Source organism: Daucus carota, chromosome 2 (assembly GCF_001625215.2).
Source record: "Daucus carota subsp. sativus chromosome 2, DH1 v3.0, whole genome shotgun sequence".
NCBI classification, from domain to species: Eukaryota; Viridiplantae; Streptophyta; class Magnoliopsida; order Apiales; family Apiaceae; genus Daucus; species Daucus carota.
The window spans coordinates 25956556-26028644 of NC_030382.2; the positions used below are offsets into that span (position 1 = coordinate 25956556).

A 72089-nucleotide genomic window follows, 5' to 3' on the forward strand; every position below is an offset into this window, starting at 1 on the left:
TTTTGAACTAAAAGGTGCATATTGAAAGTTTGATTTTTGCTTTTGCGAGTAGGGAATCTATATCTTTACATAACTATACACACTACTCAATCATTATTTATTTATAAGCTTTGTGGTTTATGGATATTAAATCTGCTCGCAAGTGTATTTTCAACATAATTCGCGTCATCGTTCAGTAAAATAGGGAGGGGCATGATCGAGTACTAATTAAACGTCTTTCTTTTCGTGCACAAGTTCTAAATGTTTGTTAGGATGATTTGAAGATATCGTGCAAAGAAAAGAAAATAGAAATTAATTATGATTGCTCTCCTTTACTTAAATTTGTAAGAGATTAAATTTGTTGATCCAATATCACTAGATGTAATTGATAATTCTGAATATTGGCTCACATGTGAAAGTCAATTATAATGTTATTATGTTCATAACTGATTGGTGTATGTAGGATTGCTCGAATTTGATTGTAATACTTTTTTTTTTTTGACAAAAATGCACTTGCCCGTAATGAGATATACCAATACTTCGAAGAGTTTTCTTCGTTTAAAAAGCTTATTATCTAACCGAAAGACATGAAAATGTTTCCGAAAGTTTAGACAATAACACTTAATGTCCGAAAAAGAAAACGTCCCAACTTGTAAGACCACGCTACCTGAAACAAATACAATCCAATTAATAACAAGAAAATAATAATAATAAATTTAATTATTAAAATCGGTATAGTTCTCAAAAGAAGATTAAGCAAAAATAATTTATCGAAAAAGAAGATAAATAAAAGAAAATAGAAAAAAGTATATCTAACCAAAGGGAGACCCTTTGGCTAGATATAAAACAAGCTAAATAATTACTAAGAATATATAATTAATAATATAAATAATATAATATAAAAAATCTTCAGGATAATATCTAAAAATTTTAAGAAACAAATTACATGTAATAAACAAGCCAACAAAATGGCACTAAATTGCCTTATACAAGGCCAAATATATACGCCATCAATCATGGCCATCCATAAATGGTACAAATAAAATTCATTAATCAACATTATACATAATTAAAGTATTTAGAGCATATTTATAAGTAATTACTCGAGAATTTGATTGTAATACTTTTTTATTAAAAAATTCAAATATTCAACGTGTTTAGTAATCTGGAAAAAAAAAAGTTACATGTTTAGCTTTTTTTGTTTCACAGTCAGATTGTACTTGACAGTTTGATGATTTGTCGGGTTTCAGTAGTAATATTTAATTAACCTCTTGTTTTCATTTTTCAAATAATTAGCCTCTTGTTTTATAATATTATATGCAGAATCATCGACTCTGAAGACTTTTTCCTCCATTTTACTTATTGTTTGACCGCATTATTTATTTTAAAGTTAATATTTACTTTAGTTGATATATAATGAATTCTATGTAAAAGTAATTTATTTATTTGTTTCCTATCAAAATTTGTATGAATTTATTTATTTAGAGATGGAATGAATTTTTTTTCAAATCAGTGAGAAAGTTAATAATCTACAGGGGGCTGCTGCAGGCAAAAGAAGTTTTGACTGGACTTGTATAATATTCATTTGAAACACATGATACCCCCTGAGGCTTGACGTAAACTAGCTCTACATGAACGTGGCAGAATACTATGCATGGCGGTGTCCCACAATTTTGGTATTTAACCCACACTTCCGTAGTTATTTCTCACATTATAACCTAATTTTTTTTTTTTAATTTTGCGTTTTTCTAATATGTTTTTCTACATGCGTTTTCACGTGCATCATTTTTTATTTAATTTTATTTTTGAACTACGTGCATCATTTTGTATGCACGGCTACATAAACTAATATTTTCCAACTAAGTAGTTTTTTGATATAAATTGCTTGCAATTTTGGTTCAGAAGGAAGATTTGTTCACCATTTCCGAATTCCAAAGAAGAAATATTTTTGTTTTGTTATCTAATTTGCGTAACTGTTCTCTTTCTGTTAGCGTAGAAGATAAGTTATTGTATATACATGTTTCTCGTTCTATTACAATAAAATTCACATAATTATAGAAATAATTCAACGATTACAAACTGAATTCATATATCCGATCGATGGTCAGAATATGATGAGGTTTAAATCGGGCACCGATGGTTTGTTCGGGCTTTTTTTCTTTTCTAGATTTTGAATATTGTTGACAATTTTGACGGTCAAATATATTTATCTTCTGTTGTCCGAAATTTGCTATTAAAGATGTAAATGGATCGTAGCCGTTAAAATTTGACATAGAAATTAGGAAGTGGCGCTACATATGAGGGTGGTTATCAGTTAAATTAGTTCCAACTAATACTGACAAACGGAAAAGAGAATGAGTGGATAAACTCCTCGCTCGTTGTCTTGGCATGCATCAAGACACAACTTGAATTCAATTTGTTTGGAAAAATCATGTTTAAACAGTTGTTGCATAGTAGTAATTTTTTTGACACGAAGAAAAACAATCAATATACTTATATAAATAGGTGGCGTCTCTCACATTGTTCTGTTATATTTTTCTAATTTTGCGGAATTTTTGGATGAAAAATATCAAAAATTAAAACTATCTTTTTAAGTTTCAAGTATATTAGAAGCAAGTTTCAGAATCTGATTTTATTTCAGATTATTTATAGAATATAGTAGCTTGAAAGTTTTAATTTGATTTTGTTCCAAATTATTTAATTATGAGAAAAAATAGCACACAAGTCTCTCTGTACCTATAAATACCCTTGTAAATTGTAGGGTTTTTGATCATCTAAACACAACCATCTCTCTTTTAATACCACAGCACACAAGTCTCTCTGCACTGATAAATAGCCGTATAGATTGTAGGGTTTTGGATCATCTAAACACAACCATCCCTCTTTTAATACCACAACCCTACCTCTCTCTGATGATAGTTCTCTTGCTCGATTTCTAACTCGGTGGTGCCATTCTTCTGCAACGATAAGTGAAGGCTGTTTATACAGTATTAAAAAAGATAGCACACAAGTCTCTCTGCACCTTAAATACCCCTGTAGATTGTAGGGTTTTGGATAATCTAAACACAATTACCTCTCTTTTAATACCACAATCCTACCTCTCTCTGATGATAGTTCTCTTGCTCGATTTCTAACTCGGTGGTGCCGTTCTTCGCAACGATAAGTGAATGCTGTTTATACAGTATTAAAAAAGGTTGTTGTAAGCAAAGATAGTTATAGACCGCTATGTGGGAGTCGACAAATCCAAACACGGGAAAAGAATATAGTATTGACATGATATGATATTGATGGATGATATCAATAAATTAATTAACTATTAGTGATGTATATTTGTTGGTTATTCTTTTATAATATTTGTTTTGTTCATCAGACATGTTTGTTGTTGTTAATTTTTATATGATTTACTTTGTACAGGAAAAAAAATTATTTATGCATAATCTGTTTGCTACGTTCAACTTTTAAGTGAAGGCTGTTTATACAGTATTAAAAAATAAAGGTTGTTACAAGTAAGGGTAATTATAGATCGCTATGTCACGGATTTAAGTTAGATGTTTTTATGTAAAATCAATCCAAAAAAATTGGAGGAAGGTGACAATGTATGAACATGATTACTTTTAAAAAAAATACAAATAAAATTAAGATTCGTCGTGCTTTAAATTGTTAATACGTGTATACACCATGAATTATATTCCAATTTTGCAATTTTATATATTAGTATTGGTATTACATCAAGATTTTTGTAATATAAAATTTATTTTATCCTACAAATATTAATTTTGAAACATTAATATACATTTTGTAGACAACCACAAAATTATTTTATTCTACAAATATTAATATTAAATCATTAATATAATTTTTATAGGCCGCCGAACGCGCGGCTTCTCAACTAGTTTTATTAATCAGAACATAATATAGTCGGAACAAACCCCCAACTGACCATACAATCAGGTTGGAAAACAAATATCATACTAAAAACAATTAGCTGATTTGTTTCCTGATCGTTTGATACAGAATTAAAAATTCTTAGAGCTAAAAATGAAATTAAAGATCTTTCAAGCGATCCAAATTGCACCAACATCACAGAAAGTAGCAATATCACAATTGACCTTATCACATAAAAGCCGGTGCTAGAACAGTGTTCGAAAACCCTAAACTCATAAACTGAGATTGGAGGAGCGGCACCCCAGCTATCTACATGCCGGATACCGACTTTAAACATGCCGAAAGTGTAAAACCCAAACAAATGAACAATCTTTGTTTGTGAAAGGTGAGCTTTTGCCATAATTACCACCAACTGATATTTGATGCGGGTTTTACAGATCCCAAAAAACATTAATAAAATCATTCTTCATAACATAACTAAACATAAAAATAACAAAACACTTCAAACGGAGAGACAAACCAAACACACTTCAAAAGAAGAGACACACAAACAATCAAAAAGTTGGGTTTTATTAAAAGAAAATCAATGAAAATGAAAGAAAATAAAAGGATTGGGGCTTTCCACCGGAGAAGAAACCGATGTAAGCCCCTCAACTAACTACCAAGATTCAGATAAACATAATTCATATAATATCAACCTGCAACAAATTTAACTAAATCATTCAAGATCCGAATCAACAATTAGTGCTCGGACTTCTTCCGCCCTTATTGTCTTCGTTTTTCGATATAAAACTCGAGAGCATGGCGTTAAAGCTTCTCTATGCGAAGGGTGGTTATCAGTTAAAACAGCTCCAATAATTCGGACAAATGCAGATTCGGAGTAGATAAGCCCGTTGTCTTGGCATGCCTGAAGACACAAGCCCTCGATTCCCGGGACTATTTGCGAAGTTGTCGGAACATATATACGTCACAAATATTTTCGCAAGTTTGTTTCGTTAAGAACAAGCTTATACATGCCTTCACTCTCCTGTGTATACACACCTAGGATCGTCACTCTTTAACGTGTGTCTCAACACAATTCGGCTTCTTTATCGTCTTCGTCTTGCGTAAAACTTTTTATGTATGGAGCCATTTTGAGACCCTGCTTTTAATTTGCTTTTTAGCCAACCGAATAGGTTCATTTGGGTTCACTTCTCATATTTTGAGTTGCTTCACTTCATTCACCCACCTATTGGGCTTACTGAATATTAATGTGTTGAGAGAATTGAGCATTACAAACTTGGCTCAATTGGGCTTACTGATCGCAAGTTTGTCAGGAAATTCTAATTCTCTGAGATCATGAGTCTTGTAGCGGGCTTCGGAGCACAAACCCAAATACTCGCTGGGATCTCGCCATGTCGGTTTCATCTATTTTACAAAATCTTACTCGATGGGACTGACTGTACAAATTTGAAATAAATTAAAGCTCGTAGTTGTAAAAGACAAAAATTAGGAAGCACGGGTAAATAGTGTGATAAAACAATATATACATTTGATTGTGTGCACGTAATTTGAGGTGTACAAAAAACATATTTCTACATATTATTTTTTCAAAAAATTTTCTTTTGAATAAAAGTTTAACATCTATATTTTTTTTCAGAAAAATAAAATTTGAAAAATAATATGTAGAAATAGATTTTATTGAATCTCAAAAAAATACATACAAAAAGACTAACATAAAGGAACGGCGGATTATTATATATTATAAATAAATTGAGAGATATAGAATAACTATATATTCGAGAGCACAATTTCTTGTTGTATTTTTCAGTACTGTGGTTATAAGATCATGATCCTATTTTTAGGAAAACTTTATGGTAGTGTGTAGTGTGTACAAACTAAATCATTCCTCTAAGATGTGCTTGTCCAGCTAAGAACCAAAGTAATGACAGTGCAGATTATTTGTTAAGTTATTTGGTTACTTGGGGTCAGTACTATGTTGCACTTGCTAGTGATAGATTACAGGCGGATACTGGTAGGTTTCTTGATGCTAATAGCTTCTCTGGATAAGACACAGTTATCTGTCGTTTTACAAACCTTTCAATTTGTCTAGAAAAGCCCCCTTTAAGTTCTCAAATCCTGCCAATTCCACCTCCACCATTGTCGCCTGCTTCTTCTACTAACTCGAGTAAAACATGGATTATATATTGTAGGTAGAGAAATCAATGGAGGAAAAGAATAAATGTATTATTGGAAAGTGTATCTAGTTCAGCTTAGTCCCTCAAGATGTATACTTTTAAGGAGATTGAATTTGCTATAGGACATTTTGTTTCCAGCAGTTTGATAGAGGGATCAGTTTATTGTGGTAAAATAAATGGTGATCTTGTTGCTGTACACACATATAATGGAGATGTATCCAAGGATATCAATACGAAACAAGATCACCCATTTCAATATTTATCCGCCTTTCAGGCTTCTGCTTCTTCAAGGATGGAACCTGGTACGTACCTTTTTATGAATATGCATCCAATGAACCCTTGTCCGACTGGATTTATGATAATCATAGCGGCCAAAAGTTTTTAACATGGACTCAGAGAATCCAGACTGCATTCGATGTTGTCACAGAGTTCAATATCTCTATTGCTATGCTTCTCCTCAATATGCCAACAAGGATATATAACATTGTAATATTCTTCTCGACAGTTATTTAAGGACAAAAATTGGAAACTTGAATTTAACAAGATCAGCTGATGAGGATGGAGAACATATTGTCTTGACAGGACACAGTTGGAACACAGGGTTACATGATGCCAAAGTATTTAGAGAATGGAATGATCTCTCCCTGAAGCTTGATATTTATTCGTTTCGTGTACAGATGGAAATGCTTAAAGGGAAGGAAGTTTCTTCACTGTATAAAGTACTCACTGACTTAAGCAATGCGCTTGGGCCTACTCTTCAAGAGAAAAACGAAGGGGCGAACTTTCATGGATCCTTTGCTGGACGGTATTTATCCGGCAGATCACGCAATTTTTGTGATCAGGCTGGTAGATGACTGCATTAATAAAGATCCTTCAGTGCGTCTAGAAATGGATGTTATTGCAGAATCCATCAAGAAGTATAAACAGTTCACTTCGTTGGGAATATACTAGTCATTTGGAATAGCAAAGTTTGAGTTACATTTGTAACTTGCATGCTGATGTAAGTCTGTATTTACAGTGAATTTGAGCGCATGTGTACTTGAGAACCATTCTTCTTATATTTACAGGATAGTTTACTGATTGTTGGGGTTAAATTAATTACGAATGAATTTGTAAGTACCCGTAGCAGTTGTGGTAGTAGTGGATTGAATAGACAACTAGAATAGAACTTTTGCATTTCAGGCCACAAACAACCATATTTTGATGGTGGAATTGTAGAAGCACTAAATAGTTACTCCGAAACATTTTAGAACTTTAATGGAGAGCTATAAACGAGTCAAGTAGTTCGCGAACAAGCTCGACTCGACTCGGATCGTTTACATCCATATTGTTGGATGGTCGAGAATTTTATTTAAAAAAGAGATGACACTAATTCCAAACTTGACCTGATTGAACGCCAAGTACTCTCTACTTTTGAAATATAGATCGTTTGACTTTTTGCCACATATTTTTATGTTTTTTGTCTGTATAACTAAAATCATTATTTTTATATATTTTTTTAATTATAATATTAATCATATATTTTTATTAATAATTTTAAATATGCGATCAAACGACTTAAAAGTACATTTCAAAAAGTCAAATGAACTATAATTCAAAACAGAGTGAGCATTAAAACTTCATATAAGATACTTCATCCATGGGGATTCGGCACACATTCTAATGCTCTCCTAAAATATTGCTTGATAAATTATTTTGAACTTTTTTCTTCTAAATAAAAATTTACTATCCAAATTTTTATTAAAAAAAGAAAAAATTTCAAAAAAAAGTTACAGAACTATGATGCGGAAGCTTTGAGAGAGTTTGACTACCATAACGCAAGCACTAAGAGCAAGTCGAATGCAAATTCCCTATATTCAACCCCTAAAATATTATATATTAATAGTTATCTAAAATATTGGGAATCAAAAAACTATTTTGCTCCAACGGTGTTCTCTATTTGATTCCTATATTTTAAATATATATATATACAACTCAAGGAGAGAGAAAGATTGCACTAATAAATAACAGAAAAATAAGAGGAGATATGAGCTAGTGATGACATGGAGCATATAAGGGGTTGCTTTTTCATCCCTCAAATAAGGGGTCGAACTTTCTCTCACCTAAAATTAATAGGAGATAGAGAGTTGCGTTGGAGGAGCTCTTTTTGTTCTCAACCCTCAAATCTTGTTCATGTAGATCAAATATAGGTAAGAAATGGGTGCATTGGGGTTGCTCTAAGTGAGTTCAGTTAGCGGTGCCATTAAACCGGCTGTCAGAACGAGTTCGAAGAGATCAGGATCCAGGTATTTAAGGAAATACTTGAAGTCGGAATCATTTACAAAAAATCAGTTCATTTACGGCTCGAGTCTCATGTTCAAGAGAACTGCAAATTTTACATTCGGTTCTGCGCATGTACCATGCACACACCGTAAAAGGGCTGCTTGGTTCTTGCTAAGAAAAGAATTAATCCCTTAAAAACCACTGCACTTGAAGGAAATGCATAAAACTACAGGCTACTGGCTACTGCTAAGACTCGACTGATAACCCGGGGTTCAATGATATTCTCCGGAAATCATTTAAAAAATTGTCTTGAAAGAGAAAATGACGAAAAATTAAAAAAAAAAGCAAATTGATTTTATCAAAAAGTACATATAAAAGAGGAAAAACGCATATTATCATAATCAGTGTTCTAAAAATTCTCATTAAAAACTTACTTATTATTCCTTAGAAAAATATTTTATTAGTTACACGTCCGATTTGACTTAAAGTTGTTCAATACAAAATTGTCCCATAAATCCCCATAATCTAAATCCACGTTTGATAGGTCAACGGATTCCTAAACTGTGCGTCATGATTTTTTCACTGATCTGAATTCAAAAAATATATATAAAATTTGATCTTAAATTGGGTATAAAAAATATTTGTCCCAACGTGCCGTTTTATGGGGGCTAACCTGACAAAAGACATGATGCATCAACCATCAACAAGTTGACATTTGTTCATCTCAATTTTATATTGAGAAGTGTGATGGATTGAGGTCTGAACATAGTAAGCAGAGCATGGGCAATATGTTCTAATAATAGCATCATTTCTTTCCAGATCTCTTGTCGTTGCATTCAATAAATATTTATCTACATACTCCTCCTAATGTCTTCGTCTTCTTCGTCGTCGTCATCTTCATCTTTTGTTTATGCCAGTTTTCCGGTAAGTAGTACGTTCTTATGTCTATGTTTATCGATGTCTTCATGTGAACATATGTTTTCATTGTTGTGAAACTTCGATAAAAGGAGTTCTTGTGAATTTTTCAGATTTTATTCGCAGCTGTTTGTTATTTTTCTATATTTGTGGTAGTCCATCGCACTCATTTGAATATTTGCATGTGTGTTTACTCAGTCGGGTGAATCTTGTTACAAAGAGAAGAGGGCTATATGTTGATAGCTACTTGATATTCTTGGTTGCATCTTTGTTTCTTTTTCCCTTCTTTTTTTGGGTTGAGAGAACTCGAGTCTCCGGTGAGCCTAAGCTCTGATATCATGTAATAGACCAACTGTTCTAAAATCTCATAGTTTTAAGAGGAGGGCTTACCAGAATCATATTTTATTGTGACAGTTTATTTGTCAAAATCGACATCTCTAAATTCTAATGACGTGCTCTGGATTCCTAGAAATGACTTCCTCCAACTAATTAAAACTTTGCTTTAAGTTATCATCGACTGATAATAAGTCCCTGCAAGGGAAAATAGAGATCATAACTGCCACTACAACCTACCTTCCGAATTTGTTACATTGCAGGCTTGATAGCTTGTTCTAGTCACAGTTTTCACAGCTCAAGAGATGAGTATGACTCAACTAAACGTCGCGTCATCAAAGGGCTTTAGTAATCTGAACGATGAACCTGATCATCTATTAGTCCTTGTTCATGGCATCTTGGCGAGGTACAGATATGCTGATTACCATCTTTGCACCTATACATGTAAGTCATACTCATTAACACTAAATCTGAGCTTGCTGAAAGTTTTACGATGCAGCCCAAATGACTGGATATATGTACAAGCGAAGTTGAAAAAGCGTCTGGGAAGAAATTATATGATCTATGGTATGTTGTCCTTGTGATCAAATTAGAAAGTCTTCCTTTTCTTTCGAATTAAGTTCAAGTTGTTGGTGGGATTTGCCTAGTTATAGAAATAATCTTGATATATACTCGATTCAAGGATTTTAAGACCATGTCTTAGATTAGAAGTTGAAAAACATATATATTTACCTGAATGATGGATTAGAGACTGAGGATTGCTATGTTCAATTTAGTTGTTCCTTGAGCTATGGGATCGTTTTTTTCCTTGTATTGTCCGTAATCTATTTCTTACATTTGGCTTCTGTACAATTCACAGCATAGTATGTTCTTGAATCAAGTTTGTAATCTTTGCAGCAAGTTCATGTAATAGTTACACGAAAACTTTTGGTGGGATTGATGGAGCTGGGAAACGTTTAGCAGATGAGGTGAGAACTCCAGTCTCTCTTTCTCACCCTATGTGTGCATGCCCATTATAGTTTGCCTGAGAAAGATGTATCACAAATGGCATTAAAAGTCTAGCTTTAAAGAACAAGATACAAAGTAATTCCTTCATATTTTCTGATACAGGTACTGCAAATTGTAAAGATGAATAAAAGCCTTAGAAAAATCTCCTTTTTAGCTCATTCTCTTGGCGGATTGTTTACAAGATATGCTATTGCTGTTCTCTATACACCAACTGTCACGAGTAGTGATCAGAACATTGACAATCTTGTCTGTCCTCCAAAAGAAAAAAGGGCAGAAGTTCCTTTGAAGCAAGGCTTGATTGCTGGACTACAACCAATCAATTTTATCACTCTGGCAACACCTCATCTAGGAGTGAGAGGGAGGAAACAGGTTTGTTTGGATCAATACAGCTCGTTGTCTCTCTAGTTTTGAAATTAATGTATATGTACTTGTGTAACTATTTACGCTAGTATAGACTCAACCAAACAACTACGAAATCAATTTACTATCAAGAAAGAGCAGCATAAAATGCTAAAATGATGCAGGGCTATACAGACTTTGTATGAATTAACCAACAATAAGCAGTATAGTAAATAAAACAGAGTTAAGCCCAAATTTAGACTTGCTAATACTTGATCCACCTTTTATCTTCAGTTTCCATTAGTCCTGGGAGTAAACATTCTGGAGAAAATAGCAGCACCAGTCGCTTCCTTTGTAGTTGGTAAAACTGGTAGCCAACTGTTCCTAACTGATGGTAAACCCAATAAACCGCCTCTTCTCTTAAGAATGGCATGTGATTGTGAAGAAGGAAAATTTATGTAAGCACACAATTCATGTTCCAGTTTTTTTCTTAATATTATGATACTGATGTCACCATTCTAGATCTTTGTATGTGCTGCAGATCTTCTCTTGGTGCATTTACAAGTCGGATGGTCTATGCTAACGTGTCTTATGACCGTATCCTGACTCAAAATTTTGTAGCTTAAGGAAGCCATTACCAATGCATGCATATTCCTAATGCAGAGTTGTAATATACAGTTGTCAACTAGATTTAATTTTGTCAGTCCCCTTAACGCCACTTAGATCTGGTTGGCTGGCGCACGTCCTCTATAAGAAGGGAGGCAGAACTTGTCAAGGTGATTCAATATCTTATACTGAAATAATGATGGTTGCAGACCTGCAGTTATTCATCATTAGCATACTAAATATTACTGCATGTAGCAGCCTCCTCTGCAGTCTTTAGATGGTTACAAACATGTAGTAGATGTTGAGTATTGTCCTCCAGTTTCGTCTGAGGGTCCGTATTTTGCTCCAGAATTAGCCAAAGCAAAGGAAGCAGCTCAAAACACTCCCACCATACGCAACACACTTCAGTATCATGAAATTATTGAAGGTAAGATCCTTTTCAGCATTGATGTGTGTGTGTGAATGTGACATTTCTATTCCTTTCCCAGAAAAAAAATCATATTGTTTGAACTAATGCAAGGATTATTCAAATTGCTAAACAGAGGAAATGATACGAGGGCTGCAACGATTAAGATGGAAGAAGGTTGATGTAAACTTTCACTCGACATTTTGGCCATTCTTTGCTCACAACAACATTCATGTATGTAATAGTAATTTCGTCGTTAAAGCTTGAAATTCAAGTGCTCAGTATATAATTCTAATTCATCGAACTTACTTATATAAAGGTAAAAAGTGAGTGGTTTCATAATGCTGGAGCTGGAGTAGTTGCTCATGTTGCAGATAGCTTAAGGCGCCAAGAAAATCAACAAGACTCCTCACTCATTACTGCAAACTTGTGACAATAAAGTGCATGAAGACGGCCTAATTGTACTGCAAAATAATTATTGAAGTAAGGATCTATACATTGGATCCAGTATTATCACATTATCAAACAAGCACTAGTATTTTCATCACTAAACAAAGCAAAAGCTGGTTGATCCAGAATCGTCCTTGGGTAGGTTGGTTGACGATAGTAACTGTATTCGTGAACATTGTACCCATTGTAATAGTTGCACGCAGGCTTATAGTCGGACGAAGAATAAGCTGTGGGATAGCTCTGAAACTGGTTCTTTTCATAGTTGTAGTACTGATCAAAATCTCGGTAATCAGCATTGTACTGATATGGCCACAGCTCCGCTTGCCTCCCATTTCTTGCAACTGTCTTTAGGATATCTTCTTGATCTGCAAATCCTGTAACTGTTACCTTCTGCATTTCCATGTCAATTTCAACATTTTCAACCCCTGCAAAATTACATGAGGTGTATTACAGTACCAACTTTAACTTGGGCCCTCCGAGAAATCGTTGCAACATGAATTCTAATCTCAATTTTAAGCGTGTGTGAAGTGTGATGTTTATTAAGGAGGGAGTCGAGTTAAGGAGTAGTATGTACTATGTACCATCTAATTTTAAAAGAGCTTTCTTAATCTTTTTTTCACATCCAGGACAATCCATGTGCACCATCATCTCCACAATCTGAACAAAGAAATTAAAATTGTGTGAGACCCATATTTGCCAGCGAATTTGCTAATTATTTGCATCAAAAGCATTAAGTGAACAGCCAAGAAACCTCAACCAGAATTTTAGATATACAAAAATATTTGAATATAAGCATTGATGATATAATAAAATATTTATAACGGGTCATGGTCGTATGCCGTATGCCAGGACCTTTTAACTAGCGTACCATTTTCTGTTTTCTGGTCTGATGAATATCCATCCGCCAGCCGCCAGAAATATAACATACGTTCACTGTTTTTTAACTGCTTGGAAGAGGTCTTATTCAACGCTTTTTAATCGCTAGCCGTGTCATTTTACCCGTCCAACGATTAAAAAGCATTTAAAATACTAAAAATTTGTTATAATCCTGACAGCCGAATAATCATTTAACATGAACAGCTAGAAGATAATACGTCAGTTAAAAGTTCACGGCATACGACTGCCGGGACGGGGACCCATCTATAATAGTCATGCACTAACAACTATTTTTTTTAAAGGGAAATTCCTAATGGTACCACTGTAGATCGAGGGAAATTCCTAGTGGTACCATTAGAAATTTCCCTTTTTTAGATGTAGGAATTTTATTGATGGAGATTTTTATGAATGCAGGGGCCATCATCAGTTTTAGATCGTAACCAATAGAAATCCACCATGCTCAAAATATGCTTATGTAGCATATACTACTTCCGTTTTGACTTTTGAAATATAGATTACTTGACCTTTTAATACACATTTCTACGTTCTTTGACCACATATTTAAAATAATCATTTTTATAATTCTTCTATAAATTATAATATTAATCATATATTTTTATTTAAACAAGAAAATTTTTAAAAATAATGATTTTAACTGTACTGTCAAATGGTTTAAAAGTACGTGTCAAAAAATCAAATTAATACATCCTCTTAACCATCTGAAGACATGTGCCTTATGTTTCTCATCTTAGATAAGGAAGACTTTGAGTTTATAACACACCATTTTATTTATTAAATGATGTTAATTAATGACTCTGTTTGCAGATTGCTAAAACCTCAGGACACTTGTTTCTGCGAACATATATACATAGCATGATAAGAGGAAACAGAGCAAGATCTAGGATAAAACAATTAGCACAAGTAAAGCAATATATTCAAGCAATTAATCTCGCAAAAATGCATTATGTGTATAGGGTGATACATGTAAATGTGTAGCAGCATTGTGGAATTTGAGCCAGAAGCTTTTGTGATACAAGGTATACTTTGTGATATGTGATTTACATCTCAGGCATCACAAGTGTATGCATCACCACAGAACCCTCATTTATGCGCCATATATGTGCAACATCTAAATATGCTTTAGTAAAATATCGCAACTAGCTGGTAAAATCCATAAAATGCAAATCATATGAAAGACAATATTGCATTTGATTGCGTAGAAGGAAAAGAGAGAGAGGGGCTAACCGTTGACATGTTAGATAAGTATCTGAGCAAACAAATGATGGATGTTAAGCTTCAAGCTCGGAACCCTGCATGTTTTGTGTGTACAATGTACATATATATATAGAGAGACGTTGTTCCTCTTCAAAGTCTCTGTATTAACCTACATAATGCGAAAGAGAAAACCAAGATAAGAAAAAAAAAAATAAGATAAGAAAGAGCAATGATTTAATATGGAAATGGCCCGACCTGGTCTTGCTAATATGTTTTCTCCATCAAATAATGTTAGACTACCAATTTAATATTTTATTTAGCTGCATTCAAGCTTTTGTAATAATATTTTATTTACGTGTACGTTTGTATACAGCATTACTCAACAAATAACTTGGTGTAAAAGTAAGCAGCAGAAAGGGTGTAACTTTGTGTTTTTGGCTGGAGTCAATGTTGAATTTCAATGGTTTGCGTCTACTTATTGCCAAACACCTAGCCAAAGGACTTGTTAAAGATATATTTGAGTTCAAGCACAAAACCCAGAATACAAAAATTATAAGCCTTCTTTTCTCAAACCCTGGACAATGGATAAATCTAAAACTACTCATCTTTCAGGTCGGACTTCACGATCATCTCTGCATCTCGAAAAACAGTAATTAAGAATTATGCACTTTAAGTATAAACTAACTCATCAATCTTATCAAGTAAAATCACATATTAATACAAACAAGTTCTGTATTGAAACAGAAGTGAAAAGTTTGAGTATCAATCTAGACTTTGCAAATAATATGACACCTGAAATCACAATAGCAAATAGGAAAGACTAAACTTTTCTGTATGGTATGCATTTGGTACTCTGTACCTTCTAAAACGAGCATAGACACCAGGTAACTACAAATGAATGTTCAAGCCAATCTTGCTGGGAAAGAAAACAGAACCAAGTAAATGGAATGATACTGTCATGCTGAAATACTGTAAACAATGGGAAAAAAGCCCACAACCTGTAATAGAAGAGGTCCCATACAACTACAAGTTTTTGCATCATGACACAACGACAGAAAAAGATAATCAAGATCTCTGGATCTACTAATGGTACCACCAATGTCAGTTACCTTAATTATGGTTAAGTGATCAACATATTGAGAGCTAAAACTACTAATATAAGCTTAGACATTCTCCGGTTATATTTATATCTTATAACTAGCTTTATAGCCCGTGCAAGGCACGGGCATGCTCTAATTTCATTCTTTGTAATTTTGTATGCCAGGTTGAAAAATTACATATATGTTGTCTTGTACCAAGTTCAAAAACACAAAATTGTTGGAATCATTTGAGCAATGACATTGTCCTGAAAAACTAATGTCTCCTCCCTCCAAAAGTTAACCTCGTGATCCCGTCATAACACCACATAATTAATATCCCCTCCAGAAGTTGCTGGAATATTGTTTGCCACTGCAACAGGAGCTTTAATCTTTTGCACTTTGCCGGTGCTTTTATTTGTATATGTAGTATCAATCTAGTTCTCGGTAGGAGTTTCCAAGGCTTTTTCTTGCACCACATTTTGAGCAGACAGAGAAAGAGCTGGCATTATTTGAGCAATGGCATGTCCTGAAAAAAATTGATAAACTACTGTGAGATCCACCATACCAACATTAAATTTGAGGCGAGGGTTTTAATTTCAAACTCCAAGCACCTGTATTGATTATTTAGAAAATATATAGATATGTTATTTATTGGTAAAATCTAGGAGCATGCATGACCTGAGATAGTTACCATTTTAGCGACCAAAATGATCAGGTGAACCTCGTTTAATATGAGGCAAAAAAGATGAGAGCATATGAGTTCATATTCAGTCAATATAGAATTAGCCATGAGTTATGGACCGATACAAGCTTTAAACCCTCCAAAGTCGTTTATATACTATTGCACTTTCTTGTGGCTTGCCGTCATTCGCCACAATGTTAAAATCTATCAAGTATGTGACAAAGAAAAACATTATAAATGTTAGTTGTATATTAGTTCAACCAGGCTGTCAATTAGATCAATTATCTAACAACTAACTACTTGGCAGATATCCTTAATTATAGGGCTTAATTATAGGCTTATTTACTGTAGTCTCCTAATTATGTAGTTTCCTAAGACAGGTGTTTAGGTCTGTATATATATATACACTTGTATATCACTTTTCAAGATGAATAAGAGAATCACAGTATTATTCTCTAAAGTTAACATGGTATCAGAGCCAGGTTTTTTATTTTTCATAAATTCGAAACTGTTTCTTTAGTCAATCGTTTTTCAGCTCTTTGTTATGGCTGAGAACAAATCAATTGTTACCGGTGTGGTGCCAGTTATGTCTAAAATCACAGACCATAAGTTGAATGGTTCAAACTACCAGGATTGGAGCAAGACAATTCGTCTTTATCTACGTAGTATTGATAAAGATGCTCATTTAACTGATGATCCTCCGCTGATCGGTCCAAAACAGAAAGATGGAATTTTTACTACGCAACAGAAAGAGGACTTGGCATGGCTCAGATAAGATGCTCGGTTGTTCCTTCAGATTTGCAATTCTATTGATAATGAGGTAATTGGTTTGATCAATCATTGTGAATATGTTAAGGAACTTATGGATTATTTGGAATTTCTATACTCTGGAAAAGGGAATTTATCTCGCATGTATGAGGTCTGCAAATCTTTCTACCGTGTGGAGAAACATGATCAATCTCTTATCAACTACTTCATGGCATTCAAAAAGACATACGAAGAGCTTAATATGTTGCTGCCATTCAGCCCTGATGTGAAGGTTCAACAAAGTCAACGCGAAAAGATGGCCATCATGAGTTTTTTGGCTGGTCTCCCTTCTGAGCTTGAGTCTGCAAAATCACAGATCTTTTCTGGTTCTGAAATCTCCTCCTTACAAGATGTCTTTAGTCGAGTTCTTCGCACAGAAAGTCCTTCCACTCAGGTTCTTCCGCTTAACAGTGCTTTGATTGGTCGAAATAGTAATTATTCCTCTGTGAGATCAATTAATCAGACTAATGTGAATAGAAACAAAGGTGCTGGCTCCCAAAAGTATGAACCTCGAGCATCAGATTCTGGGAATATTGTATGCAACTACTGTCGTAAGCCTGGTCATACAAAACTCGAGTGTAGAAAGCTACAGTATAAAAATCAACAGCACTCCGCCAACGTTGTGTCAACTAATAATTCTTCTGATAAATCGGTCCTTATTTCTGCTGATGATTTTGCTAAGTTCTCACAGTTCAGAAATCACTGAAATCTTCATCATCTGTCAATGCTATTGCTGATTCAGGTAAATCCAATGCATGTCTTATTTCTTCCTCCTCAAAATGGGTCATCGATTCTGGTGCCACGGACAATATGACAGGTAACTCGCATCTCTTTTCCACCCTTCAATCTCATTCATCCACTCCGACTGTTACTTTAGCTGACGAGTCAACATCCTGTGTTAGTGGGTCTGGCACTATAAATCCGACCCCATTACTCCCTCTGTTGTCAGTACTACATTTACCCAAGTTGTCCTTTAATTTGGTTTCAGTTAGCCAGCTAACTAAGAAACTCAATTGTTGTGTCTCATTTTTCCCGAAGCATTGTTTATTTTAGGATCTTATGACGAAGAAGATTATTGGTAAAGGATATGAGTCTGGAGGCCTTTACATTCTTGACACATCATTTCCTACCTCTGTTGCATGTTCGAGTGTGACTTCTGCTTTTACAGATCATTGTCGGTTGGGGCATCCATCTCTCCCTCTGCTTAAACAAATCTGTCCACAATATTGTAATGTGTCTACATTAAACTGTGAGTCATGTCAGTTCGCAAAACATCATCGTCTTAGTTCGAGTCCCAGAGTCAATAAACGAGCAAGTAGTCCCTTTGAACTAGTTCATTCTGATGTTTGGGGCCCCTGCCCTGTTTTGTCCAAACCCGGAGTTCGGTATTTTGTTACCTTCGTGGATGACTATTCTCGTGTAACATGGTTATATCTAATGAAAAATCAGTCAGAGTTGTTTTCTATATTTTGTGCATTTTGTTCCGAGATTAAGAATCAGTTTGATCTTTCAATTCGTACATTACGAAGTGATAATGCCAAAGAATATACATCTACTTTATTTCAATCCTACATGATTCAAAATGGCATGCTTCATGAAACTTCTTGTGTCGATACTCCATCTCAAAATGGTGTTGCAGAACGTAAAAACAGTCATATTTTAGAAACTGCAAGGGCCCTCTTATCTCAAATGAATGTTCCTAAACCATATTGGGCAGATGCTGTTTCTACGGCCTGTTTTCTGATTAATCGCATGCCATCATCTGTTCTGAATGGTAGGTTCCCTTACAAAATTCTTTTCCCCGATAAGCCATTGTACCCGGTTGAACCTAAAATCTTTGGCAGTACTTGTTTTGTCCGAGATGTCCATCAAAATCTAAGCAAATTAGATCCCAAGTCAGTAAAATGTATCTTCCTTGGTTACCCTCGACTTCAGAAAGGTTACAGATGTTATTGCCCGAGCCTAAACAAATATCTGGTCTCAATTGATGTCACTTTTATGGAAGACACCTCTTATTTTTCATCCTTGCCCAGTGCTAACTTTGAGGAGGATGCTGATAATTTGTTGGTCTACTCTATAACATCTTCTAAACATATCTCAGAACCAGATCCTAAACCATCTTCTACTCCTATCGAGCCTCCGGTTATTCATGTTTACTCTCGGCGTCCACCTCCAGGTTCATGTCCTCCACCTGTTCCTTCGTCGTTAGATCCAATCCAGATGGGTCAGTTTCTCGGCTTAAAGTCCGTCTTGTTGCTAAGGGATATGCTCAAACCTACGGAGTGGACTATTTTGACACTTTTTCTCCTGTTGCTAAATTGACATCTGTTCGGTTGTTTTTGTCAATGGCAGCCACTTATAACTGGCCATTGCATCAGCTTGATATTAAAAACGCTTTTGTTCATGGTGATCTCCAGAGGAGGTTTATATAGCGCAACCTCCTGGTTTTGTTGCTCAGGGGGAGAAGAGACGAGTTTGCCATCTTCGAAAAACATTGTACGGTTTAAGACAAAGTCCTCGCGAATGGTCTGGAAAGTTTAGCAAGGCTGTTGAACATTTTGGTATGAAGAAAGCAAGTCGGATCATTCAGTGTTTTACAAACATTCAGAAACTGGTATTATTTTGTTAGTGGTATACGTGGATGACATTGTTATTACCGGTAATGATAGTAGAGGAATCTCATCTCCCAAATTTTTCATTAGTACACAGTTCCACACAAAAGACTTGGGAGCATTAAAGTATTTTTTGGGCGTTGAAGTTACAAGGAGTAAAAAAGGTATCTATCTCTCTCAAAGAAAGTACATTCTTGACTTATTAACTGAGACTGGGAAATTGGGAGCAAAACCGTGTAGTACGCCAATGACTCCAAACATGCACTTTACAAAAGATGGAAAACTGTTTGAAGATCCGGAGAGGTATCGAAGGTTAGTTGGGAAGTTAAATTATCTTACAGTGACTCGTCCTGATATTTCATATGCAGTAAGTGTGGTTAGTCAGTTTATGTCCTCTCCAACAGTTCATCATTGGGCAGCACTGAAGCAAGTCTTGTGTTACCTAAAAGGATAACCTGGACGTGGTATTGTATATGCCAATCATGGACATTCTCGTGTTGAATGTTTTACAGATGCAGATTGGGCAGGTTCCAAAATAGATAGACGGTCAACTTCAGGCTACTGTCTATTTGTGGGAGGGAACATGGTTTCATGGAAGAGTAAGAAGCAAAATGTAGTCTCCCGATCCAGCGCAGAGTCGGAATACAGGGCTATGGCACAGGTAGTGTGTGAGATAATGTGGATACATCAGCTATCGAAGGAACTAGGAATTAAGACTTCAGTGCCAACAACATTGTGGTGCGACAATCAAGCTGCTCTTCATATCACATCAAATCCAGTTTTTCACGAGCAAACCAAGCACATCGAAATTGATTGTCATTTTCTTCGTGAGAAAATTCAGCAAGGTTTAATTTCTACAAAATATGTGAAGACTGGAGAACAATTAGGAGACATATTCACAAAAGCTCTAAATGGAACTCGGATCAATTATATTTGTACCAAGTTGGGCAAGATTGATATCTATGCTCCACTTGAGGGGGAGTGTTAGTTGTATATTAGTTCAACCAGGCTGTCAATTAGATCAATTATCTAACAACTAACTAGTTGGCAGATATCCTTAATTATAGGCTTATTTACTGTAGTCTCCTAATTATGTAGTTTCCTAAGACAGGTGTTTAGGTCTGTATATATATACACTTGTATATCACTTTTCAAGATGAATAAGAGAATCACAGTATTATTCTCTAAAGTTACCATGTCAAGGAACCAATTACTCTAAAACCTCAAGGTGTTAAAGATGACCCTTTCCAGGATCTTATATTCTAACAATAAATAACTGTCAATCTATCAAATGGAAACCAGTTATTAATGATGATGCCCCCAAAAAATATTAGCGGAGAACAAATGATGTTTTCGCGGAAATTGAACTGACCAAGAGACTCCAAGTGCATTATTAATCACAACATATTAATATCTTTCCAGCTGCACCCCCTCAAATTAGCATGTTTAGAATCCTTGACCTTCATGCATTTGCAACTTAATGAAACAATTACAACATCCTTATGTTTTTTGCCTAAAATACGAAACTCGCTAAAATTACATTGGGAAAAAAATATTATTTATGTAATATAATTTTATATATTGTAATACTATGTTTGCATAGTCTTTTTGGCAAGATAACTTACCTAATTTTCTGAGATCTCATATAATTACATCAGATTATTTCTTTACTAATCATAACATATATCTCCAGTTGTCTTTAACTACAATATATGATTTACTCTTTGGCTTTGTTTATTTATTCGATGAATCCCTCACAAAGAAGATTTATATTATATTACTTGTGCACCAACTACAGAACCATGAGGAACCCGATTTATATATGAAAGAGTATAAATTAGCTTAAAGGGAATATAGTAGTTTACTAAAATATGAAATGTAGAAAATAATTATATTAGTATGACATCAACCTAAGCTTGGAAGATTTACTTGGACTCCAGATCTCAATGCCAATGCATTACCAATAGAATCCAAAGCTCCCTCCTTCTCCTTACAGTCATAGGTTGCCCATAGTACTACATTTTAAGTGCATTCTACAAAAGCATTATTCAGCTCAAAGTAAAATCAAACAAAAAGGTAACAAAGGTTAAAAAAATAGGCTTCATAATAATGTTTCACAAGTAATTATTTTATCACATGACTAAGCCCATAAATAAAATTATTTCCAAACTTGCGTGCTTAATCTACCTCCATCTCTACTTTTCAGTCCTTATGGTACCTCGATTTTTTAATTTAAAAAATGTAGAATTGGAAGCAATAAATTAAATTACTGATTTATTCAATTTAACCCATTTATCATATAATACCTTGGTTTTTGGTCGATAGTGAACTGAAAACTTTTTGTAAGACTATTTAAAAGTTTGATCGAAAATTTTGGAAAAATTGCACCTAATTATGCATCCTAAATCAAATAAAGAATAATCAGAAACATAGACTGAAAATAAATATTTTATACAAATTTTTCTATCATAATTCATATAGAACATAGAGCATACCTTGCGATTAGAAAGAGAAGCCTCTGGTGCTCTTACTCTTAAACAACATGGGGAAATCGAAATTATCCATTAATATAATTATATCAGTTGCATCATTCTGCTCTTGGAACCATGAACTCGGCCTAGCTCTAGCTAGTTCTCTGTCAGACTGATCAGACATGAAACCTTAATCCTAAGTGATGAACAAATGTTCATGGTTAGAATATAAAACACAATTACAACCCCGTTAAAAGTTAAAGAAAAGAAACGGATGTATCCTTCTTCTTAGGGAATCAAATACATGTTGGCTAAAGTTCACAATTCTACCCTTGTCCTGCATCAAGAACTATATCTGATTTGATGCTTCAACTAAACACCTTACACTAAAGTACTCCAAATCCTAATATACTATCTAAAACTCTAGCAACTTATATGTTAGAAGCAAAAGCTTTTGTGGACTTGCTAATATATTGTTCTTATAAATCTATGTGATGAATTTTGTAAGATAATTGCAAATTTATTGTCAACAGACAAATGTTTTTGTATAAAAAGATCCCGGTTCTCCTGTAGCTGGATCCTCCGGAAGAGTATGGATCACACTTCCATGCTTGCAGGTCCCCCAGCCCGTGTCAATTTCTGGATCTAATCCTAAAATTTTGAATTGTGAGAATGATAACAGTACTGTTTTGAAACCGAAATAAAGACCACATATATCAAGATTCAAACAAACATTGAACAATCTGCCACCACTTCCCTAGTTGTTGCATTCGGTCCAGCCAATTTCGATCCAGTCAAGGAATCTTTAGTTCAAGAATTGCCTGAGTGTGAGGTATATATGCTCTTTGTTTTGAATTTGGTAATATAATTTAATAGAGATAACGATACTTTGTGATGAGTTTGAAGTAAGTTCGTTTTTATTCTTATATAGGCCATGCGTTGAAAATTAGCTTTAAATTTTTATCACATGTTTCGATGTGAGGTAGGTATTAACTCCTCTTTTTACCCCCTTTCTACCCTTGTCCTGCATCAAGAACTATATATGATCTTTCATGCTGCAACTGAAAACTTCTTGCTAAAGTAGCCATTATATTATTAGATTGAAATTTGTCTATTAGATTTCAATCTAGGAGGCTCGTCTATTAAATTTGTGTAATTTGTCTATTAAATTTGTGTATTTATGTCAGGATCTGGTACTTTCCTAACCTAGTTTGGGACTTTGTTTGGTGTTTTCTGTATATATAAATGCAGAAATAGAGTAACAGCAGAGAATTGAGATGAGAATAGAGAGAAATAGAGGTGAGAAACAGAGTTTAGATGAGAAGAGAAGAGAATTCTAGAGAGAGAAAGCAGTTATAGAGAGAGAAGCAGAGAGAGAGAGGTTTTGGAGGCAAAAGCCAATTTTCATATCATATCTGCAAAATGAACATTACACCAGTACATATAGCTACTAACATAACAGACTTGCATACTCATCAACACAGAATGACTATAGTACCCTTACTTCTAGTACTACTATATATTCTACTAATGCTACTGCAGTTGCAGTGCAGTTTCCTGACATTCCCCCTTCCTTCAATCAGCCCATGTCCTCATGGCCACAAAATTCAGGAAAGTTACACTTCAGTAAATCTTCATCTTCCCAGGTGGCTTCATCCACACTACAGCCTTTCCACTGCACCAGCCTTTGGTATACCATCTTATGGTCTCTTAAAATGCTCCTAGTCTCCAGTTGCCTTAGAGGTACCAAATCAAATGACCCCTGCTCATTGACTTGTGGCAGCTGCTTCTGAACTTTAGCTTGACCAATAGCTTTTTTCAGTTGAGAAACATGAAAGACAGGATGAACTCTAGATCTTTCTGGAAGAGCCAACCTATAAGCCACAGAGCCAATTTTCTCAATCACCTCATATGGACCATAGAATTTAGCAGCTAATTTCAGATTCTTCCTGATTGCCACAGTTACTTGTCTATAGGGCTGTAGTTTCAAATACACCAGATCCCCCTTTTTAAATTCCCTAGCAGATCTCTTTGCATCAGAATAAGCTTTCATTTTAGCTTGAGCACTCTCCAACAATTCCTTCAATCTACACCATTGTTGCTGCTTAGTCTCCAACAATTCCTCTAAACTACTTATGTTGGTATGTGACCTTTCTTGCCAAGCTAGGTGTCTAGGCTTCATTCCATATACAACTTGGAAAGGAGTTGAGTTCAAAGTAGTATGGAATGTGGTATTGTACCACCATTCTGCTGCAGCAAGCCAAGCTGACCAATTCTTGGGCACCTCACTTGTCATATTCCTCAGGTATTGCTCCAGGCATTGGTTCACCCTTTCTGTACTCCCATCAGATTGAGGATGATAGGCTGTACTGAAGTTCAGCCTGGTTCCAGATAGTTTGAACAAGTTTTGCCAAAACTCACTAAGAAACAAACTGTCTCTATCACTTACAATAGTTTCAGGCAGCCCATGAAGTTTGTAGATTTGCTCAAAGAATATCAAAGCTAAGCTTTTAGCAGAAACAGGATGAGCTAGAGCAATGAAGTGACTGTACCTGCTAAACCTGTCCACTACCACCCAAATTACTTCATTCCCTTTGGACTTAGGTAAGCCAGTGATAAAGTCCATAGCAATGTCTCTCCAGGGCTCCTGTGGAATCCTCAGTGGTTGCAACAGGCCAGGGTACTTAACATTCTCCCCTTTATTCTGCTGGCAGATAGCACATTCCCTAACCCACTGCCCTATGTTCTGTCTGATTGAGGGCCAATAGAAGTATTCCATCACCTTCTTAATAGTAGCCCTCACACCAGAATGTCCCCCTTGACTGTGACAATGCAATTCCTCAAAAACTTGTTGTCTTAGGTCTCCTTTACTTCCCAATACCCATTTGCCCCTGAACATCAACAATCCTTGTCTGAAATAATATTCTTGGGGACCTCCTTTATCCACAGTAATTGCAGCCACAATTTCTTGAATTTCACTGTCCCCTTCATAGCTATTCTCAATCTGACTCATCCACTTAGGTACCACCTCAGATAGCTGGTGACAGTAGGCCACTATCTCAAAGTGATCTTTTGGAGAGATCATTACTTCTTTTCCTTTCCAGCTGAAATGCATAGTGCTGTCCTGATAATTGCACTTGATATTCCCCAACTGGTAAAGCCATTCAATTCCCAGAATAAGGTGCCAATCCTTCAATTCAGCTACAAAAGCCTGAATCTCCATCTCAACCTCCTGCCATTTCAGCTTAAATGTAGGACACACAGCTGTACTAGTGAATTCTGCCCCATTTGGCAAAATCATGACTACAGGCTTATGTGCCTGGACCTGTAAGCCCAATTCTTTACAAAAATCTAAAGAAATCAGATTCAAAGAACTTCCCCCATCTATTAGAACCTGATAATTCCTTTCACACCAATTACATGAGAAATGCATTGGTCCTCCTTTTTGCACCTCTTGAATGCCCAGAGCAGCTAGCACTACCTTCTGCTCTTGCCAATCACACTGATCTTCATTAGGATCTTCATCAAAAACAGGTGCTTCTTCATAAACTTCTACCTCTTTAACTTCTGCAATCATTAAGAAATTTTGTGGTTTTTTGCATTCATGTCCCTTCACAAATTTCTCATCACAGTAGAAACACAAGCCTTTTTTTCTCCTTTCCTCTCTTTGACTATAAGTCAGAGGCCTGGGTTTGGCACTCACAACCTCTGTTCCTTTAACTGGGACAGCTAATGTAGACTTGTTGGTGTTAACATTAGTTGATTCAGGAACCTGTCTAGTTACTACTTGGGAGCTGAAGTTGCCCTTGTAAGTGTTTCCTTTCTTAACTTGGTTGGCCTGATTAAAAGCCTGCTCCAATGTTGAGGGCTCCAACAGTCTTATCATCCCTCTCACCTCAGCCTGAAGTCCTCCAATAAAATTTTCCAGGAAATATTCTGGAGTTAAGCTAGGTATTTTGCTTAGCAACTGTCCTCTGCTTTTCTCAAACTCATCAAAGTAATCCTCCACAGTAGTGGTCTGTTGCAATTTCTTAAACTTGTCAAACACCAACTCTGTCTCTAGCTCTCCAAATCTGGCAAGGAAGGCCTGTGTAAACTGCTGCCAAGTGACTTTGTCTCTTCCCACCATAAAGGACTTGTACCAGTACCTTGGAGTTCCACTCATGTGCATTGCTGCAATGGCTGATCTTCTGTAGTCACTGACTTCAAAAATAGTAAAATATTCCTCACAATCCCTTAACCACTCTACAGCATCTCCTCCCTCTTTGAGAGATGGAAATGTCAACTTTAGATGCTTCAAACTATGAGAATCAACTGTCCCTTCATGATTGACTTCCACTCCTCCATTATTTAAGTCATCATTCTTCCTTGAAGGCTTTGCCTTCATCTGTTTCTGCCTCAGCTTAGCAGCATGATCAGGATCTCTAAACATTCCTTTTGACTGCAAGGTTAGATCAGCTTCCTCATCCATTTCTTCTTCAATTACCACAACATTTTCATCCTCATCTCCTTGAATACTCATAGCTCCAGTCAGTTGCTGCATCAATAATCCAATCTGTTCTTGCATTTTTTCAAACTTCTGGTCATATCCTTCCAGAAATCCATGAAATTGTTGTTGATTCATTCTCCTTGTGCCTTGATCAGAAGTCTCAACTTGTTTGCTACTACTTCTAGTGCTAATAGTCATACTTTCTTATTCCTTCAATATCAGTAACTACAACTACCTGTAGTTCACTCAGACAATTACTCAAACACCTGATTACTAGCACTAAACTACAGCACACACCAGAATTAATAGTCAAACCTCTCACAACAATTCTTTTGTACTTTTCTGTTGTAATAAGCTATAGCAACTAACTATTACTGTAATCTATCCACAATCAACTGAACTTCACTCCAAATTCACAGAAACAACCTCACAATCACAGATCTGATGAGAACAGTTAAGAAAACAGAGTACCTGACCTGTCTGATTTCAACTTCCAAACTACACCTGCGATTCCTGTGATTCTACAACCGCACAGCTCGCCTTTAACAGCACAGTGATATGGAAGCAGTAGTTGATCGAAATTTACAGCTCTGATACCAATTTGTCAGGATCTGGTACTTTCCTGACCTAGTTTGGGACTTTGTTTGGTGTTTTCTGTATATATAAATGCAGAAATAGAGTAACAGCAGAGAATTGAGATGAGAATAGAGAGAAATAGAGGTGAGAAACAGAGTTTAGATGAGAAGAGAAGAGAATTCTAGAGAGAGAAAGCAGTTATAGAGAGAGAAGCAGAGAGAGAGAGGTTTTGGAGGCAGAAGCCAATTTTCATATCATATCTGCAAAATGAACATTACACCAGTACATATAGCTACTAACATAACAGACTTGCATACTCATCAACACAGAATGACTATAGTACCCTTACTTCTAGTACTACTATATATTCTACTAATGCTACTGCAGTTGCAGTGCAGTTTCCTGACAATTTATCATGCACTTTGACAATATGCTAAATGTGTTTTACAGCTGTTCAGTGGTTCCAGCAGAAGTCTCTTTGGTTGGCTAGGTCCCTTGTGTTGGAAATATCTTACTGACTATTTGGGTTGTTGGTCGCAACAGATATTAGAAATTTGAACATAACTATGAACACAAAATTATATAAAATGAGAATAACTTAATTAAGAGAAACAAAGAGGATGCCTATAACCATGGAAGAGCAGTTTGGTCGCAGTATTTTTTACTTCATGCACAAGACTCTTCTGTTCTGAAAACTAACAGGGACTATAGATAATATGACTTTCCATATAAGTTTATAGTCAACTTCCAAAAAAGATAGAAACTTATCAAATTAATATAGCAAGAGGTAATTAACTAACTGGGGAAAAACATAGTAGAAGAGACCCAAGTTAGCTCTCATCTACAACATGCCCCTGAAATCAGGGCCAGAGATTTGAAGGGTCATAGTCAAAATCAGATTTCAGGCCCTGGTCTGCATATATTCTGTATAATTCATGCATTTACATACTAACGGTTCAAAATTTTGAGGGCCTTAAACATTAGGGCTCTAGGCTCAAGTCTTATCCGTCTATAATCAGCGCCACTCCTGGATGAAATAAAGGTTTTGTACGAAACTCAGCTAATCGATCACCGGTATGAAGAGTACCATAATTAACTTGTTCTCTGGTAAAATAAGATGAAAGTGTTAAATGTTTCATTCTAGAATGAAAAATAGGATTTGCACTAAGATGGGTGACATTTAAGTTATCACGGTCTATAATAGGTGTATGACATACAGTAATAAAGAAACATCAGATTCACGAAGAAGATTCAGAAGCCACATCATTTCAGCTGTAGTTGAAAAGCAGCAACTCAGTACCTGCCTAGTTGCCTCGGCAGATGGTACATAAGAGCATATATGCTATGACACCTATACTCCAAATATCAGCTTCAATGCTATATGATCTGTGGAGCACTTCAGGCGCGACATAGTATGCACTGTCAACAATATCATTGAGGTGTTCATCTGCACTTCAAGAGAATCATATTGGTTTGCCTCAAATTGAAATACAAACGCAATTTAATTACAAAAGACAGAAAGCAAATCACTTAGGCATAATAGATTATTGTATTTGTATAGGCATGTGAAGCTATGCCAAGTTTATCAATTAAAGCATCTCAATCAGCTAGGAGTTTATTTGCTCTAAAGCCCAAGGTCTAGATTGCTAGAGCTGATACAGAAGCCATGGCCAGTGGATATATCACTAGACTATACACAATCCAGGAGGTTGCGAGTCTAAGGAACTATATACAAACATATATTAGATACAAACAAATACTAAATTACAACGAGATTTCTTCTGTGGCAAGTAGTCGTATGAGGTCTACAAAAAAATAAACCAGACAAGAAGACAACTTAATATGAGCAATCATACCTGGCCTGCTGAAATGAGATAGGCCCAAAATCTATGATCTTCAATGGGGCATCCCCGTCTTTTGCTGCGAAAAGAAAGTTCTGCCCAATTCATTAAGTTAGGAGCTTGGTTGGGAGTGACTGAGGGTACAAACAGAGAGGATAAAGTGAATTTCTGTGTGCTTTTCACCTTGAGTGAATTACAAGATGAATCCAAGTCATACAAGCAACTAATACTTAAAAAACACTACAATGTATTAAACTAATACCTCCGATTTCAGATCACGGTGCACAACACCTTGTAGATGACCGAAGGCAACCACTCCTAGTATCTGCACAATAATGGTTTTAGCATCGTCCTCTGCATATCCTCCACCCCTGTTGAAAAACAATGGCAAGGTTTACTTCTACCAGAAAGCATCACATTTGATACTAAGATATACCAGCACCGGTGGTACAAATATATTTACAGTTCTTAAAATGATCACCTTGACAAAATCCGATCTAGTAATTTTCCACCTTCACATAGTATTTTAAGGAAAAAAATAAACAAATGCATCAGTTTCCGGTACTATAAATACTGACAGAGGAAATCCAATATTAATTAGAAAAAGCGCCCCTAATATAAAACAAAAGGAAGAATATGGTTGTACTTCTAATAAAAAGAAGGCTCTAATTAAACCATGTAAGCTCCAGCTTGAGCTCTTGTTAATACTGCCTAGCGTCAAACATCCCGATTACCAAGCATGAAATGATGTGTCTATTTATTCGGCTACAATTAAATTTCTTGTTTCTTGAATAGAGAACTTGATATTTATCAAAAAAGGGACGATAAGAAAGAAAGTGAATAGAATATGAGAGAGCAAAATAACAATATGACAGAGCATCACTGGAGGCAAACGATGGACTTCATAGGTTGTAAAGCTGATCAAGTATATCACTGTAAACATCATTTGATACGTATTATTCACATTTTAGAAAATGTGTATAATGAGGCAACTTCCACAAGTTAAAAGGTTGGTTTTGCAAAACTGCAAGAACTGAGAACTCAAGATGTTTTATTTGCAGGAAGTGAATATAATATTGGAGGAGTTAGCATATCACAGCAAACAATTTGACTAATATAACTAAAGAGCCACGAACATCAAGCCCGCGGAATTGAAATCAATTATGTAGAACAGGAGCAGCCCTAATTATATTGTTTATACTAACCGAGCAACCAACACAGAGAAAACATAACTATTGGTACATATTCTTGAATATTGAATACGCCCTTTAGTTTACTTGGCAAGCAGCGATTCCTAACACCTGAAACACGAGATGCCAATGTACAGCATATTTAGGTCGTACACAATTTCAAGATTCCTCCCTATTGTGTGTAAACCAGCAATGCAAAATCAAATAAGGAAAGCTCAGAAACATAGCAAACACTTACAACACAAAAGGATGAAGCTCGTGTAAACCAATACCAGCTGCCACACACCAAATCTGTTTGTCCACAAATCTGACGCATGTCCGCAGGAATTCCCCCAGCAACAGCAAGTAACTGAAAATGGAGAGGCAGTATAGACAGGGATATAAGAAGTGAGCTTATTAAGGGATTAAAAAGTAAATTAATCCTGTTATATAAGGGGCAAAAATGTATTTTCATATTTAGCAAAAAAAAATGTATTTTCATACTGAATTTTTTGGCTCATCAAAGTCCTTGTTGCAGCAATATATATATAATAGATTTCACTCAATGCTCATCATCACAAAAAACATGTTCATGTATCAATCTCCGATTACAAAAAAAAAAAAAGGAAAAAAAAGAAGAAAAGATGAATCCATTTATCGCCAGCATAATCTGTTCCGGGATGTCTCCTAGTTAAGCAATCACTGCAGCTGAATAGACCTGCGTAGAGTTGAGATCATTCAAAACAACCTGAGTTAAAAACATGCAAGTCCATCAAGGTTCTGTAATACCCATTCTCTATTTCTTCTTCCTTCACCTGATGCAGAAGAAGAGTTTCAATTATAAGATCTTCCCAATCAACATCTACATGTCGTTTCTTTTTCTTCTTCTCCTTTTTAGCAGTTGTTGAAAGGCAATGGCTGTTTCCAGCACGTAAACCAGCATTCGATGGAAACATGATGTTTTTAATGCGTGCCTTAGCCGCCTCAATCTTATCTCTTCTCGTCTGGTATGTCAAGCATCCATTAACGAATGCTGGAGGCATCACATCCATTCCTACATCTTTCTCCAATATCTTCTTGAGAGAGAGTTTTTTGCTGAGTTCTGACTTGCCTTTCCACCAGTCTGTACAGTCAAGGTAGTCGTCATGTCTCTTCCTTTTCTTTCTATTTTCCTTTCCAAACTCTGATGTGGAACGAAAATCAGAAACCTCTTCCATGCACTTGGAATAAATCATTTTCAAGCATTCAGGTGAAATATTAAACTTATCCAGATTAGCAAAATCCAGACTAGGTGATTGTTCTTGCTCAGTATTTTGAGAAAAAACATCATCCCCCTCACAAGACCTATATGAATCAATCATGTTATCTGATCTTTCCTGCAAACAATCACTCAAAAAATAAGTAATGTCAAATCCCACATTATCTGAATTTTTTATCTGTTTTAGACCATTACCCATCGACTTCATTTCCATATATTGAATGACATATGGTGCAAATTTCACTATATTCTTTACATTAACATCTTTTCCCCATGGCAACACTCTTGCAACCTCCACAAGCCTCTCTAACAACTCCTTATACCTCAATCTACAAGTGACAGCAGGCACATTCAATTCACTAGCCAAATCCTCAATTTTAACATTTACCTGATTTAACTGTCCAATAAATGCCAAAACTGACACTACAACCTGCACCGGCCTTCTCCCTGTTGTCACAAACCACTTTATTAAACACTGCACCAAAAACACCCCCTGTTTTAACATCACCTCCTTTTTCTCAGCTTCAATGCAACTAAAGCTCGGGCTATTTCTAAGTGTAGTTTCATACAAATAAACAATATCAAATTCAGGCAACTTCAAGTCAAGAAAACTAACAACTCGATTAACCATTCTTCCTAACTCATAAGTATCACAGCAGACTACAGCAGCCACATCCGTCATAGGCAGAAGGTTCCCATTTTTCCTCCGAACAACATAAGCACACGCACCAACAAATATACTAAACCAATCACCTTGACCATACTCACCTTCAGTAATAGTTACAATCATTTTTTTAACCTCATCTATAGATGGAACCGAAAAATTCAATTTGAACAATATATCATCGATAAGAACCCCAGCTTTATAAATTTTGCTTTCTTTATACGAATAATTGTTGCCAGAGCCTGATGTGCCAGTGCGGACATATGTGCCAGCCGGGCCACTAATACCACCAACATGGGCCTGAAAATTGTTGTAATCCTGAACAACAGCACATGTTGTGCAGATTAAATTTTCAGAAACTTCATCAGTGACCAGAGACCGTTCGCCGCAAGATTGGCATCGTGCAGACAACTCCATTAGCTTGGATCTCTGATTGGTAGACAGATAATTTAAGGCATTAGATATATAGACATATATGTAATGTGAAGGAGAGAAAAGCCATAATTAGGAAGAAAATTTAGAGCTCACAAGTAAAACCCCAAGTTCATCCCAGGTCACTTTAACTTATATCGTCAAACAATACAATAAAATAGTTAATAATGAACAGAGTCCATCATGCAGACTGGATGGGAATTAAGCTTAAAAGCTGCATAAACATTAAAATTCAAACAAAACTACACATCCGAATAAATATTCAATTTAAACAAAATTACACAAACAACTACACTGGTCATTGAGTCACTCGAACTTGGGTCAACAAACAATAGCTTGAAATCATTAAAGCAGTAAACGCAATCCCATAATGTAAACCAGACACAAAATATTCTTTATAGCTGCATAAGAATTCAAAACTTAAACAGAACTACAAAAACAATAACACAAATCTTCAGACCTTCAATTGCACATGAACTCTGATACACCATATAATTAATCTAGTGCTATCAAGGGCATCACAAAAAATCACATAGACATATACTCAAAACATCACATTCATTGAATCTACTGAAATTTTCTTCACTAATAAGACATGTTTCACAAAATATATCCTAAAAGTACCCTTTTGCAAATCATAACATTAACTTTTATGTACTTAACACAAGTAGTACTGCAAATTATCAAACAAAATCAAGAAACAATCTAATTTTCTAATCCAGTAGCTAATCAGTAATCAAAATCACCACTATCAAGCTATCATATACCATCAAGAACCCACGATAACATTCAAAAACAGTTTTTAAGCAAATGGGTATAAAAAAAAATCGAAACTTGGAGAGATTAACAAGTCCTAATCATAGTTTTATATGATAATAGTAGCACATATTCGTACACATGTTTCTCAATATATTTATTAAAAGTATCCTTTTGCAAATCATAACACTAAATTATATTTCAATGTACTTAACAAAACAATCAGTACTGCAAATTGTCAAAATAAAATCAAGAAACAATGTAATTTTCTGGTCTAGCAGCTAATCAGTATTTAAAAATCACAATAAAATCCAAATACGATAATTTAAGCTAATGGGTAATAAAAAATCCAAACTTGGAGAGATTAACAATGCTTATCGCAGCTTTATATGATTATATTAGCATATGTGTGTGTGTGTGTGTGTGTGTATAATTAAGCTTAAAAGCTGCATAAACATTAAAATTCAAACAAAACTACACATCCACATAAATATTCAATTTAAACAAAATTACACAAACACCAACACTAGTCATTGAGTCACTCGAACTTGGGTCAAGAAAAAATAACTTGAAATCATTAAAGCAGTAAACGCAATCAATAATGTAAACCAGACACAAAATATTCTTTATAGCCGCATAAAAATTCAAAACTTAAACAAAAGTACGAAAACAATAACACACATATTCAGACCTTCAATTGCACATGAACTCCGATACTCCATATAACTAAATCTAGTTCTATCAAGGGCATCACAAAAAATCACACAGACCTCCAATTGAACATATACTCAAAACATCACATTTATTGTATCTCCTGAAATTTTCTTCACCAGTTAGACCATGTTTCACAAAATATATTCTAAAAGTACCCTTTTGCAAATCATAACATTAACTTTTATGTACTTAACACAACAAGTAGTGCTGCAAATTATCAAATAATATCAAGAAACAAACAATCTAATTTTCTAATCCAGTAGCTAATCAGTAATAGAAACACACCACTATCAAGCTATAATATACCATCAAGAACCCACAATACCATTCAAAAACAGTTTTTAAGCAAATGGGTATTAAAAAAAAACAAAACTTGGAGAGATTAACGAGTCCTAATCATAGCTTTATATGATAATATTAGCACATATTCGTATACATGTTTCTCAATATAATTTTTAAAAGTACCCTTCTGCAAATCATAACACTAAGTTATATTTGAATGTACTTAACAAAACAATCAGTACTGCAAATTGTCAAAATAAAATCAACAAACAAACAATGTAATTTTCTGGTCTAGCAGCTAATCAGTATTCAAAATCACCACTATCAAGCTATATTAAAGTATCAAGACCCACATAACATCCAAATACGATAGTTTAAGCAAAAGGGTAATAAAAAAATCCAAACTTGGAGAGATTAACAATGCTTATCGCAGCTTTATATGATTATATTAGCATGTGTGTGTGTGTAATTATATATGAAATTACCTGGAGAAAGTGAGTGAAGAGCAGATATTAGGCCAAGAGGCAAAAGAGGGATGAAGGAGAGCAGCTTGAAGAAGACATTGAATCGAACTAGGGTGAGAATCACACGGTTATGTGGGTGCTCTGAGAGCATCTACGATGGAGAAATCTATAATTGTTAACTAAAAATTTGCTCAACGCGTTTTTCTTCGGTGAATTTTAAAATTCAATTATGTTGTTATTTTCAAATTCTAATAATTATATTTTAAAATAATAATTAATTATTGTGAATAAGTTTTAATATGGATCAGAAATAATATTTAATTATTATTAGATATTAAAAACCCAAAAATACGAAAACCTAATTAATTAGGGCCTGAGACACTTAAATATTAATTAATTTCGTAATTAATTAATAAGGCCAACAAGCATGTCCACGATTGAGCTACTTGGACTGTCAAAGTCCAAGAATTGAGCTTCCAGCCCACTCGAGGCTGGACTCCAATAACCAGCCCTGTCAAGGCCCGAATACACGACTCCTGTTCCGTATAGGAAACTGAATAGAAGACTCTAGAACCTCAACGTTCTACGAGTATTCTAACTCTTCAACGATAAACATCTAGTGTCCTAGATAAACGTTGATTTTACAAGATAAAAGTCGTATCTTATCACAACACAAGAAGCCTACTTCAATGAGGTTTCAGATACATGGAATCATACTTCCATACAGTCTCTAACACCGAGACCTCTATATAAAGGGCTCTACCCCTCCAAACTAGAACTACGTTCAGACTTGATTCTTCACGCAGCTGGAGATACGTAGGCATCTCGAATCCCGAGAACAATCTTAAAAGTACGACGCTTCACCTTCGTTTTTTGATCCATAAAACAACCATGGTTAGACCCGCGAGATTACGCTCAGAAGTCCATCCTCCGTCAACCAGAGACAACACTGCAACCCAAGATCCACCCTCCACTCATGTCACCGCTGGAACCTCCACTCAGCCAATTCCGCTCTCCACCCACACGGCTGGAACCTCGAATCCAACCATCACTGCTCCCCAAAGCACATCTCCGTTGATATGCGGCACGTTGCCCCCTATAACTAGCCTCGTGGCAACAACCACCGCTGGTGGAACTCACTACTCAACAGTCATGACGACCACAAGAGGACAAACGGATGAGTATGAAGTTTACACAGACAATGACTCCTCTGAAGAGTCGGAGAGGGATTATGATATTCCCCCACGTAGAAGGAGAGACGGAAACCAGGGCCGAGATTCCCAACACCATACTAGACAAAACAATCCTGAGTCCCGAGGACCTACGCATCAGGAATATGAAGGCAGAATTCGAGCCTTCGATCAGCAAATCGATCAATTAAGAAGAGACATGGCCGCCCACCAGGCAAGGCAGCAACCTCCCGAACCGAGGGTTGAAACCCCTCAGAACACAGGTATGACCCGAGTCCATCTATTACCTCCCGGTGACCCAGACAACCCTGTCCCGCCATTCACTGAGGAGATCATGGCAGCAAGGATTTCGCGAAAGTTTAAGTTGCCCACTATCAAGGCGTATGACGGAACGGGTGATCCCGCTAATCATGTACGGACCTTCATGAATGCATTGCTGTTGCAACCAGTCACGGAGGCCATCAAGTGTCGAGCTTTTCCCCAAACCTTGAGCGGGATGGCACAACACTGGTATAGTCGTCTACCCCCTAACTCGATATCTTCGTTTGCTGATTTGAGTCGAGCTTTCATAGGTCAGTTCATTGGAAGTAAGACACACGCCAAAAGTTCAGCCTCTTTGATGAACCTTCACCAGGGCAGGAATGAGTCCCTTCGAGATTACATAAACCGCTTCACCAAGGAGGCGCTCAAGGTCCCGGACTTGGACCAGTATGTAGCAATGATCGCCCTGCAGCAAGGAACTACGGATGATAACTTCCGCCGCTCACTAGCCAAGAGGGCCCCTGACAATATGAATGAGCTCCAGAAAAGGGCCGGGAAGTATATCAAGGCTGAGGAGAGCTTGAAGAAGTCTCAGGATGTCCAAGGACAGACCTCGAACCCTAAGAATCGTGGAAACGACACCGAGTACAATGCGGATAACAAGTATTCAAAAACCGGAGATGATGATAAGTCTCCACAAAGAAGAAATCAGGACCGAGGTTCACCTAATATGCAAGGCTGAATGCCCTAGGAGTCAAATCCTGTTGGAAATTGAGAAAGAAGGAGGAGTTCGATGGCCGAAGCCTATTAGAACTGATCCTGAGAAGAGAAACAAGGATCTATACTGCATGTTTCACAAGAATACATGACATAAGACCGATGATTGTCGGCAGCTGAAGGACGAGATTGAGTTCCTGATTCGAAAAGGCAAGTTGTCTAGGTACACCAAGGAGGGAGATAGGGATCCCCGAGGTAATGATAATCGAGGGAAAGATAGTGACGACTGTGATAGGAGAAGTCAGCCTCGAGGGCCTGTGGTTAATGTAATCACTGGAGTACCAAACGCTGCTGGTACATCTAGTAACTCGAGGAAGGCATATGCCCGGGAAGTGATGAGTATTGTTGGAGAACCCCCGAAGAGGGCGAGAATTGAGCTTCCTCTAACTTTTAATGATTCAGAACTTGAAGGGGTGAAGTTCCCCCATGACGATCCATTAGTAATCACACCCGTGATCGGGAATTCATCTGTGAAGAAAGTCCTTGTGGACAATGGGGCATCTGTTGATATACTATTCCATGACGCTTATGAGAAGATGGGGTATGCTGATTCACAATTAACACCTTCAGATATGCCTATATATGGTTTTAATAACGCGGAGACGAAAATTGAAGGAATGATCCAACTACCGGTAACAATAGGAGCCGAGCCTAGATAGGCCACATGTATGTTGAACTTTCTGGTCGTTAAAGCCTCATCAACCTACAATGCTATCCTTGGAAGAACAGGGATACACGCTTTTAAAGCAATTCCATCCACTTACCACTTGAAGATCAAATTCCCGACTAGGAACGGAGTGGGAGAAGAAATAGGAGATCAAAAAATGGCTAGAAGTTGTTATGTGGGGGCTTTGAAATACGGAGGAGTCGGGGTGCAAGTTATGCCTATTGAAGATCTAGATGTCAGGGGAGAGGAGGAACGAAAAGGCAAGCCTGCCAAGGACTTGGTCCCTATCACCCTATATCCTGATGAGCCGGAGAAGGTTACCTTCGTTGGGGTTTCACTCCCCGAGGACTTGAAGGTTGAGTTTGTTAAATTCCTGAGGAACAACCGTGACGTCTTTGCTTGGACGGCTGCTGATATGCCAGGTATTGACCCCTCCTACATGACACATAAGTTGAATGTTAATCCTGATAGGAAGCCGATACAGCAGAAGAAGAGAAACTTTGCACCTGAGAGGCAAGAATACATTAGACAGGAGGTTGACAAATTGTTGGAAGCTGGGTTCATAGAGGAGATTCAGTTCCCATAATGGTTGGAAAACCCGGTTATGGTCAAGAAAGCTAATGGGAAGTGGAGGATGTGTGTAGACTTCACAGATCTCAACGATGCTTGTCCAAAGGATTGCTTTCCTCTCCCAAAGATTGACACATTGATAGATGCCACTGTTGGCCACGAGATGTTGAGCTTCATGGATGGTTTCAGTGGATACAACCAGATCCGGATGGACAAGAACGACGTTCCTAAGGTATCATTCGTCACTGACTTTGGTGTGTTCTGTTACTTAGTTATGGAGTTTGGTCTTAAGAATGCAGGAGCCACGTATCAACGTTTGGCAAACAAGATGTTTAAGCATCTGATTGGGAAGGCCATGGAGGTCTATGTTGATGACATGTTAGTTAAGAGTTTGAATAAGGTTGACCACCTCAAACACCTCAGTGAGGCCTTTGAAGTTCTGAGAACTCATAAGATGATGTTAAATCCAGCCAAGGGTGCCTTCGGAGTTGGATCAGGTAAGTTTCTGGGGTTGATGGTCTCCAAACGTGGAATTGAGGCCAACCCCGACAAGATTAAGGCTATCCTCGACATGGAACCACCTAAGACCATAAGGGATGTTCAGAAGTTAACTGGAAGGATCGTAGCTTTGGGGCGATTCGTATCTGTTAGGTCAAGATACGATTGTAGAAGGGGGGGGTTGAATACAATCGATAACAGATAATCGCGGAAGTGAATCTGATTGGAATATGACTTGTTAATCAGATTATAATTAATTAATATAACAATGTTTTAAGTCGTTATATAATTAATAAGGTTCAGTTTTAATGTCCACTAAAGTTCGTAGAATAAATTCGACAGGGTATATTCTAGATTTAGTGATTAAAACAACCGGGTTATCAAAGCACAGAATACTGTGGATATAACGATCAAGCAAGTTACGAACAACTTGAAAGCTTTACAAATGCTTTGATTTACAAAGTGATGAACACTTAAAATGAAGAATGGAATGCCATATATATAGGCAACCATTTGTACTTGTAAGACAAAGGAAAGACAAGACAAATACAAGTAGAAAAGACAATATAGCTTGGGCAAGACAAACTAAAAGCAAGGGAAGACAATTACAATTGCCTTGCAAGCATAAATCACAGCAGTAAGACAATCCATTCCTTCGGTAGGACAATTTAAATTGTCTTGGCAGTGGAATTGTCTTGGCAAGCTTGTTACATTCAGCCAGACAATTTAATTGTCTTGAAAGCATCCACTTGAAATTGTCTTGCTGTTACAACATGCATTCGGTCAGACAATTGGATTGTCTTGGCTGTGGCTTCAGTGCTCGGTCAGACAATTCAATTGTCTTACAAATTGTCTTGGCAGTTGCACTTCGGTAAGACAATCACAAATGATTGTCTTGCTGCTTCCTTAAGCCCTCGGTCAGACAATTAGAAAGGATTGTCTTGACAGCTTGATGAAGCCACTCGGTAAGACAATTCTGAATTGTCTTACTGAGATGGTTTAGGTGTTAAATAATGTAATTTAAAATATATATTAAATAGAAAATTATCCACTTAATTAAGTTACTCATATAAATTCATAGATTAAATTAATTCAAGAGTGAATTAATTTAATAAATAAATTACATAATTAATATAATTATTTGAGAAGTGAAATAATAATCTATTAAATATTTAATCACCCAATCTTCAGTAAAACAGCATCCTGTCTTCATTAAACTTTAATACCTTCTTCTTGATTTGTCGAACGAACGAACTACCACTTCTGCTTGACTTCAAATATTTAATTTGAATAACTGATACACAGATGTACTGTCTGGTTCATCTGTATCTAGTTAAATCAAATATTCTTCGTCAAATAAACAATAAGAATTTGGTTTGTTCGTCGAGTCTTCGTCTTGTAAGTACTTCTTCATTGAATGGAATCTTCTGATAAAATAAAGTATAGAAACTTTATATCTTCTGAAATCCTGGACGTGCCACAAAAGATTATTTGTGCACTGAGGCTTGAACATATTAATGAACTTCTTTCAGTGGTGTGCAGCAGCATCCTGGAATTTATCTGACATATAATTCCCATAAATCATTTGACGTTCTTCGTACGGATTTCGATGACTTGCTATTTACTGAGCTTTCTTATTTGAGTTGAGTTGTACCTCTTTAAATACAAATAGGCTGAACATATGCCTTTCAATCTCCCCTATTTGTTTGTTAACATAACATGCAAATTTCCTAGAGGATAACTCAACTAACAGATAAGACAAAGAATTAAACATTGGAATGTAAATAGCAAAAGTTTATGGCTTTGCATTAAACATTAAACCATGATCATTAATAGATTATTAGAGGATGTTCCTTGAACATATCTAACAAATATCCTAATCAATCTATTTCACCCAGAACGAGTGACTTCTCCTTCTTCAATATCCGAACAGTGAATTGGAGTAGAAGGCTCATTCTGAACAGGTACCTCAGCTGCAGTGGATTCTCCACGCTTCTTTCTTTCACGAGCCAAAGAAAGATGATATTGAACTTCTATGTCCACAGGGACTTCGATAAAATCTGCTGGCTGGGATTGGTTTATGTACTTCATCTTTCTGAAGTAGTGCTGAATGTTTCTCCTTATGCAGTAACTCACAATCTCAGCATCAGCATCAACTTTGGCTTTCGTAGCGAAGCCCTTGGTACGTAGAAGAGTCGAAACAAGAACCATCTGATTAACATCATACTTGAGAAGATGTTTATAATCCAAGTAGAAGGTTCCAAACTTGCTCTCGTGAATGAACTTGACACAGTAAGGATTTCTGACAACTTGTGGACTGTTATGAATAACATTTTCCATAAGTCTGTCACCGAGGAGTTCATTCAGATTTGAGCTACGTCTGATCTTGTTACGAATCATCCAGATTTCAGTAAGAGATAGAAACTTGAATAGATCAATTGAAACTCTGAATGTTCCATTTCTCTGAGTAGAAATAATATTCTCCCAAAGATCTAGGAGGTTCTTGACACCTATAGTTATATAATCTAACTCAAGAGCAAGAGCACGCAGAAACATATCCTCATTAGGGTTAGCCTCTCTCAGGTCATAGATGAAAGATTTGAACTTACCATCCTCGAAAGGTTCCCTTTGAGGTCCAGAGAAGATCTGTCTAGCAATATCCCAGCTTTCACCAACTTTTCTGGAGATATCTTCTCTCTTCTCCTTGCACTTAGCATCCCATAGCTTCTGTTTCTCCAGCTTGACCAACTCATCAGTTGTCCTCTTCACATCCACCAGTTTCTGTAATTCCTGAAGCCTTGCTTTGCTAGCTTCATGTTCAGCTTTAAACTTTCTGACCCTTTCCAAGTGCTCAGGGTCCACAGACTGATCTTCAGTGTAGAGAAAGCTTTCCTCGAAACGACCTTCTTCCTCAGCTTCAAAATAAGCAGCATCAAATGCAACATCATCATTAACATCTTCAGGAATGTTATCATAATCCTGATTAGTGAAGATGTTTTCAGATTCAGGCATTTTGCCTTTTGACTTGTCATAATCTTTGTCAGCTGCTGAAGAATCTTTTCCACTTGCACCTTCTCCATCCTTATCACTCCTATCAGCATTTCCTTCTCTATCCTTATTATTCGTATCAGCATCAGCATTGCTGTTATCATCTTTGTCTTCCTTATCTTCCTTATCCTTCTCCCCCTTAGTTGAGGGATCCTTTGGAGTGGACGGAGTTGTAGACTTGGAAATCTTCAAGTGATCAACAACTTGGGCCAAAGTCTGCTCCAAGCTATTAAGCTTTGTCATACAGAGCTCCTGGTTCTTATCAATCTTGTCCATCCGAGAGTGAATACCCTTGACATGATTGTCCATTTCCTTTTTCAGAGAAGTAAAGGAAGTATCAGCAACTTTCTCCTGTAGAGTCACCAGCTCTCCACTTCTGAATCTGACATTCTCAGCATTTACCCTTTCAAGTTCAGCTCTCAGAGCAGCCATTTGTTCCTGTAACAGATCTGTGTTGGTGTGTGCATTCACCTCACGAACACTCAAAGATTTTTCACTATCCTCTCGTGCATGTGTTTCGCTCGGTGTTTGCCTGATTTCACTCGTGTTTGTCACACCGTCACCAGTACCTGTATAAACAATTATAGTTCCCTGAGATGGAACTGTAGGATGTGAAGGAACAAATTGTCCTTCCGATGCCTGTGAAGGCAGATGTACTTGCAGGTTGCCAAGTAGATCCTGATCCAAAAAGAAAGAGTGATTTGAATAGTTTTCATATGACATGTTTTGAAAATATGTGCTCTCTCTAAGTGAAGAATCATAAGACAAAGGTTCAGTGTTTACTAGCATGAGTGCTAGTTGTGTGCTTGACTCTTTACAGGATACCGCGGTCGGACGGCCAATTTCAATAAACGCATTCTGTGGAGAGAATGAATCTAGAGACTGTATATTTACCATTTCAGTGTCCAAATCCTTTTAGGAGGAAATGGATGCAGCTGCAGTTGTCTCCGGTTCTGCCACCCTTTGCTTCTTGTGAGACAGAGCTGCGGGTTCTCTCAAAATTGCACTCCCACTCCGTTTCCGGGCTACCTTTCTAACAACTGGTGTCGTAGTAGTGTTGGTTGATGTGTTTGATGAAGAATCAGTTGTTGAAATGGAAACATCAGCTTGGTTATGAACTTGGGTGTTTTCAGGTTCATTGCTGGGAGTCTGGAAATCAAATCCAATGTCACAATCAAAATATGCAATATCAATATTAAAAGTATCAGTTAGATTAGAAAGTACCTGAGCTACCTGTAAGTCAGTCCTGAAGTCCTGTAGCTCTGGATTGATATCAGAATCAGATGGCAGGGGTTGAGAGGTAGATTGTGTTTGGGGAATTTGATGTGTATGGGTAGGTGAAGGTATAGGTTCAGATTGTGAGGGGAAGATGGATGATTGTTGTTCAGGGAAGAAGTTGTAGTGTGGAGGGGATTGGTTTTGAGATTGGTGAGTAGAGTTGTATGGTGATTGGTGAGGTGATTGGTATGGTGAGTTGTATGGAGGGTTGTAGGGAGAGTGGTGTGAGGATTGGCTGGAGGATTGGTAGTCTTGGAGGAGTTGTAGTGGTTGGAGGTTTTGTTGAGGTGGTTGTTGTTGTTGTTCTTGCATGTCTAGTTGAGCCTGTTGCTGTTGTTGATATTGTTGCTGTTGTAGAGGTTCAGGGACTTGAACAGGCTGAAATGGAGCACTAAACTGTTCCAGCATAAAAGGAGTCACCACCAAAGGTACATTCTCATGCTTCTTCTTGTTGACCAGCCTGGTCTGAATCTTAGCACAAGTCCTCTGAATAGGAACCACAGGAGAATCGACGTACATGTTCTTATCAGCCTCATTCATCTTATCATTTAAAAATAACATCAGAAACCTCGGATAATCTCCCTCAGTAATATCTTCCCACAGTTGATTCGACGATTATATGCTATGCTGAATCCAAAGATTTGTAGCAGCGAAGATATATTTCCAAAATTCTTTCTATTAATGGGAGCAAACACCTTCGCCAGGGTGTCGAAGAAAACATCCCATTCAGCCTTCAGATTTCCCTTAGCCATTTTAGGGATAAAGGTCTGTGCTTGATAGTTAATATCCTGAAAGAATTGTCAGATTTCAGCATCTGTAGGGTCTTCTGCAAAATTTTCCCTTGGAAATCCCAGGATTCTGTTCACATCATCAATAGTGATGACAATCCTCTTTCCGTTAGGTAGATCTCCTATCAGCTTGAAGTTATCCAGAGTCGTTGAATTGACAGCATTTGAATAGAAGTCAAACAGAGGTTGCACTTGAATAGGAATATCAGTTGTAAGTGCAGTACTGGCTAGACATTGCCTTGAAAGAAATTTGACCCATGTCTTGAATCTATCCGAGCAGTCATCAGGGTTCAAGCTTGCATAATAGTTAGACTCAGCGATCACAAATTCTCCGGCCATTTTTAATAATTAAAAATTGAATTAAGCGAGAATTTTTCAAATAAAATGTTAATTCTCAAATGTCTCGCAAATTTCAACTAATAATTAAAACTTGATTAATTAATTAATAATTCGATATATTAGAATATTATCGAATTAAAAGTTAATTAATTTAAATGGCACTAATCAAATTAAACTCAACTTAGCACGGAGTCCAAACACGGCCTTAAGTCCCAAATAATTCAGTTTTGCCAAACACGTCCTTAAGTCCAAACACCTCAAATTTAAATGATCACAAGCCAAACAAGCCCTTAAATCACTCAAAAAACCCTAACCCCAAATTTGATCAATTCAAATCGAAGATAACTTAGACAAAACAGAGAAAACGATCCACAAACAACCACAGCAATCGATTGCGAGAAACTTCGAGCAAACTCAGTCGAAAAGTTCGAAAATCCGACGAAAATCCGGCAGAGTTTTGGCTTAAATTCAACGATTTAATCGAAACCAGCAAGCGTATAGCTTGAATAAACAGAACCCAGCAAGTTTTTATCGATCAAACTTGAAAAACGATGCCCGAAAAACGTGTGTATCGGTGAGTAGTAGGAGAGGATGAAGTGCGTTGTTAAGACAAACGATTGTCTTGTCTAACTTATATATACACATGACAATAACTCGGGGCGACAATTGAACTCGGGTAAGACAATATTGGATTGTCTTACCGAGTGTAGCGGGGGGTTTGTGAGGAGATGTGTAAGACAATCTATTTGTCCTACTGACTGACTCTGGCAAGACAAAAGCAAAAATGTCTTACCGAGTCAGCCAGACGCCTAAGACAATTAAATTGTCATACCGATCCGTGAAAACACAAAAGTTATCAAGACAAACAAATTGTCTTGCCGAAAATAAGTAAAACTAATATATAACAATATGATATTTGATGATTTTAAATGGATAAAACATTTTGCAAATAAAATCAAAAATCTATAATAAAAGCAATATTATATATTACACAAATATTTTGTAAATTTCAATTTTAATTAAATATAAATACTTATGAATTTAACTTTAATTCAATAAAATGAATTAACTTAAACTCAAATATTTATGCTTAATTAATTTTGAAAAATACAAAATAATTACAAATAATTATCTAAATTCCTAAAGAATAGTAAAGGGGAGTACAGGAGCACTTAGAAAATTACAGACTAATATACAAGCATGCATAATTACTCAGAATATTATCAGATAATATACAAAATATCATATAACATCTACTAATACAGATATAATTACACAGAAAATTCACAAAAATATATAAAAACATATGCTGCATATGAAAAATATATACAAGAGAACTATGTCATATTTAACATCCCTAACTCACAAACTAGCTTAGAGAAAGTTGATTCATCCTGTGGTTTAGTGAATATGTCAGCAATTTGCTCAGTCGTGGGTACCAAATGTAACACCACTGTACCATTCATGACATGTTCTCGAATGAAATGATACCTGATATCAATGTGCTTGGTTCTTGAATGTTGAACCGGATTGTTGGAAATGGCTATGGCACTTGTATTATCACAAAATATAGGAATTTTGTTTACTACAACACCATAATCATTTAGTTGATTCTTGATCCACAAGATCTGAGCACAGCAGCTTCCAGCAGCTATATACTCAGCTTCAGCAGTAGAAGTAGACACAGAGTGCTGCTTCTTGCTATACCAGGAAACCAACCGACGTCCTAGAAATTGACAGCTTCCAGACGTACTCTTCCTATCAATCCTACATCCTGCATAATCTGAATATGTATAGCCGGTTAAGTCAAAACCAGTATTCTTAAGGTACCAAATACCTAAGCCAGGTGTACCCTTAAGATATCTAAAGATTCTTTTGACGGCTATAAGATGTGATTCTTTAGGATCAGCTTGGAACCTAGCACACAAACATGTTGCAAACATGATATCTGGTCTACTTGCAGTGAGATAAAGTAAAGAGCCAATCATACCTCGATAGCTTGTGATATCAACTTTCTTACCAGATTTATACTGGTCAAGCTTTGTGGCAGTGGCCATGGGTGTCTTTGCCGGTGAAGAGTCTTCTAGATTGTACTTTCGAAGAAGATCTCTAACATACTTGGATTGGCAAATGAATATACCATCTTTCTTTTGGCTTACTTGAAGATCAAGGAAGTAGGACAGCTCATCCATCATACTCATCTCATAGTTACTCTGCATTAACTTAGCAAATCTCTTGCACAAGTTATCGTTATTAGAACCATATATAATATCATCTACATATATTTGTACAAATATCATATCCTTATCATGCAATTTGTAAAAGAGAGTTTTGTCTATGACATCTCTAGTAAAATTGTTTTCAATTAAAAACTCAGAGAGAGTGTCATACCATGTCCTTGGTGACTGCTTGAGTCCATAGACAGCTTTGAATAATAGGAAGTATACAAAATCAGCAAACTCTGGATTTTCAAAGCCAGGGGGCTGTTCCAGATATACTTCTTCTTCCAGCTTTCCATTCAGAAATGCACTTTTCACATCCATTTGATAAACCTTGAAGTTGGAGTGTGCAGCAAATGCAAGAAATATTCTGATGGCTTCAAGACGAGCAATTGGAGCATAGGTTTCATCGTAATCAATTCCTTCTTCTTGTGAATAACCTTTTGCGACCAGTCTGGCTTTGTTTCTCACAACAATGCCATCACCATCTAACTTGTTACGGAAGACCCATCTAGCTCCAATTATAGATTTTCTTTTTGGCCTTGGAACCAGGGCCCAGACTTCTTGTCTCTCAAATTGATTGAGTTCTTCTTGCATGGCAAGAACCCAATCAGGATCAGCAAGTGCTTCATCTATTTTCTTTGGTTCTAGTTGAGATAGAAAACCAGAAAATAGGCATTCATTTGTCGTAGCACTTCTAGTCTTGACACCAGCATCAGGATCACCAATAATTAAATCAAAGGGATGATCTCTGCTCCAAATCCTTTCCTTTGGAAGATGTGTCCTTGATGATTCAGCAGTATTATCATTAAGCTGAATTGTGTGACTAGTTGATCCATCAGCTCCCCCTGAGTTGTTGCCAGGTTGACTTGATGATCCACCACTAGTATTAGTGGAATCTCCAGTGTTTCCACCATTTCCTCCACCATTGCCTGGATCATCACCATCATTGTTGTCATCTCCTGTTGCAACCTCAGGTGGCATATCATCATCTGAATCAGAATCTGGATAGTTGTCAAACTTCAGAGACTCAGATGGATCAGCAGATTGTAGACTTGGAAGTTTAGTGTCATCAAATGTAACATTGACACTAACTTTCACTAACAGTGTGTCAATTACAAAAACTCTATAAGCTATATTGGTATAACCAACAAAGATTGCTTCATATGCCTTTGGTTCAAACTTACTCAAATTCTCTTCACCATCTTTAAGAACATAGCACTTGGCTCCAAAGACATAAAGATGTTTGACATATGGTTTCTTGTTGTTATACAGCTGAAAAGGAGTTTTCATGTGATCCTTATTGATCAAAGTTTTATTCTGGGTGTAACAAGCAGTGCTCACAGCTTCAGCCTAAAAGTACAGAGGAAGCTTTGCTTCAGCAATCATTGTTCTAGCAGCTTCAATCAGTGTACGATTCTTTCTTTCGACGACTCCATTCTGTTGTGGAGTCCTTGGTGCTGAGTACTGTCTGTTGATTCCCTTTTCAGAGTAAAAGTTGATTAAGGTTTGATTCTTGAACTCAGTTAAATTATCTGACCTTATTGCTTTTACAGGAACAACCTTTTCCAATTCAACTTTCTTGATATGATCAATTACTGTCAGGGGAGTTTCATCCTTGGAAGCGAGGAAGTAAACCCAAGTAAATTTCGAGAAATCCATGTGCAAAAGGTGCAATGGTTCAGTGACACTATTGATGGTCTTGCTTTTGTGAGATGCTCTCTTCGCTTTTCCTTTCTGACAAGCTTAACAGAGATCATCAGATGTAAATTCCAGGGAAGGCAAACCTCTCACCAAATCTCTCTTGACCAGAGAGTTTATAGTTTTGAAGTTGAGGTGTGAGAGTTTCTTATGCCATAGCTGACTATCTTCAGAAGATGCTTTTGCATAGAAACAGTGATATTCATTTCCTGGTCCAGTAGATAAATCAGCTACAAATATGTTGCATTTCCTGATGCCACATAGTGAAGGACGTTTATCCTTAGTATGTTTGATTATACATATTTCCTTTTCAAAGTGAACATAATAACCCTTGTCACAAAACTGGCTGACACTAAGGAGATTATGTTGTAGTCCTTCAACTAGTGCAATTTCTTCTATGATGATCCTTCCAACTTTGTACTTGCCATATCCAACAGTACGACCCTTGCTATTATCAGCAAAAGTAACTGTAGGTCAGTTGCCTCTCTCACTTCTGTCAGCAGGGATCTATTGCCAGTCATGTGCCTTGACGCTCCATTGTCAAGCACCCAAACAACTCGAACAACTCCATTGGCACCCTGCAAAAGACAACTTGATTAAACATTCTTTGGGACCCATACTTGATTGGGTCCAGCAAACTTAAAGAACTGATTTCTATCAGGTGTAACAATAGAGCCTCTTGGACTGATACTTGGTTCAAACTTGACTGAACTTACTTCCTTAACAACAGCCTTATAAACCTTAGTTTTAGGCTTTGGAACATAAGTCTCCTTCCTGACACGAGGAGGACTAGCAGTCTTTGTCCTAGCATACTTTTTGTTGGTGTGTTGTCTTGGTGACGTGTTTTCATTTTTAGCATGCAAATTATTAAAATAAGCAGACATAGTATTGAAAGCACAAAGCATACAATTATCAACACCACAAAGTTTATGGCATGCATCAAATATAGGAGCAACAGGAATATCTATCACAATAGTAGGAACATCAACAGATTCTACTCTAACATTATTAACAGTTCTAAAGTTCTCAGTAGAATGGCATCTATTGTCTCTGTTCTTACTATTCACAAAGTTATTAGGCTTTTTGAACTTATTTCTTTCTGAGTTGACACCTAAACCAGCTTTAGACAACCTAACATTGCCTTTCACTTTGATTGGTTTCAGGTTTGTCAGAATCTCATCTCTCTTGTCATTACTCTCTTTCATTTTAAGGTCTTCCTGTTTGAGTTCATATTTAATGACAACAGGAGTTTCTAAAAGAGGTTCAGCTTCTGAGGATTTAAACAAATGGTGAGGGGAATCTTTCAAAGCAAAAGGAATTCCTCTCTCCTCAGCACTTTTCTTAAAGGGACTAATGTTACTAGCCTTACCTACAGATTTGTTATAGTCAAAGACTATTACAACAGTTCTCTTGATCTCTTGTTTATCATTAAGCTCTTTGACTATAGTGGAGGCATCCTTAAAGGCTTTACACTTCACTTTCTCTTCGTCTAGCTGAAGTCTTAAAGCAATCTCACCTTTCTCTAGATTTCTGACTTTAGCACTTTGTAATCCTAAATCCATAGTCAGTTGTTCAATTTTAGGTTTTAATACTTTCATCTCATTCATTTTATAAGCATGAATATCTAAGACTAAAGTATCAATTCTAAGATTGGCAGCTTTCAACTTCTTAATAGCATCATCTCTTTCAAGTCCTAATTGCATAAAAATTTTAGGGCATGTAGGATCTACCTGAAAGCTTCCAGCAGGAGGAGGTGAAGATGATCCAGTATTAGCCATGAAAGCAACATTCCTTAGCTGTTCCTCTTCATCACTATCTGTATCATCCCAGCTTTTCCCTTCTGCCAGATATGATTTGCTTTTGAAGCTTTGACCTCCAGAAGTACCCTGATGCTTTCTCACTAATGCATCATACTTCTGCTTCAGCTCGTCGTACGAATACTTTCTCTTTCCTTGAACCTTGGGCTGCTTGCACTCAGTTGCAAAGTGTCCCGGTTCACAACAGTTGAAACATTTAAACTTACTTCTGTCCACCATCCCAGTCTTGTATCCTTCTTTGCTTGTAGAAGATGAGTAACCTCCTTTTTGAAACCTGTTAACAGTAGGTTTGTACTTGTAGGAGGAGTTCTTCTTGAATCTCATGTTTCCAAATTTCTTGGCAAACAGTGATAGAGATTGATCTTTTAACTGTTCTAGTTCTTCCATTTTGTAGAACTCATCATCACCACTGGAAGAAGCAGCCTGACCCATCTCAGGTGCAACAAATTCCTGAATGGCCTTAGAAGGAACAACAACATCCTTCTTTTCTTCCGGTGTAGGTGATTCAACAACTAGAGCTCTTGAATGGTTCAGTGTTTTACCCCAGCCATATCTCTGCTTACTTTTAACTTGCTCCAGTTCATAAGTTTTCAAAACTCCATAGAGTTTCTCCAGAGAAATCTCATTCAGATCTCTACTTTCCCTGATAGTAGTGATTCTGTGTTCCAGATGTTCAGGAAGGGTTAAGAGAAACTTCATGTTGACCTCTTTCTTGTCATAGTATTTTCCATTCAGATTTAAATTGTTTATCAAATTATTGAGTCTGATAAACACCTCTGAAATCCCTTCCCCGGGACTGGAACCAAACTGTTCATACTGAGCCATCAGTATCTCTTTCTTGTTCTCTCTTACTTCTTTTGAGCCTTCGTTGATAATCTCTAACGTATCCCAGATTTGCATCGCGTTCGTACAATTAACAACAGCATTGTACATGACAGGATCTAAGGATTCAATTAAGATCAGTTGAAGAGTATCATCTAAGTTCATCTGTTCATTCTCTTCATCTGTATACTCAGAAAGTTCTTTTGGAAATGTCTGATGAGGTATTAACACACCATCCTCTTCGTGTGCTAATATGACATTCATCGGAGTAGAAACACCCTTGTTCAGAATCCCGATGTATTTTCTGTTCGCAGTGCGGAGGAATAGTAACATGTGCCTCTTCCATAGGCCAAAGTGTTCTTTGCTGAACGGTGGGATTTTAATGCTACTAATCTTTTGTGTACTCATTTTTAAGGATTTGAAGTGAATAGTGTTTGGATCAGATTTGGATTACTGAAAGAAAAATATTTTAAATCAGAATTAATTTTTGGAATAAAATTAATTCGAATAAAAAATATTTGAAACGTTACAGAGTGTGTATAGGATCTAATACGGTGTATTCGTATTAACCGCTCTGATACCAATTGTTAGGTCCAGATACGATTGTAGAAGGGGGGTTGAATACAATCGATACTAAATAATCGCGGAAGTGAATCTGATTGGTGTGACGGACCCTACATAAATAACTGACTAAAGCATGCATAATACGAAAGATAATTAAACTACGAAATTATAAAATATTAATCTACAAGTCTAAATCCACACTCCCGGAATCACCAGGAATGAGTATGAACAACATCTAAATATTACAAACCCAAATTAAGACCAAGTCATTACTACAAGTTTTAAATCCCAAAAGTTCAAAAGATAATAACTAGGGAACTACGAGTTCCCAACCTGCTCCATCATATGGCGATATGCAATCCCATTTCCTGAGGTGGATTTACGGGCGGTTTGCTTGAATCGTGCCATTCTCGAGTTTCACTGAAGGGTTATAACAACAACAATATATATGAGCACAAAGCTCAGCAAGTGAAAGCAGTATATAACAGTTCACAATATGCAATATAATCAAGTGCATAAACAACAGTAGAAATCACAAGGTATAATCACAAGTAAAGGTGCAATGTGGGATATCAATTTATTGGAATTGGAAACACACAGCGCTACGAGCATTGAGGGGTGATCAGCCCACACCAAGCTCCGAACCACATAAAGTGATTCAACCAGGGAGGATCCTCGGCACACATTGGCCATAAACAGGCATCAGGCTCCCCGCTACTGATGCTGCAATAATAGACTGGCGCCTTAGTCTTAATAAATTATTATCCAATTCCTTTTAAGGTCATTTCAGTTCAATTTATTTTGAAAAAGGAAGGGGTCTTGATCAAAGACAAGTCATAAGCAAGGGTGTTTTTCAAAGTACAAGTGATCTTTCTAAAGTAAGGGATGTTATTAAGATCAGGGTTCCAAATGAGATAATTCAGTTTAATGTGGGGTATCAAATTCTCATTATTCATCAAGGGACTATTAGAGTGTATTCATGTGGTTGTAAGGTGATATTGTATGAAAAAGGTAATTCAGGTATTGAGGGTATTATTGGAATCCAAAGTTATGATCATGAGGGGTGATGAGGTAATTCAGTTCTAAGTAAACAGTAATTGAACATTCACAGGGTATACAATTATCAAGCAAGTATAAAGGAAAAGTTTCACTTGCCTGGATAAAGCTTACTGAACTCTTGTATAGATGCTTCTAGGGGTTCCTTGCCTGGCCTCCTACTTGCACCTATAATTAATAGTATCCTCGTCACTATAATGCTAACTACCTTTATGTGTATAAATACATATGCACATATATAAATAAATATATACATATATATATAAAATATACACTTAAACTTTATCAAAACAAGTAACATAATCATCAAGTAATGCACATAACAAGTAAAGCATGGCATTTTGTTACTTAACTAATAACACTTATTAAACCTCTAATTATACTTAAGTCACTTAAACAATTAATCAAGTAACACATAAGATCTAAGACCAATACCTCCTAACTATACTCTACTGACCTTAATTTAACCAATTATTAGTAAGGCCCACTTGTGCCCCACCTACCAAGACTTACAAGTGAAGTGCAACCTAAGTGATTTACTAGTATGCTTACCTTGGCGACACTTGTGTGCCTTGGTAAAAATAATGCATCTACACTAAGTGCATTGACTTAAACTAACTTGCACTATCTAATGTGACTTAAAACTAACTCATGGACTCAATATGAGGTCAAGGCCTCACTGATGACACACTCAAATGCAATGCATCTTAAGTGAATCCTAAAATATGACTTCATGTGTGACACTTGTGTTCTTTAGTGGAAATGAGGCATCTCCACTTAAGGCATTGACTCTAAACTAATTTATATAGGTTTATACAATCCTAAACTAACATTATGAAGTGGTGTGACTCAAAGGCCTTGCCTATATGGGTCCTTAAAAACTAGTGCACTAAAGTGACCATTCTGCCTAGGCAGTTTGACACCTTTTGGGGGTTTTGGCAAAAACAAGTGTTTCCACCATGTCCCTTGGTGAAATTGTGACTCCTCTGGATACCTAAGACCTAAATCTAAGTTGTGCACTTGGAATGACACTAAGGCCTTGCTCAGGCCTCCATGCCAAGTTGGCACAGAACACCTTGACTTGCTGTAGGGACTGCCATGATCTTACCAACTTGAAACTCACTAAACTCACTCACTACACTAATCCAATGACTCAAATAGCTTCCTAAGACTTCCCTAAACTCATCTAAATCAAGGCCCCATGAGGGCCTCATCATTGACATTGTTTTTAACACTCAAAAGTGCAAATGACCACAATGTGCCCTGTTTTGGGGTATACCCTGAAATGTGTGTGTGCATCTATGTAAATGATTGTTTTCATGACTTTTATGGCTACTGGAGACTTGTATATATCAAGTCCCAACTCCAGGAGACTTGGGCCTATGAGGGCCTAAGCATGACACCTTCATTTCTCATGGTTTCTTAGGTGCAAAAATCTGCCTAAGTGTGTGTGTGACTCCTTCCACCTTTACTCCCTTCCAAACACCACAAACCAACAAACCAAACCTCAAATCCTAGTCTATACTATACATATACCTACTGACTATGTACACAAAGCAAGATATCACAAAATTTGACCATTTAAAAGCACAAAACCGAGGCAAAATGTAGAGCAAAACAGAGCAGAATTTTCAGGGTGCATATATGAGCAAAATTTCGAATATATGAACATGGTACTCTCAATATAGCTACTGATTAACATTGTAACTATCATACATGTTAAGAACTAACCATATCTCACAAAAATCATGGCATGCATTAACCAAAATCACACAAAAACTTCAAGTCACCACAAATGGCATCCATTCGAATGTAGGGGTCATGATATCACAATAATATTCATATAACTTAAGCAAATCCCAACATGCAAGCTCTAATACTTAACATACTCATAGTAAAAGATCAAAATCACTTAAAATATATACAAAACATCATGTATTTCGAATGAAAAGTGCTAAAACAAGCCATTCCCTTCGGCTCTCTTAGAGTTCATTGCCGAGGGTGATGAACAAGTGCTTTTTGGCCAAAAGAGGTATGAAGCCTCACCAAAAACACATCAAGATCATCATATAGGAACCTCCAAAATGGTGACTCTAAGTCCATAAGGACTAAAGCCCCATTTCGGCTCCAAACCACACATGCAAGTAAGATCTCACCTAGAATTTGAAGTATCAAGCTTGAGTTGTGAAGAACTTGTCTTGAAAAGCTTAGAATCTCAAAGAAAATGGAAGAAATGGTGGATATGGTGAAGGGGGTGAACTCGGCCGAATGTGAGGGAGGGAGAGAAGTGAGAAAGAGATGAGGGTTTTGTTGGACGTGTAATGGTGTGACAAGTGGAGTCAAGCACTTGTTTTGACTCTTCTTTTGACTAGAAAAGTGTTAGTGGGGTTGGAAATGACTAGCTTGTCCTTGGAAGCAATGTAGGAGGTGTTTGCATGCAAGGGTAATGTAGACATTTGGTAAATATTAAAAGTGTAATTTAAAAAGTATTAAAAGAAAGAGTTTTAATAAATAAAGTACAAATCTATAAATCATGAAATTAATATCACAAATAATATGAGATTTTAAAAGTTTAATAAAATAGTTTTCAAAAATTTTGGACAAGGAATGAATTTTAAAAGAAATATTGCAAGTAGAGCTCTAATATACATAAATATAAAAGCACGAATATAATACACGTAAAATCTCGAGAAGAGTATATATATCAAGTCGCTATTTAACAAGTCACAGTTTATCGGCTACTCGCAATACATCAATTATCACAAATTTATATCAATATCTATTATTATTAAATCGGGTAGCGACAACGATCACATTTATTAATATTAAGTCAAAACCGTCGCAACTAGTAATATTATTTAATCGCGTAGCGAGAATTATTCACCAAAAGTCATACAAGTACATTCTAACTATAATCGAAAATCACGTAACAATAAACGAGTCCATTCACATAATTTGGCAATTAAAACACGAAATTTTATATATCACCTAAATGAAATACTGTAATATATATATATATATATATATAAAAGTCAAATATTACAGGCGTTACAATTGGAATATGACTTGTTAATCAGATTATAAATAATTAATAAAACAATGTTTTAAGTCGTTATATAATTAATAAGGTTCAGTTTTAATGTCCACTAAAGTTCGTAGAATAAATTCGACAGGGTATATTCTAGATTTAGTGATTAAAACAACCGGGTTATCAAATCACAGAAAACTGTGGATATAACGATCAAGCAAGTTACGAACAACTTGAAAGCTTTACAAATGCTTTGATTTACAAAGTGATGAACACTTAAAATGAAGAATGGAATGCCATATATATAGGCAACCATTTGTACTTGTAAGACAAAGGAAAGACAAGACAAATACAAGAAGAAAAGACAATATAGCTTGGGCAAGACAAACTAAAAGCAAGGGAAGACAATTACAATTGCCTTGCAAGCATAAATCACAGCAGTAAGACAATCCATTCCTTCGGTAGGACAATTTAAATTGTCTTGGCAGTGGAATTGTCTTGGAAAGCTTGTTACATTCGGCTAGACAATTTAATTGTCTTGAAAGCATCCACTTGAAATTGTCTTGCTGTTACAACATGCATTCGGTCAGACAATTGGATTGTCTTGGCTGTGGCTTCAGTGCTCGGTCAGACAATTCAATTGTCTTGCAGATTGTCTTGGCAGTTGCACTTCGGTAAGACAATCACAAATGATTGTCTTGCTGCTTCCTTAAGCCCTCGGTCAGACAATTAGAAAGGATTGTCTTGACAGCTTGATGAAGCCACTCGGTAAGACAATTCTGAATTGTCTTACTGAGATGGTTTAGGTGTTAAATAATGTAATTTGAATAGAAAATTATCCACTTAATTAAGTTAATCATATAAATTCATAGATTAAATTAATTCGAGAGTGAATTAATTTAATAAATAAATTACATAATTAATATAATTATTTGAGAAGTGAAATAATAATCTATTAAATATTTAATCACCCAATCTTCAGTAAAACAACATCCTGTCTTCATTAAACTTTAATACCTTCTTCTTGATTTGTCGAACGAACGAACTACCACTTCTGCTTGACTTCAAATATTTAATTTGAATAACTGATACACGGATGTACTGTCTGGTTCATCTGTATCTAGTTAAATCAAATATTCTTCGTCAAATAAAAAATAAGAATTTGGTTTGTTCGTCGAGGTTTCGTCTTGTAAGTACTTCTTCATTGAATGGAATCTTATGATAAAATAAAGTGTAGAAACTTTATATCTTCTGAAATCCTGGACGTGCCACAAAAGATTGTTTGTGCACTGAGGCTTGAACATATTAATGAACTTCTTTCAGTGGTGTGCAGCAGCATCCTGGAATTTATCTGACATATAATTCCCATAAATCATTTGACGTTCTTCGTACGGATTTCGATGACTTGCTATTTACTGAACAGATGAAATGGAGTTTTCATATGATCCTTGTTGATCAAAGTTCTATTCTGGGTATAGCAGGCAGTAGACACAGCTTCAGCCCAAAAGTACAGTGGAAGCTTTGATTCAGCAATCATAGTCCTTGCAGCTTCAATCAGTGTACGATTCTTTCTTTCGACGACTCCATTCTGCTGAGGAGTCCTTGGTGCTGAATACTGCCTTCTAATTCCCTTTTCAGAGTAAAAGTTGATTAGAGTTTGATTCTTGAATTCCGTGCCATTGTCTGACCTTACAGCTTTCACTGGCACACCTTTATCCAATTCAACTATCTTTATATGATCAATCACTGTCATCGGGGTTTCATCCTAAGAAGCCAAGAAGTAAACCCAAGTAAATTTCGAGAAGTCATCGACAATGACCAAAGCATATCTTCCTCCATTAATTGATGCAACATTCACGGGGCCAAACAAATCCATATGCAGTAAATGAAGTGGATTTGTAATGGTATGGATGGTCTTGCCTTTGTGAGATGCTCTCTTCGCTTTTCCTTTCTGACAAGCTTCACAGAGATCATCAGTTGAGAATTCCAGAGAAGGCAAACCTCTCACTAGATCTCTTTTGACTAGAGAGTTCATGGTTTTGAAGTTGAGGTGTGAGAGCTTCTTATGCCATAACCAACTATCTTCAGCAGACGCTTTGGCGTAGAAACAGTGAACTTCGTTTCCTGGTCCTGAAGACAAATCAGCTACGAATATATTGCCTTTCCTTATGCCACATAGTGAAGGACGGTTATCCTTGATATGTTTAATGATACATATCTCCTTTTCAAAATGAACATAATATCCTTTGTCACAAAACTGACTGACACTCAGGAGATTATGTTGTAGTCCTTCAACTATAGCAATATCTTCTATGATGATCCTTCCAATTTTGTACTTGCCATATCCCACAGTACGACCTTTGCTATTATCAGCAAAACTGACTGTTGGGCCAGCTCCTTCTCTTATGTCTTCCAGCAGGGATCTGTTGCCAGTCATGTGCATTGACGCTCCACTGTCAAGCACCCAAGTAACTCGTACAATTCCACTGGCACCCTGCAAAAGACAACTTGATTAAACCTTCTTTGGGACCCACACTTGATTGGGTCCAGTAAACTTAAAGAATTGATTTCTATCAGGTAATACAATAGAGCCTCTTGGACTGATACTTGGTTCTGATTTGACTGAACTTACTTCCTTAACAACAGCCTTATAAACCTTGGTTTTAGGCTTTGGAACATAAGTCTCCTTCCTAACACGAGGAGGACTAGCAGTCTTTGATCTAGCATGCTTATTGTTTGTGTGTTGTCTAGGAGATGTGTTTTCATTTTTTGAATGCAAATTTTTAAAATAAGCAGACATTGTATTGAAAGCACAAAGCATACAGTTATCAACACCACAACATTTATGACATGCATCAAAAACAGGAGCAACAAGCATATTAGTCATAGTAGTAGGAACATCAATAGATTCTACTCTAACATTGTTAACAGATTTAAAGTTCTCAGTAGAATGACATCTATTATCTCTGTTCTTACTGTTCACAAAATTATTAGGCTTGTTGAATTTAGTTCTCTCAGAGTTGACACCTAAACCAGCTTTAGGCAACCTAACATTGCCTTTCACTTTGATTGGTTTCAGTGATGTCAGGATCTCATCTCTCTTATCATTACTCTCTTTCAATTTAAGGTCTTCCTGTTTAAGTTCATATTTAATGACAACAGGAGTTTCTAACAGAGGTTCAGCTTCTGAGGATTTAAACAGGGGTTGAGGGGAATCTTTCAAAACAAAAGGAATTCCTCTCTCCTCAGCACTCTTCTTAAAGGGAGTAATGTTACTAGCCTTACCTACAGATTTGTTATAGTCAAAACCTATTCCTACAGTTCTCTTGATCTCTTGTTTATCATTAAGCTCTTTGACTATAGTGGAGGCATCCTTAAAGGCTTTACACTTCACTTTCTCTTCGTCTAGCTGAAGTCTTAAAGCAATCTCACCTTTCTCTAGAACTCTGACTTTAGCACTTTGTAATCCTAAATCCATAGTCAGTTGTTCAATTTTAGGTTTTAATACGTTCATCTCATTCATTTTATAAGCATGAATATCTAAGACTAGTGTATCAATTTTAAGATTGGCAGCTTTCAACTTTTTAATAGCATCATCTCTTTCAAGTCCTAATTGCATAAAAAGTTTAGGGCATGTAGGATCTACCTGAAAGCTTCCAGCAGGAGGAGGTGAAGATGATCCGGCATTAGCCATAAGAGCAACATTCCCTAGCTGCTCCTCTTCATCACTATCTGTATCATCCCAGCTTTTCCCTTCTGCCAGATAAGACTTGCTTTTGAAACTTTGATTTCCAGAAGTACCCTGATGCTTTCTCACTAGTGCATCATACTTCTCCTTCAGCTCGTCGTAGGAATCTTTTCTCTTTCCTTGAACCTTGGGCTGTTTGCATTCAGTTGCAAAGTGTCCTGGTTCACCACAGTTAAAGCATTTGAACTTGCTTCTATCCACCATCCCAGTCTTGTATCCTCCTTTGTTTGTAGAAGATGAATAACCTCCTTTTTGAAACCTGTTGACAGTAGGTTTGTACTTGTAGGAGGGGTTCTTTCTGAATCTCATGTTTCCAAACTTCTTGGCAAACAAAGATAGAGATTGATCTTCTAATTGTTCTAGCTCTTCCATTGTATAGAACTCTTCGTCACCACTGGAAGAAGCAGTCTGACCCATCTCAGGTACAACAAATTCCTGAGTGGTTTTAGAAGGAACAACAACATCCTTCTTCTCTTCCGGTACAGGTGACTCAACAACTAGAGCTCTCGAATGGTTCAGTGTTTTACCCCAGCCATATCTCTATTTACTTTGAACTTGTTCAAGTTCATAAGTTTTCAACACTCCGTAGAGTCTCTCCAGAGATATCTCATTCAGATCTCTGCTTTCCCTGATGGCAGTGATTCTGTGTTCCAGATGTTCAGGAAGTGTTAAGAGAAATTCCATGTTGACCTCTTTCTTGTCGTAGTATTTCCCATTTAAATTTAGATTATTAATCAGATTATTAAGTCTGATAAACACTTCTGAAATCCCTTCTCCGGGATTGGAACCAAACTATTCATACTGAGCCATCAGTATCTCTTTCTTGTTTTCTCTGACTTCATCTGAGCCTTCATTGATAATCTCTAATGTATCCCAGATTTGCTTGGCGTTCGTACAATTAACAACATCATTGTACATTACTGGATCTAGAGATTCTACCAAAATCAGTTGAAGAGCGTCATCTTAGTTCATCTGTTCACCCTCTTCATCTGTGTACTCATGAAGTTCTTTCGGAATGGTCTGATGAGGTATTAACACACCTTCTTCTTCGTGTGCTAATATGACTTTCATCGGAATAGAAACACCTTTGTTTAATATCCCGATATATTATCTGTTGGCGGTGCGGAGGAATAATAACATGTGCCTCTTCCATAGGCTAAAGTGTTCCTTGCTGAACGGTGGGATTTTGATGCTACTGATTTTCTGTGTACTCATGTTTAAGGATTTGAAGTGAATAGTGCTTGGATGAGATTTGGATTTTTGAAAGAAAAATATTTTAAATCAGAATTAATTTTTGGAATAAAATTAATTCGAATAAAAAATATTTGGACGTTATAGAGTGTGTATAGGATCTAATACGGAAAAATGGTATCAACTGCTCTGATGCCAATTGTTAGGTCCAGATACGATTGTAGAAGGGGGGGTTGAATACAATCGTCACAAAATAATCGCGGCGGAACAATCTGATTGGAGTTTAACTTGTTAATCAGATTTAAATTAATTAATATAACAATTTTTAAGTCGTTATATAATTAATATGGTTCGTTTTAAAGTCCACTAGTCCGTAGAATAAATTTGACAGGAAGTATTCTAACTTAGCGGATTAAAACAACCGAGTGATCAAAGCACAGAAAACTGTGGATATAACAATAGCAAGTTACAAACAACTTGAAAGTTTACAAGGCAATGAACAACAACAAATGAAGAGGTTATGGCCATATTTATAGGCAAACCTTTGAACTAGTATGACAAAGCTAGGCATGACAATCCTAGGAAGTGCTATGACAATCATACAAAGTGCTATGACAATTACATGAATCAGTATGACAATCTAAGCTATTGTCATGCTACAATTGGGTCGGTATGACAATCAGAAGCATTGTCATACCATACAAAATTCGGTATGACAATGTAACATGACAATGAGACTTGGAAACTAAGGTATGAAACGGTATGACAATCTATAAGATTGTCATGCCACTTATATTCGGTATGACAATGTATAGAATTGTCATGCCATGTTTAATTCGGTATGACAAACTGAGAATTTGTCATGCCAACTGAAACGGTATGACAATGAGAACATTGTCATGCCAACTGATAAATGGAACCTTCCAGGTGCGGTATGACAATCTATATGATTGTCATACCGTGCCCAAAAATAATATAAATTGTATTTTCTTTTATATAATTAATCCAATAATTATTCACTTAATTATATTAATCATATAAATTCATAAATTAATTTAATTCAAGTGTGAATCAATTTATAAATAAATTACATAACTTATATAATTATTTTGAGATGTGAATAAATTAAAAGAATAATTAAATTGAGCACTTCTTCAGCAGCAGGTCTTCTGACTTCCTTTAAAAGATCTGATTCTTTGTCTTGATTGAACGATCACCTTTTGTTGATGCAGAATATTTAATCTGAGTAGCTGACACACAAATGTACTGTCTGGTTCATCTGTATCTAGATGAATCAAATATTCTTTATCAATTAAACATTTGAGAAGTGGCTTGTTCGTCGAGTCTTTGTCTTCGTAGTTCTTCTTCATAAGTATAAATAGATTGGAATCTTCTGAATAAATAAAGTATTAAAACCTTATACCTTTTGGACTTCTGGACGTGCTACAAAATATTATTTGTACACTGAGACTTGAACATATTAATGAACTTCTTTCAGTGGTGTGCAGCAGCATCCTGAAATTCTTCAGACATATGATTTTAATAAATCACTTGACGTTCTTCGTACGGATTCCTTCAATAGAGATTGCTATTTTACTTTCTTTCTTATTAGAGTTGAGTTGATACTCTTAAATACAAATAGGCTAAACATATGCCTTTCACAAATTCATAACCCCGGCACCTTTACACAAACAATTGTAGCAGAATCATCTCAACCCCTTAGCCAACCACAAGAAATATCTGAGCGCGAGGGAGAAAGTGCCTTTAGTGCACCACATAAGGAAGATGTTTCTGATTCTGCAGCTCTGTCTCCTAGTCAAATTGGGAGAATAGAATCTGAGACAACTGCAGTCATGTCTACTTCTTCACCACCTCAACCAAATATTATGTCAATGCACAGTGAGGTTGCACACACGATTGAAGAATTGATGGTAGCTAACACTTTATCATCCATGTCAGGGATAGACACTGTTGTTTCTGATCCTATTCAGGGTCAAGTGCCTTCACAGGCTTCTGGGGGAAACTTAGGTGATTTTCCATAATCCTCACCTTTGTCTACCCCCCTGGGAGGAACATTCCCAGATCCCTCACGGGACTCTTCACCTCTCGAAGGTGAACGGCAATCTGTTTCTGAGCCCTTCATATCAGGACGTGTGCCAGTTACGGAGGACTTGTCACAAAGTCTTTCGCCATCAGTGGCAGTTGTGGGAAACCAGGGTGCTTCGCCTATTCAAGGATCACATCCTTCGAGCCCTATGTCTACCCACCCTGAGATTCCAACTCAGGATCCACTTAAGGACTCACTACCTTCGCATAGTTGGCAACTTGTTTCCTATGAATCAGATTCATCTGACGAGGAAACTGAGGACGAGGGCTCACGAACCCTCATTGCACCTTCTGTGACCTCTCTAGAAGAGGCTAAGAAGATTTCTTCTGCAGGTACATCCACTCTAGATGCTGAAACTACTTTAAGTGAGAGGGAAACACCAACAGAACTTGCTATACAGAATCCCTCTGCCCAACTGAGTGTTCAATCTATGAGTGAAACGAGAGAAACACCTACAGAACGAACAAGTGAGAACCCCACAGCTCAACCTACGTTTGACACCACTATTCCAACTGTATCTGTGACAGAATTTGAAGCTCTGAAATTTAAAGTTCAACACTTAGAAGCTGAGAATCTTGTTCTACGGGAGGAGTTAGTTGAAATTAAATCTACAATGGAGGAAAGGTTGGCTGCTCTCGAAGCTAAACTACTGGCTTCTCAACTTTCACGAGAGGATTACTCAACTGAGGGGGAGAGAGCAGTGGAAAAAGAACGTGGAAAACGGGTGATCACTGGAGTATCTGAAGAGCTTATTGACTCTGCTCTTAGAGGACAATCAATCTATGATCATGATGAATACATTCCTGAGTTTGTGGATAATGATCGGGTGATTAGGATGGTTGGAGCTGATGATGATTTGGAGGAAGGAGAAATCCCCCAAAATGAAGTCTTTGCTGATGAACTTGCATATCATAATGACATTTTCCCTGCTGAAGAGTCTGAAATTGCAAACCCTCAGGATATTGCTGAAGTCTCCAGAGAACATGCTGAGCAAAGGAGATCAAGGGAAAAGTTAGAAAATCAGAGACGGATTCGAAGGGAAAGGAGGCTTGCCAACTTACATAAGGAAGGAGAGGAATGGGATGCTGCCAGGGTTGTGTTTGACTTTCCAGAGGTCAATCAGGAGAATGATGATGCAGAGATGAAAGATATCTTTGATTCCTTCAGGAACAACTACAAAGATCTACATGACTATCATGAGGTATTAAATGATATCATCTCTATTGTATCAATTGCTGTTCTTCCTAGGAAAGGATGGATGGTGAATATGTCGTTTGAACTTCAAAGAGAAGGCCATGGACTCAAGCATGTGTCAAGTCAGTTTCTCAGAGATCTCTCTCTAACTGAATTGCTTGTGGTAAGAAACAATATCATCTCAACCGGCAGGAAGCACAATGAAGTCTTCAGAGATATGGTGGAAGAATGGATCAATGATATTGGCGTTGAAATTCATGACAAGCCTTCAGTTATCAAGTATTTCAAGGTTGGTATGATTCAATGTATTGGACTCAGTGATGAAGCATTATCAACTTACTCTCCTCGAATACTGAAATATCTAGAAGCTCAAGTCAGAGAGAAGTGCTCTAGAACTAGCAAGGTAAGACTAACTGCTGAATTGCTATATGCTTATCGTCTGAACTTTGCTGCTGTTAGAGACTTGGACTTATCAGCAATTAACCGTCAACAGCCATATCCATTGCCTCCACTCAATCCTGAAGTTCCTGAAACTCCTAATGAGCCTGTTGTTACTTACAAGCCAACCTCCATCATATTCAAAAAGAACAAAGATTCTGAGGCTACAGCTATACCACTTGAAGATATTGGAAAATTCTCATCGAAGAGAATTACTCGAACAATTAGTGCTGTTAAGTGGTCCGTGGTTAAGGAAGATGCTCAAGAAATTGATAGATCTTCTGGAAATAAGGAAAGTTGTAGAGACCGTTCACAACACTTCGAGAGTTCGTGCTCATCCATCAAGGGTCATCATGAAAATTGAAGGCATGGAACTTAATATCACTTTCAAGAAATTGAAGAAGATGGTCCACTTACAGACTTTGAAGAAAATGAAGAAGAATCTTGAGCAACCACCACCTGATAATACATTGGAGCAAGTGGCACTGAGTACCATAACTGTCAGGATTCAGGAAATTGAAAACAAGATCACTCAGAAGAAGGAAGAAGATGCTGCAAAGAGAAGAGCTGAGCAAAAACTCATCAATTCAAGAGCCAAGAAACCAAAGAAGAATTAGTTCAGTCTAGAGGAACGATGGCTACTTGTATTTACTTTTGAATTCTGGAAATTGTAAGATATAATCCAGATTGTACTTAGTATTATTTCCTGCTTTAATTAGTGTGCTTTTTCTTGTGTCAGTTGAGTTATCCTCTTAAAGGATTTGCTTGTCGAACTCTAACAAACAAATAGGGGGAGATTGTAAATCATAATGTAATCTAAATGTAATTACGATAACTCAACAAGACAAAGGGACAGGAAACAATACATAAGTATAATACAGGAATCTACAGGTTGGAGATCCGATACGAATAGACAAAGACAATCAAGATATCTGAGACGAACATCCGTCCACTGGAAGAAGTTCATTTAATATGTTCAAGACTCAGTGATGAATAAAGCTCAATCAGTTTCTGCTATCAAGATTGCCTGAAGACCAAGTATCAAAGACCAGAAGATTCCAGTATATCTATTTTGATTATTTATAATCAAAGTTTATCGAAGCAACATCTAACCCGGAATGATTGATCAAGTATATTATCAAGCAAAGGATTCAAGGAATTATTTCAGTTCGAGTCGTTCGTGAACCAGACCAGTGCACAGGACGTCAGGACGTACGAAATTATTCAGTGGATTCTATCAACGAATTATTGATCAAGTCATATATATATATATATATATATATATATATATACTATGTCATGCGGCGCAAGATTTGACCAAGGAGAAGTCAAAGTCAAATTATCTTGGTCAGAGGAGAGATAACAGTGAGACATCTCACTGTACAAGGCGCAATTTTAAAGTGACTTAGAATTTCTCTAAGTCACCATACACTCAGTGGCAAAGTGTAGTGCAACTCTTGACTTAGTCAAGGCGCAACCTTTGACTTTAAGTCAAGGCACAGCCTTTGACTAATTCAAAGCGCAAACTCTTTTTGAAGCGCAAGTTCAAGAATTTGGCTAAGTACAATTTGCTCTATCACTGTATGGCGCGAATTCACCAGGGTGGCGCAAGTCTTGACCGAGCGCAAGTCTTGACTTGCACTGATCACTCTTTCTCTCTCTAGGCGCAACTTCACAATACATATATATATATATATATATATACATATATGTATTTGGCGCAAGTTCACTTCATGAGTTAGTTTTTGGACAATTCATAATTAACTAACCACAATTAATTATGAATTCATCCAGGATGAACTCAATTCGTCCAGGACGAACTCGTTAACCATGGTTAGATGTTGGAAGCCTATAAATAGTGCTTTGTAGTTTCATTTGAAATCAACTACACACTTTGTAAAGTGCACACACTATACACATTCTCGAGAGCAAAGTTAGAATATCGATTTAATCGAGAGTTTGTATTAGAGTGGTTGTAGTCTCTGTAGCCAACATACGTGTTGGAATTTGTAGCACCCGAGGATTATTTCTAATATAAGAATATTCCCCGACTTGCTGGAGTTGTTTGATTACGATTGATTTAACTGGACTTAAACAGAATTATTCCGCAATTGAATTAATCGAAGAAATCGGTATAGACATATTCAAAAACCCCCCTTCTACGTCTGATTGGACCTAACATGTTTCATTGCGGTGATGCTCTTTTTAAACCGTAGGATCACATCAACGGGTGGTTATGATTTGGAAGCTGGAAACCGGTCCTTATCCACCGGTGGCTGTATATATATATATATATCGGTCATTAGGTCGGTATTTGGCTTGTTTATGAGCTTTTTTAATTTAAAACATATTTTGTTAATTTTTCTAACATAACTCAAACGCACTTAAACATTTGCAGTAAAATATATCTCTCAGACTTATTATAGGCTTTTTGACAAGCTTATCTATTAAAATCTTATTTAGCATGTCCACTTATTGAACTTACTCATTCTTGACCCAAAAATGTTTATTAATTATTTACAAACTATTATAAATAAAAAGTACATACTATTCTAACATATTCCCATGATTCATTTTCAAATGAAATTATACTTTTACTCATAAATTATATATTACAAATAATTTAATACTAAATTATAATAACCGAACATAAAGATAATATGTTATATTTCATTTCATATTTTTTATCACTTTTGAATTATTTATAAAAATAAAATAAAACAATATATATATATATAAATAGGGAGAGACAGACCAACGTTAATTTTTCCAACTCTAAGAGTTGGTTATACTTCGTCGGATATTTAGTCTAGTATCCGGAACACGAAATATATGAAATAGATTAAGAAATAGCTGAACTATGATTCATATACTTAATATTCAGACCTCGCGGCCGGACTCCAAATTTCAAAGAATTGCACTTTTTAAAAGAAAGGTTTGTCTTTTCATCAAGTCTTTCTTTCGATATATAGTTATTATATCGTCATGAGAATCCCTTTTATCTATCTTTTTATCTATATAAAATCTTTATATAGAATATATATAGAATAGAAAGATCTGGGTTCATCTGATTATTCTTTAGAGTTTGTAGAGTACAAGTACACTACTTTCGTAAACTTCCCTTCATTTATTATTAAGTTTAGTTTTAATTTAAGATTATTCTGTCAAATTAAATTTCATCAATAAGAATTCAAACTTCTTGATCGCTCTTCTATTATTTTTTGTTTCTTAATTTTTGTAGTGAGAGCCCCCTTTTCTTTTTCTTTTTCTTTTTTCTGACGCACCAACCACTTCCCGAAAGAATCATACCTTCCGTATTATTATATACTCCCTCCGTCCCTATTTATCTGTCCACTTTGGAAGTAAAATTTTGTCCCTATTTATCTGTCCATTTATACTTTCAAAACTAATTTAATGATAGTTTTTCAAATATATCTCCATAATTTCAATTTTCAAGGCTTGACTTATTTAAAACTTGGTTGAATTCATGTTTTCAAGACATAAAGTAGGGGTATTCCACCATTTTCAAGATATTAATTAGAGGTATTTAATGAAAAAGTTTATCCAATCAAGTATTCTTTGGTATGCGTTTTTTTTTCCAAAATGGACAGATAAAAAGGGACGGAGGGAGTACTTTTTTTTTATATCTATGTATGTACAAATCTCATTAACAACGAATCAAGTTACATATGTAAAGGATCCAGATGAAGACTGTAGTTCTATCTGATAGGAATGAAAAATCCCTACTTCGTTCATCTTATCTTATTAAGAAAATTCAATTGAAAGAAGAAGTATCTAAATCTTTTTTAATAATTCATCATCTACCACATCTACCCATCTCACAATTCCAATCAACCGATTCATTGAGCAACTCAAAAGATATTTAAAGCTAAATAGATCTCAACAACACTACTTCTTATATCCACTTATCTTTCGGGAGTATATTTATGCAATTCCGCACGATCATGGTTTAAATAGAAATAGATCTTTTTTTTTTGGAAAACGTGGGTTATAAGAAATTCAATTTATTAATTGTGAAACGTGAGCGAATTTAACTTCTTTATTTTAATATTTAGAGACTTTTGGAAAGACCCGGATAATATATAAAATTCGAAAAAATATCTTTAAGTTTGTAGATTTCTTGATTTTTTTTATTAACCTCGGTTCCCTTAACCAAGCCACTGCCTATGAGTCGCCGGCTCATTCTTCAACAGACACGTGGTCAGTGCTTGGGCTCCTCCCACGGCTTGAGAGCCTACGGTTTTATAATGTATTTCACTCCCCGATGGGGTTCTTTACACCGGTATTCCACTCCAAGATAAATTGAAAGTTATTATGTAACTGGTACAAGAAAAATAATATAATTTTCCTTAGATGGAGAGATATAAATTATGAAAAATGTGATATAAAATTAATAAAAAATAAAAAAAGAGTAAAACTACCATCAATAAACACATATTAATATGAGAAAAACACTTATATAGATTATAAAAATATATTATATATCGTTTCTACTACTCGTTCTCAATATATAAAAAATATTATAAAAACTAAAAAAAATTAATCGGTCAATAATATCTCATCAAATTTCAAGAAATTATCACAGAATTTTTCATGTAAAAAAAAAATGAACATCCAATAACACTAAATCATTAGTAAAAAGATGTTTTTTTTAAAACTAGATTAGTAAAAAGATGTTAAAATTTAAATTATAAATGCAAAATTTTGATTATATATTCGTCCTATTTGACACATTAAATCCAGCAACCTATTATACGGTAAACCTGAATGAATTTATGTACCCGATTGGTACACATATAATAAGGAATTATATGTGTTTCTACTCTGAGATAAAATGTTAAGCAATTAAAAGAATTGCTAAAGATAAACAAACTGACGAGCTTTACCAAGGCCCGACAACTTAAAAACTGGAATTACAAAAAATTCACATTGATTAGGAGCATACATTAATCAAGCACATTTCATGTCGCGTCGTCTGAATTTGAAGGTACATCAAATGTTTTTACATGAGAGTTGAGTCAATTAACCTCGGCATATATATATGTATACCTGTCTATCCCCTAGGGTTGGAATGCAGCCAATGAAATCATTTTTAACATAATCACAATCGGAGCCTATTGTAATCACAAGAATAAAGCAAACAGAAGCCCTTTAGCTAGTTGTACCTTGACATATTTTAGAAAATTGGTATCATTAATATGTGTATTGCATATGCTTTAATTTATAAGAATTTTGATGGCAACCCATGATGAAAAAATAAAAATTGGTAGTTAGAATAATTAAATCTTAGAAAACTCGGAATTACTTAGTAGTACTTGTACTAGGAGCTTTGTCTGATAAAGTCAGGAGCTCCTCCAACAAATCAGCTCCCAAGTCTTCAAACACCACTACACTTGTTTTCACCTCTTGTTCCTCCTCACTATTCCCTGTACTCCTTTCTGCAGCTGGCGAAGATTGGCGTGAAGGAAAGTTGAGAAAAGCTGATGGACCGCGCATTGATAATGCAGCTCGATCATAAGCCATAGCTGCAGCTTCTGCAGTGTCAAATGTCCCCAGCCATACCTTCTTCCCATTTCTAGTGCGATCCCTTATTTCAGCTGCGTACTTACCCCATGGCCTCATTCGGACTCCCAAGTATCTTTTCTCCTTTTCTTCTTTCTGATCTACACTATCGACGCCCTCTTTTTTCAAATCTGATGAGCTAATGGCCTCATTTGGTGCGCGTCGCCCCTGATCCATTGCAACTGAGTTTGTTTACCTAGGAAAATCTGATTTGTTAGATGAATAAATAAATTTGTTTAGAATATTCTCCAGATGAAATAATAATGATAGTATCTAATTAGTAGCTTTTGGCTTAAACTCAAGAAGTTTATGGAGGCTAGGGTTTCTTAATTTTGGTGAATGACTAATTTAGGTTGGTCCTAAATCAGTTGGCTCTTATGTAAAAGAGATGTGTAGCAGATTGCAGGAGAACTACTGCAGATTCTTTTAAGTATTGAATTAACAAATTAAGTTAATATCAAAACAATTTAAACACTGACAAGTGATATATATGACCGAATTATTACGACTAATATACATACTTCAATTTAGTTGGATGAAAATTCTGTATCTGACAAATCAAAACAAGTTATAAATTATTAAAGAATCGGAACAAACTAACAAGAAAACTGCTGCAATGGCTTTGTGAAGCATGTGAAGCTGCAGCAGACAGCTGTACATGGAGCAATATCTTCAGAGTTGCTTTGACATGCCAGATCCAAGTGTAACAAAAATTCATCATATACAGCAGAGTGTTTGGCCGAGCAGTTTATCCATACCGTTTGTGTAACAAATTTATATGTCAATTTTGGATTTATAGAAATTTAAAATCTTAACTTTTTTCAGCCATTTATTTTTATTTTTAAAATTTGATCTTACAAATATATACGGTACCACTTTAAAAGATACTCCCGCTATCCCCCTTGCTAGTTTACATGGGGGACCAAATTTTGGCACTCATTCTAATACTCCAAGAAAACGTAACTTATTTTTAATCTTTTTTCTATTGAATAAATATTTGATATTTGAATTTTTATACACAAAAAGAAAATCTCAAAAATAAGTTACGAAACTATGTTATATAATAGCCTTAAAATGCGTGTCGAAAAAACCGTAAAGAAATGAGAGGGACAGAGGGAGTAATTAATAATAATTTATTATTATATTAATTTTTATACTCAATAAATTATAGACATTGAAAAATTTATCTAACACATAAAAAAAGTTAGCCTTTTATAATTTTAGTTTTAGTGAGTATTTTCTTAAATTAGATCAACGGCCTTCCATCATAACGGTGAATAATAATATAATGAGATACATAAATACATGTATATCTGAAACTAGGTTGCAAGATGAAAAAGGGGAAAGAAATTCGTCTATCTTGAAGAATGAGTAGAGGCCTAGGTTTTAATGCTGATTTTGTCGCTTTCCGTCGGCTGATGACACACCTGAATTTAATATTAATGCGGCCACATACTACTAGGGCCTTCAGGAGCCTGGGGGTATGTTCGCTATCTTCTATTCTCTCGGTCTCTTTTTCTTGTTACTTTAGCTCCAAAGAAATAGTGGAACATATTCCACCAATTATTTTTCCGGAAAAAGATTCTGAACTTAAGTTTTTCAATTTAGGTTCTAATTTAGTAAGAAAATTTCAAAATAATAAATGAATTCACATTTTCTGGGAAGTTTTAAACTAATGTGTTTAGTTAAACCTGGTTGAATATAGTTGGATTTATGATATTAACGTTGGAACTTTTATTTTTTTATTTTATGATATCAGTAATACCTATTACATTTTTAATTACAAATTAATAATAGCTGAAATACCATACACATTCATCATGTTGGAAAAACTAGGGAATTATGCCCACGCTTCGCGTGCGGGTAAATTATTAAAATTTTCATTAAAATGAAATTGGAAAATTAATTAAACCAATATTAACATTAGATTTTTAATCTTTATTTAGCATATTATGTATATTTAAAGGTATTACATCATCAAAAAATTAATTATTTGAGATATACAGTATTCACTGTTAAAAATTGAGATTTATGCTAACAAAATATAGTGAAGTAATATTTGTATCTGAATTATACTTATTAATTTATTAAGAGCTATATACTAAACATTTTTTTAAAATTCCAGATTCCCAATGATCAAATTTTAAGCTATATTTGCATAAAATTTTAAATTTAATTATAAAGTCAGTGAGAATATCATCATTTAAAAATTTTGTTAAATATGATAACCAAAATTTTATGTTTGATTCTAACATTTATTTGTTATACATTATATGAAAACCATGCTTGCACTATGCGTGCTAAGACCTTCAATAATTTTCAAACTTAAAAGGAAGGATTGTAAAAAATTATCGAAAAAAGGAAAAACGAAGGAAGATAAGCCTTCATTAATATTTATGATTGACAAAAAAAGATACAGAAAATTTAAATTTGTATGTTGTTACTTAATAAAATTTAG

General features: G+C 36.0%; 5 protein-coding genes across 15 annotated transcripts; 1 reads left to right on the forward strand and 4 right to left on the reverse strand.

The window, feature by feature from the left end:
* The first annotated feature begins 9070 nt into the window (after positions 1–9070).
* Positions 9071–12691, forward strand: LOC108209089 (uncharacterized). 4 transcript variants are annotated; one of them, XM_064087024.1, is made up of 11 exons: positions 9071–9227; positions 9815–9957; positions 10038–10118; positions 10449–10519; positions 10662–10928; positions 11193–11356; positions 11440–11495; positions 11622–11674; positions 11763–11931; positions 12047–12144; positions 12230–12691. In XM_064087024.1, the coding sequence occupies exons 2-11, from the start codon at positions 9942–9944 to the stop codon at positions 12341–12343; spliced, it is 1089 nt and encodes a 362-aa protein (XP_063943094.1). In that variant the 5' UTR covers positions 9071–9227; positions 9815–9941; the 3' UTR covers positions 12344–12691. The 4 variants fall into 4 exon arrangements, with proteins under 4 accessions (XP_063943094.1, XP_017235312.1, XP_017235314.1 ...); XM_017379823.2 differs by having other exon boundaries at positions 10051–10118; XM_017379825.2 differs by having other exon boundaries at positions 9840–9957.
* On the reverse strand, positions 12256–13195 carry LOC108209090 (heavy metal-associated isoprenylated plant protein 45-like). Its single transcript, XM_017379826.2, has 2 exons — positions 12942–13195; positions 12256–12785 (listed from the first exon to the last, which is right to left on the reverse strand). Exons 1-2 carry the CDS (start codon positions 13006–13008, stop codon positions 12424–12426), a joined length of 429 nt encoding a protein of 142 aa, XP_017235315.2. The 5' UTR covers positions 13009–13195; the 3' UTR covers positions 12256–12423.
* Positions 13196–22307: 9112 nt separating this feature from the next.
* On the reverse strand, positions 22308–30816 carry LOC108209091 (uncharacterized). 7 transcript variants are annotated; one of them, XM_064087018.1, is made up of 7 exons: positions 30682–30816; positions 30437–30547; positions 30214–30309; positions 29271–29379; positions 29024–29103; positions 28468–28614; positions 22308–28271 (listed from the first exon to the last, which is right to left on the reverse strand). In XM_064087018.1, the coding sequence occupies exon 7, from the start codon at positions 26787–26789 to the stop codon at positions 23682–23684; it is 3108 nt and encodes a 1035-aa protein (XP_063943088.1). In that variant the 5' UTR covers positions 26790–28271; positions 28468–28614; positions 29024–29103; positions 29271–29379; positions 30214–30309; positions 30437–30547; positions 30682–30816; the 3' UTR covers positions 22308–23681. The 7 variants fall into 7 exon arrangements, with proteins under 7 accessions (XP_063943088.1, XP_063943087.1, XP_063943085.1 ...); XM_064087017.1 differs by lacking the exon at positions 30682–30816 and adding an exon at positions 29490–29520 and having other exon boundaries at positions 30242–30309; positions 30437–30575; XM_064087015.1 differs by lacking the exon at positions 30682–30816 and adding an exon at positions 29490–29520.
* Positions 30750–34928, reverse strand: LOC108209093 (plant-specific TFIIB-related protein PTF2). Of its 2 annotated transcripts, XM_064087023.1 has the most exons (3): positions 34769–34928; positions 30993–32528; positions 30750–30895 (listed from the first exon to the last, which is right to left on the reverse strand). In XM_064087023.1, the coding sequence occupies exons 2-3, from the start codon at positions 32514–32516 to the stop codon at positions 30869–30871; spliced, it is 1551 nt and encodes a 516-aa protein (XP_063943093.1). In that variant the 5' UTR covers positions 32517–32528; positions 34769–34928; the 3' UTR covers positions 30750–30868. The 2 variants fall into 2 exon arrangements, with proteins under 2 accessions (XP_063943093.1, XP_063943092.1); XM_064087022.1 differs by having other exon boundaries at positions 30750–32528.
* Positions 34929–69312: 34384 nt separating this feature from the next.
* Positions 69313–70303, reverse strand: LOC108207246 (ethylene-response factor C3). Its single transcript, XM_064086287.1, has one exon. The coding sequence runs from the start codon at positions 69806–69808 to the stop codon at positions 69371–69373; it is 438 nt and encodes a 145-aa protein (XP_063942357.1). The 5' UTR covers positions 69809–70303; the 3' UTR covers positions 69313–69370.
* Positions 70304–72089: the final 1786 nt, after the last annotated feature.

Excerpts from the sequence above, each read along its gene's own strand:
- LOC108209089 (XM_017379823.2), top strand. The coding sequence starts at position 9,857 with ATGAGTATGACTCAACTAAACGTCGCGTCATCAAAGGGCTTTAGTAAT. Across the intron at positions 11,675-11,762 it reads GGGAGGCAGAACTTGTCAAG|CCTCCTCTGCAGTCTTTAGA; the intron begins GTGATTCAATAT and ends TGCATGTAGCAG. Across the intron at positions 12,145-12,229 it reads TTGCTCACAACAACATTCAT|GTAAAAAGTGAGTGGTTTCA; the intron begins GTATGTAATAGT and ends ACTTATATAAAG.
- LOC108209091 (XM_064087020.1), bottom strand. The coding sequence starts at position 26,789 with ATGACTATTAGCACTAGAAGTAGTAGCAAACAAGTTGAGACTTCTGAT.
- LOC108207246 (XM_064086287.1), bottom strand. The coding sequence starts at position 69,808 with ATGGATCAGGGGCGACGCGCACCAAATGAGGCCATTAGCTCATCAGAT.
- LOC108209090 (XM_017379826.2), bottom strand. The coding sequence starts at position 13,008 with ATGATGGTGCACATGGATTGTCCTGGATGTGAAAAAAAGATTAAGAAA. Across the intron at positions 12,786-12,941 it reads AGCTCTTTTAAAATTAGATG|GGGTTGAAAATGTTGAAATT; the intron begins GTACATAGTACA and ends GTAATTTTGCAG.
- LOC108209093 (XM_064087022.1), bottom strand. The coding sequence starts at position 32,516 with ATGGAGTTGTCTGCACGATGCCAATCTTGCGGCGAACGGTCTCTGGTC.